At 42.2% G+C, this 72,089-nt stretch overlaps 2 protein-coding genes, 1 long non-coding RNA gene and 1 pseudogene across 3 annotated transcripts; 3 read left to right on the top strand and 1 right to left on the bottom strand.

Annotated features, from left to right (window-relative positions):
- The first annotated feature begins 11,593 nt into the window (after positions 1–11,593).
- Positions 11,594–13,777, top strand: LOC146286386 (E3 SUMO-protein ligase ZBED1-like; annotated as a pseudogene).
- A 5,250-nt stretch (positions 13,778–19,027) lies between these two features.
- laptm4a (lysosomal protein transmembrane 4 alpha) lies at positions 19,028–36,856 on the top strand. Its single transcript, XM_084699918.1, has 7 exons — positions 19,028–19,308; positions 22,934–23,054; positions 33,630–33,706; positions 34,644–34,766; positions 35,278–35,373; positions 35,518–35,616; positions 36,064–36,856. The coding sequence occupies exons 1-7, from the start codon at positions 19,180–19,182 to the stop codon at positions 36,136–36,138; spliced, it is 720 nt and encodes a 239-aa protein (XP_084556044.1). The 5' UTR covers positions 19,028–19,179; the 3' UTR covers positions 36,139–36,856.
- Positions 24,545–27,564, bottom strand: LOC146286385 (uncharacterized). The gene is made up of 2 exons (XR_014758460.1): positions 27,388–27,564; positions 24,545–24,646 (listed from the first exon to the last, which is right to left on the bottom strand). It is a non-coding gene; the product is annotated as an uncharacterized LOC146286385 (long non-coding RNA).
- A 1,048-nt stretch (positions 36,857–37,904) lies between the features above and the next one.
- Positions 37,905–65,741, top strand: LOC146286383 (uncharacterized). The gene is made up of 7 exons (XM_084700608.1): positions 37,905–38,105; positions 38,768–39,247; positions 39,761–40,336; positions 41,922–42,047; positions 64,634–64,732; positions 64,979–65,045; positions 65,121–65,741. The coding sequence occupies exons 1-6, from the start codon at positions 37,946–37,948 to the stop codon at positions 65,032–65,034; spliced, it is 1,497 nt and encodes a 498-aa protein (XP_084556734.1). The 5' UTR covers positions 37,905–37,945; the 3' UTR covers positions 65,035–65,045; positions 65,121–65,741.
- The last annotated feature ends 6,348 nt before the right edge of the window (positions 65,742–72,089 follow it).

Genomic DNA, 72,089 nt, shown 5'->3' with positions numbered 1-72,089 from the left:
GGCCAACGATTTGGTCCACCGCATCCGTCCCTACATCCAGCGTGCCAGCACCCACTCATCACCTGTAACTGTAGTTCTCTGCTACAGTAACAGGTGATGAGTGGGTGCTGGCACGCTGGATGTAGGGACGGATGCGGTGGACCAAATCGTCGAACCTACTGGCTGACATTCTGAAGTATCTGAAGTGCATTTCTGGGTCAATTTACCTCATCTGCTTTACGAGCTGAAGCTCTCCCTGGCTCTCTCGACTCCTGTTAAGAGGACAAACACACCATCGTCTCTCCCTTCTGTGCCCCTGCTCTCTCGCTAACAGCAATTCTGTTAGTGATTCCTCCTCCTCTAATAAATCAAATTCCTCCTCCACTGACATGGTCTCTATTATTCCTCCAACCCCTCTCCCTCTCTTTCAAAATTAGCTGCAGCCATTTTCTTCTATTGATCATCTAGGCTACAATGCGTTAAGAATGTAACCATAGCTATGAATGTAACGGTAAAATGATTCTGTTTACGTCACGCGAACCTTGAGCACAGGCGAATGTTTGAAGTATAAATACTGCAGCCTGAGCGACACTTTTTTTTTGTCGGCAACCATTTCCAAAGTGTTGGCGACATAAGTATAAATTAGGCTTAAATGTGTAAATGGATGTTGAAACTCAGTTCTCTGAGTTGGTGCATGTCAGTTTAGGCAAAGGTTGTCTTTTAAACCTCTAGGTTTAAAAATTATTCAGATTTGATTGGAACTCTCTCTTTTATACATTTATAGTTGGATTTGACATTTAACAGCCATTTAATTCATTAAGCAAGTTGTTTAACTCAAACAACCACAACACAGTACATATGGTATACAAAGCTGCAGTCAGATTTGGCGAAATTGTTAGCTTGGATGTAATCTTGACATATACATGGGCTCTTGATGATAATGCGCACGCAGCTTCTAGGCAGAAAGACGCGTTCCCTTTTAAGAGACTCCGAGACCGTAGAGCATCACCAGCATCTCGGCATATCACGCAGCCGGAGCACAGCTAAATAATCAGCGTCAGCACTCTTGGTTACCCAGCATCCAGTGTGCCATGTCAAAAAACACCAAGACTTGTAGAAAATAGTTTGGTTACAACAGCTATGCAAGGGATTTCAGTTGTTGCGTTCGTTAAGTTAGATGTTTGTAATATTGTTGTTTGTTAGTTAAAACAATCTTGTTGGTCACCCTGAGAGTGCATGTTGTGTGGTTTAATGGAAAGTGAGAGTTGGCCATTGTATAATAATACTTGCAAGGAGTTGATCCTGGGCTGTGCCATTGGGGTGGGCCATACTCAGTTTTTTTGTTTGTTTTTTATTAAGAGGGGTGTTCAAATAATGTATTTAAGTGTGTATAACACAAATCTGAATGTTTTTTACAATTCTGAAAACCCTAACCTACATCAATTTGCAGCGGAATATTGCATTTTTCTGCTAATATTCCAGAATGACAAATTTTTCATTTGTGTACCATCTAGCTACCAGACATAGTAATAATATGGTAGTTTGAAGAGGTTTATTAAGTGAGAAATTAACTCATTGTATTTGATTTAGCCCTTTAAATTTTTAAAATCTGACCAATGGTTTAGAAAAAGTTGAATTTTCTCATTTGAAATGGGGATCCAGGAAATGTTTTGATATTTCACGTCACACGCGTATTGTTGTGTCTGGTCAATTTGTCCAGACACAACCAAGTGATCATCTTCAAAGCAATCAAAAGTTAAAACCCAATTGGGTCACAAAATAGCAACAGCAATACCAGCATCTTTTGTGCTGGAGATTTCAGTCTGTCGTTTTGTTCTGTTAGGGAAGGGAGTGAGAATTTAATTGATCAAGACTACAATGTTGAGTTAAAAACTTGTGGAAGAAATGGCTAAAGTAAGAACAAGGAAGACATCAAGTTCTCATTTGAGTACTCTTGTTGGCAAAGGACGGGAGCTGTTGGTGTCTGAACTGCCAACTGTAAGAGATGTCCTGAAGTATGGCATCTACTTGAGGGAGCAAAGTGAAGCTGACAGGAGGAACTACCCGGTAGACCAGCGGGTGGCGGACATCTACCCTGGTCTGATTTTGCAGTGGAGCAAAGCTGATGCTCTTTTCAAACCACCTGTTATTAATGAAAAGGTGACCATCATGTCCAAGCTGAAGGAGGTCTGGAATTAGGCAGTGAAGTTCTCTCTTGGGAAGGGGAAACTTGATGCCAAAGAGAGGTTTGTGGTCAAGTTAGACAAATTATTTGATATTTTGACATGCAAGTGTCTGATTACCAGTTGTGAAGGGGAAGGCTGTGAGGGTTGTGGGATCCAAGCCCACATTAACTGTGTCTGCAGCAGAGAAAAAAAGATTCCTGTGAAAGATCTTGCATATATAAAAGGTCAGAAAGAGAAGGTTGGAAGTAAAGGACCCCACCAAATGGGGAACCCTGATCTCTCAGAGCATAAGAGACAGATGAGGACATTGGAAAGGCAGCAGATGTAAAAGAAGGCAGAGAAAAGGAGAAGGTGCGATGAAGGAAAATGCTGCAGCAGCAGAGAAGGCAGCCAGGGAAGATGTTGAGAGATATGTGGCAAATGGTGATCAGGATATGGGATTGAAGATGGCTAATGCTGAAGATGAGTTTGTCCCTGACATTGAGCTCTTCCCTGAAACTGAGCCTGTAGCAAAGGTACCAAAAAAATATATGATGGGATTCCAAACACTGCCGTTGCTAGAGTAAGGTATGGCATAGGGCTGAGGCCAACTGTAGCTATAGCAACCGCTGCCCTGATTGATGCGGGAATCATCACAGAAGACAACACAAGTAAAGTGATTGATAAGAACAAGGTCAAAAGAGCACAGGAGAAGAAGATGCGAGAGCTGGGTGAAGAGTTTGAGGAGAAATGCAGGGAGGAGGGAGGGATCTCCTGCTTTGATGGGAGGATTGACCTAACTAATGTAATGATGGAAGCTGAGGGCAGTGACCAATCCTTTCCTGCAAAAATCAAGGAGGAACATTATAGTGTTGCTAGTGAGCCTGGCAGTACCTACCTGTTCCACTTTACACCGCTAAAAGCAACTAAACAGGAGTCACATGCTGAGCAGATTGCTAAGGTTCTGTTTGGGTGGCTAAAAGAAAGGGGGTTTGACAAGACCTTGTTGGCCATTGGAGGAGACTCAACAAATGTCAACACTGGTGTACATACTGGAGTAATGAGGAAGCTGGAGCTGCACCTTGGAAGAAAACTGGTCTGGTTAGTGTGCAACCTCCACACTGGTGAACTACCCCTGCGCCGTCTCATTATTGATCTTGATGGCCCTACAATGTCTGACAACAAATTTTCCGGAAAGCTCCTTGATTCTGCTACAGACTTGGAAATGAATCCAAACTTCACCCACATCTCTGTTGGCCCTCCACTGATCAAGTTGCCAGACAAGGTCATTCAAGATCTCTCAACTGATCAACACTATGGCTATAAGTGATTAATGATCTGATGTCTGAATGCAACCTAGACCTGATTGGACTCACTGAAACCTGGAGGTTAAAACCTGAAGAATATTCCTCCCTGAATGAAGCATCGCCTCCGGATTTTGCGTACTCACACATCCCTCGTGTCTCAAAGAAAGGTGGCGGTGTTGCTATGATATATAAAGCTAGCTTCAACCTTAGCCTAAAATCTGTAAATACCTTTAAATCATTTGAGATAATATGCATGAAAACACCAACTACTCTAAAAAGGACTAATTCTTCTACTATTGCCCCCCCTCCCTCATTTAGTTTAGTTAATCTATACCGGCCCCCCGGCCCGTATTCCCTGTTCCTAGAGGAATTTGCAGATTTTAGTGCTGATCTTGTGACATATACTGATAATGTCTTAATTATGGGTGATTTTAACATCCATGTGGATGACCCAAAAGATCCTCTAAGTAAGGCCTTTACTGCTCTATTGGATTCCACAGGTCTCACTCAGGTGGTTTCTAAACCTACCCATCTTCACTCGCATACATTGGATTTAGTTCTCACTCGGGGAATCAAGATTAGTGACATCATTGTCCACCCCCACAATCCTATATTATCAGACCACTGCCTGGTTACCTTTAAAATGGATCTCTGCCAGAGCCTTGGAGGCACCCAGAATATTTCTACTAGCCGCTGCATAACCCCAAACACAGCTATGGAACTGGCTAATATTCTACCTGCTGCACTAGAAGCACTGGACGTCCCAAATAAATCATTAAATGCTAAAACAAGGGATCTGAATTTGGTTCTTCAGTTATCCCTAGATTCTGTTGCCCCACTCAAACCAAGGAAAAGAAAAGACAAGAAAATGGCTCCATGGTATTCAGAGGAAAGCCGCACTCTCAAGAGGTCCACTCGAAAATTAGAGAATAAGTGGCGTTCCACTAAATTGGAGGTTTTCCGCCTGGCCTGGAAGGACAGCCAAATGGAGTACAAGCAAGTCCTCATCAGGTCCAGATCAGAATATTTCTCTAAATTGATTAGTAAGAACAAACACAACACAAAGTTCCTATTTGATACTGTTGCAAAACTCACTAAGAAAAGTACACTCTGTGTTAGTTCAGATCTCTCTCCCAATGATTTCTTAGATTTCTTTGACCAAAAAATCTATGCAATAAGGGACAAACTACAGACTAGTCCTGGAGGAGTGGCCATCAACACTGAATTTGACTCTATACCCAGCATGCTGCATGTTGAGGCTCTTACTCACTTTAACCCTATTTCTATGGAAGCGTTCATCGAGCTGGTAGATTCCTCGAAATCCATCAGCTGCCTTTTTGATCCCCTCCCTGCCAAACTTTGTAGGGAACTTCTCCCTATTATTGGACCTCCCATGCTTAGTATTATTAATGAATCTATTCTAACTGGACATGTCCCTGACAATTTCAAACAAGCTATTATTAAGCCCCTTCTTAAAAAACCAAACCTGGATCCAGGTTGTATTAGCAACTATAGGCCAATTTCAAATTTGCCATTTCTCTCCAAAATTTTAGAAAAAGCTGTGGCACAACAGCTAACTGAGCACCTCTCCTCAAATCAGCTTTATGAACCTCTCCAATCTGGATTTCGTCTTCACCACAGCACTGAAACTGCATTAGCTAAGGTAGTCAATTATCTATTATTAGCCTCTGACGCGGGCTCTATCTCTGTTCTGGTTCTTCTAGACCTTAGTGCAGCATTTGACACTGTGGATCATGAGATTCTCCTGGAGCGTATGGAGAACTGTGTTGGGATCTCTGGTATTTCACTTCAGTGGTTTAGATCGTATCTATCTGATAGATCACAATATGTCCACTATGACGGTTGCTCATCCAGGAGCACTACTGTAAAATACGGAGTACCACAGGGTTCAGTTCTAGGCCCTCTGTTATTTTCACTCTACATGTTGCCTTTAGGAAACATAATTAGAAGCTCTGGGGTAAGTTTTCACTGTTATGCAGATGATACTCAGCTATACATGTCCATAAAGCCTGGAGAATTTCCACATGCTATGGAAAAATGTGTTTCCGGGTTGAGAACTTGGATGATAGCAAATTTCCTTCTTCTTAATTCGGATAAAACCGAGGTTCAAATTTTCGGCCCTAAAAAATACAGAAATAATTTATCCAATCTGACCTTAAACTTAGATGGTGTCAAAGTATCTCAAAGCCAGTTGGTAAAAAATTTAGGAGTCACATTGGACCCAGACCTTTTGTTTGAGTACCATATTAAACAAATCACCAGAACTGCATTTTTCCATCTACGTAATATTGTCAAAATACGAAAATTCCTCTCAAAGGATGATGCTGAAAAACTAATACATGCTTTTGTTACGTCCCGATTGGACTACTGCAATGTGTTGTTCTCTGGCCTCCCAATTACCAACTCGAAAAATTTACAGCGGGTACAAAATGCTGCTGCTAGACTATTGACAAAAACAAGAAAGTTTGATCATATAACATCTACTCTTATCTCTTTACACTGGCTCCCTATCCAAGCCAGAGCTGATTTCAAAGTTTTACTACTAACTTACAAATCTCTACATGGATTGGCACCACTGTACCTCTCCGGTCTCCTTGCACCCTATTGCCCCGCAAGGACTCTAAGATCTCAAGATGCCGGCTATCTGGTAATACCCAAAATTAAGAAAAAAACTGCTGGAGGTAGGGCGTTCTCATATAGAGCACCTCTTCTCTGGAACAAATTACCTGTCTCAATTAGGGAGGCTGATACTGTTTCGACATTTAAAACTAGATTAAAAACGTTCTTGTTTAGTCAATCCTATGATTGTTAAATGTGTGTACTTTCTATGTAAACCTGGGGTGTGCGTTTGCCTGTGTGTATCACATGTAACTTTTAAATTGTAATTTTAGCTTATGTTCACACTGCCCATTTAAATGTTATAAATAAAGTAAACCTGTTATTGTATATTGTTACTGTAATAGTTCCGTTGCTGTATATTTTTATTGTTATAGTTTACTAGTTGGAGACAACGGGGGGCTGGTTGTTTTCATCCTTATTCGTATAAATATAACCTATTTTAGAGTTGTTTCCCCCGGAACAGATTTCATGTTCCAACCAAGGGGGGCTGTCGCTGTCTTGGTGTGTGGGGCTGCATCAAATACCCTCTTAGCTTTGTTAAATTGCTGCACTAGTCCACACTTGACCGGTGGGGATCTCATTCTATTACGACTGAAACTGTTAGCTGCTCCTGGCATTCTCTAATCCCTGTTCTCCTCTCTGTCCCCCCCACACATCCCCTGTGGTGTGGGGGGTCTGAGCTGTCAGGACCTGCCTGGTCGTCGGTCTACCAACGCTGGACCAGGTCGTCGACCGGAAACAGCGAGTTTCCAGGTCCCATCCAACGTCTATAAAGCCGAACAATGGATTTTTGGTGTTTCAAAACCCATTGACATTGTATGACTATGTTTAGCTTGTCTTCTGCTCCTCTCTCTCACCAACCGTCTCTGGAGGAGGGGATCCCTCTCTGAATTGCTCCTCCCAAGGTTTCTTCCATTTTTTCTCCCGTTGGGAGTTTTTCTGGGAGTTTTTCCTTGTCTTCCTTGAGGGTTTAGGTTGGTTGAGGTGCAGTTCTATGGGCGTATGTGAAGCCCTCTGTGACATGCTTGCGTGTAAAAAGGGCTATACAAATAAATTTGATTTGATTTGATTTGATAAAATTGTCTGTTCAGTCAAAGATGGAGTGCTACCTGCCAAGTTGGCTCTGTTGGAGATTGGACCAGTGAACCACAGCCGATGGCTCACCACAGCAAACAGACTTCTTAGGCTCTGGGTGTCAAAGCACAGGCTGAAAGGAAATAACTTAAAGAATCTGCAATTTATTGTTGAATTCATCATTGGAGTGTACTATCCATGTTGGTTCAATGTAAAGGTCAAGAACTCCTGGATTGGAGGACCAAGGCACATCCAGTTTCAACTGGACTGCCTCAAGTCTCAGAGGAAGGAGGTGCTGGATCTCGTTATGCCAACAGTGAGAAGATCTGCTTGGTATGCCCATAGTGAAGCCATACTCCAAACAATGCTGTGCTCAGAGGATCAAAGGGAGAGGATTGAGGCGGTGGAGAGAATCCTGGCCATGAGGGGAGAGGGGGACCCAGACACTCAGCTGGGGGACTCCTCTGTCAGAACCAGAAGGACACCTGACATCCATTGTGATGCTTCAAGTATTGGTGACTTGATCAGCTGGTCTGAAGGTGTGTCAGAGCCACCTCTTTTGTTCCAACCTCCATAAAACTTCTCAATGCTGCTTGAGGCTGAAATCCATGTAATAATTTTTATAGTGCCTTTATTACGGTGATCTTTTAGCATGTATTTTTATGAGGTGTATGTATGTGTTATGTTATGGGATATGTGAAATACTGTTATGTAACTGTTGATAATGTTTGGCTGAGGATGTATTGTTTGTTGTACTGTGACTGTCAAGGCATTTATGATGACCCACCACAGAGACCAAGACAAATTTCCCTGAGCGGGACAATAAAGTTCATCGTATTGTATCGTATCATATCTTACCTGCTCCCTAAGCACCTCGCTGGTGAAGAACTTCATCAACACCCCAATGGAGGTGCTCAACTGGCCTTGCCACACGCAAAGTATTGAGAGGGTTGTTAAAATGGTGATTGAGGCTTCTGCTAAGTACTTTTCACAAGAAAAGAGGGATGGAGCGATCAGGGCTCAGGAGACCAGCAGGAGGCTGATGTCCAAGAATGAATCAAAGAAGAACTTGTGTAACTTGGCAAAGTTCAGGAAGTCAGGACATTGTTCCTTGTAATGATATCCAGTAATATTCATGCAATTCACTAACTAATAAATATGTACATTTGATTTGGCTCTGTAAATCTGAATGGTTTCCCTTATATCTTTCAATATCTTATAAAAGTGATTCGGAAGGGTAATTTTGGCAAAACATTTTTTACAAAATGATGTAGCTTAAAGTCATCCTATCAAAAAAATAAGCTCATATTTGAATTCCCCGTCGAAAAATACATACTTTAGACACCCCTCATAGTAGAATTTCCTTAAGATTCATGTTAGCACCTGAGTATGGCCCGCCCTAGCATAGACCTATCGCTAATGAGGCTATTCTTGATTGTAAATTGACTGTGGTTCTGGAGAGCAGTCTTCAAGCCATCTTAGAGAAATTCTGGAAACAGTGTTGTGATCAACGTGTTTTGATTGGTCGACATCTAAACCTCATGCGTCCGCTACAGCATTTCTGCTTTGGCGTGACTTGCGCTCGGAGGGAGGTAAACAGCATGGATTGGGATAGTGTGCGGGCAGGTGTGTTTTTATATAGGGTGAAATGGAAAGAGAAATGTAAAATAAAATGTCTAAAAGGGGTGTATTTATGTATCAATATCTTTGTGTCTTTTGTTCTTTTGTTTCTTAAACTTTGTCCCAAAGCTGACCAAAGGTAATACTCGGCCATTTCTATCCATAGACTCTCAACAGATGGTGTGTAGCAGAGAGGATAGAGAGACTGACATCTAACCTTATGCTCATGAGTTCAAATCCCCATTCAGCCTGTTGTTGTTGGCCAAACATGAAGTCGATTTACTCTCTTGTTGTCCAACTCTTGACCTTCTACAATGTACATTTTTATAATATTTTGCCATATTGCGGAGGAACCCGCATCGCTGCTTGCAGCTATATTTAGATACTTGTTTTGTTTATACTTTTATTTTGTCGTGTTTATCCACCACACATTGAAGACCGGTCCGTAAAAAATTTAGAAAAACTGAGATGTTTGAATATTTAAAAAAAAGTTTAGTGAGCGCAGAGCAGAGGTAGAGGAAAGACCATTGAAGAGATGTTGTTGAGTAACATTCTGAAACACATGGCGGAGGCAGATTAATCAGTACGACCTAAATACGGTTTTCATTTTAGGACATCCTCAGATCTCAGACTCAATTGTCAGACTCAAACTAAAAGGTGTCAAGTCTCAGACCAAACGTCGTCAGACTCAGGCGAAACGGCTTCAGTCTGCTCCTACTTTAAATAATTCAGAAAACTAGTAGGCAGCTCCCCCATCTAGCTAACTTAAAAAAAAAATTCTGACAAAGTTTAGTTTGAGGGCATTTAGTTTACGGGCGTTTTGTCTGAGAATTATAGCGTTTGGTTTGAGAGCGTTTTGTCTGAGAATGATGGCGTTTGGTTTGAGAGCGTTTTGTCTGAGAATGATGGCGTTTGGTTTGAGAGCGTTTTTTCTGAGAATGATGGCGTTTGGTTTGAGAGCGTTTTGTCTGAGAAGGATGGCAGAGAAAATTAACAAACAGATCTGCAAGTTCATCGAGATTGATATGTGTTACGCACAGGGCTCGAAATTAACTTTTTCGCTTACCAGCCAAAATGGCTGGAGATGAAAAAAATTACCAGCCAATAATATTTTTTACCGGACAAAATTAAACCTGGCATTTCAGACGTACTCTGAAATTGTTTGACATAAACAACCTTTACCTATGATTTTAATATCATTATAAATCCCTCTCAGAAGGCAGGGGTTTTTCCTGGGACAAAATTGGTCTTCGGTGCTCCAAAAAAAAGAAGAAAAAGAATATATATATATATATATATATATATATATATATATATATATATATATATATATATATATTCTAATCAATGTATAAATTCCCAGGTGTTTTGCAATTTCCTTTAATTTTTTCTTCGTGCTTACACTATAATTCCAGGTTAAGAATACCAATGGAGGCTGCGTTGGAAATCGTTAATCAAACTTTTGTCAGCATTTTGAGTGGAAATTTCATTTGCATTTGTACAGGTGTATTCATGCACGTCGGGCTGGCACTCGCAGCAGAAGGACAGTTTACTGGCCGCTCTGTCCATTCGTGCACCTCACAGTTGCATATTGATCAGACAAGAAGACATGCTTATCAACTCGATTAGGCCCTACTATTGATTCAAACAGAACGAGGGTTCGGCTGTAGCCTACTTGAAACTTGAATACTATTGAGAACATATTCGCTGACATTTTTCATAGGCGACATTTTTCATTTGCTTGGGATTTTCCAAATAAAAATTCTGATGTGACAGATCAATGGGGAATTGCTTTCTCTCTTAAATGCTGTCATCCTCGACCTTTTTTGTATTTTTAAATCTAACTATTTGTATTCTTTGTGTCATTCTCTAGCTGTTATAAAAGGTATGTTCCCAGTTTTCTGCCATCTAGATGCGCGCACAACTGTTCGTGTTGGCGGTGCAAGCTTTTTTAAACCATAACGGGCGCGGTAGTCGGGAGCCGTACTCCGCAATTTCACTCACCAAATAGCGGAGCATCGGACACAATTTAGTCGCCAGCCCAAATATCTACACGCCATTGGCGCTTGACGGGGGCCAATTTCGAGCCCTCTTTACGCATGTAGGTCTCCCCTGTATGCGTTTGGGGTTTCTCCCTTGTGATTTTGCCAGGTGTTCCCTATGTGCCTGATTGTGCTCCTTGGTGTTCCCGCCTTGCCTGGCCGTGGAGGAACCAATCAGCGGACGCCCGTTGCCTTGAGCCTCCTGGTATAAAAGCCCAGACAGTTGGATCCCCAAGAAAGACTCTTTTGCTTTTCCATTTGACACACCTACAACACGTCGTCCATGCATGCATACACTTTGTTTTGTTCACACATTGACACAATTATATACATAATACAGTTTCTTGTGGGGGCAGTTGTTTTCTGTTTACTGTTTAAGTCTCGGTATACGTGTGTTTTGTCGATTCCTATGTCCCTGGGAGAAAGGGGGGTTTCATAGCCAGACACCCATGCACACTAGATAAAACTGAGCGGACCACCCTGTGTATTTTTTTGTTAGGTTCAGTTAGCCTAGAGGACTTGGCAGGCAAGGTCAGTCAGGGGTGTTTGTAATATTCTTTCATTTCTTGGGTCCGGCTCAGCCCCTTCTCCCTAACCCCTTCACCGTGTGTTTTTATTAAACATTTACATTTGACAGTGGCTTTGGTTGTCTGCGTCATTGGTAGTCCCTCACTGTGGCTTACACTGCACCGAACTGCATGACATCGATGTTACGGGTCTCTGTGCCACCTGCCCTAGGCCGCTAGAGCCACGGGGCTGTAACAATATGCTACCCTTAGGTATCATTGAGGGCAAAGGTTTTCGACAACTGATAAACTTAATGGAACCGGCATATCCCATTCCGTCACGACGTACCAGACTGGTAGAAACGCGCTACGAAGAACGGAAGGAGTTGTTAAAAGAATTGAGCACAGCTGAGTTGCTCTAACCACCAACTGCTGGACCGCTTTAACAGCTGAGAGCTACATCACCATCACCTGCCACTACATCAATGACGACTGGCAAATGAACTCAGTGGTACTGCTCACAGAAAGGCTGCCAGGCCGGCATACAGCTGACCACCTTGCTGAGAAAATAAATGGAGCTGTAGAGCAATGGGGACTTGAAGACCGAGTTATTGCATGCGTTTATGACAACGTGCCAACAATCCCACTAGAGTGAACTGGATTTCCGTCGCCCGCTTTGCACACACACTCCAGTTGGCTATAAATGACGGATTTGCGCTGTATCTATATCGGGTAATATCAGCGGCTAGTAAACTTGTTAGCCACTTCAGTCACAGCACTGCAGCAACCAATGCATTGCAAAAGAAACAGGAACAAATAGGCCTCGCAACTCACCGGCTTATCCAGTCATGTAAAACACGGTGGAACTCCATGTGCGAGATGTTTGATCGGCTGCTGGAGTAGCGGTGGGCTGTTGCTGCTGTGCTGTCGGACCGAACCGTGACCAAACTTCAAGATTCCAGGATCCTGGAGTACTGGCAGATGATGGCGGACACACAGCCGGTGCTCTGAGCACCGGTGCTGTCAGCACCGGCTGTGTGTCACCACGGTTATGTCTGCAGAGAAAGACGTCTCCATCTCGAACACGTATCTCGTTACCTTAGATCTCATCAATATCCACCTCATACGCAGTGAGGAAGACGGGCCCAGACTCATCGAATTCAAAGCTAAAGTTCGGTGTTCTGTCTTACCTTTAAATGTAAGATGCATGTGTTTTTAGCACCCCCTGCCGGACAGCGGTTTATTTACCAGGCAGCTATTTAGTTTCATTTAGAAGTTTGCCTCACAAAACATACTGTCGAGTTCCGAAGTGTTGTTGTTCTTCCGTGCGTAAGCATTGCTTGTGAGTATTGTGCTCTTCTAAGTCGCTTTTATTTATTTGTTTTATTGTATTCTGTATTTTTTACAGTTTCACTCCTTTGTCATTTTCGAAATAAATCTGGAGCTAGAAGGCTAATGCCCGACTCCCGTGTCGTGATGATAGGAGTTTGGCTGGTTGTCTAATTTGGGTTAGAAACACCTTAAGGAGGACAGTACATTCGGTCCTCCCTAATCAAGCAAATGGATGTAAGCTAAACTTTTTATTTAATTTTACATTTAGGCATTTAGCTGACGCTCTTATCCAGAGCGACTTACAGTAAGTACAGGGACATTCCCCCCAAGGCAAGTAGGGTGAAGTGCCTTGCCCAAGGACACAACGTCATTTGGCACGGTGGGGAATCGATCCAGCAACCTTCTGATTACCAGCCCGACTCCCTCACCATTCAGCCATCTGACTCCCATTTTAAATTATTTTCATAACAAATAGCCAATTCGGTCTGCATTTGCAGGTACCCCGAGATGGAAAAACAGGTCAGTTGCTAATCTTATTGATTTCCCCCATCATTTACAGGTCCAGCCTGATGAGTTTGTGTCATCTGCCGCCATGATCTCATCAATGCTGGACCCTTGTCACAAGCACCTTGGCTTTCTTACACCAACACCAAAAATGGCTAGTAAAGTGAAACTAGCTGAACTGGGAGAAGCAGTGGAGATTGGTAGGGCGGCTATCCCAAAGGCTGTGGGTGATGAGGAGCCTGCGTTGTCTAAAACGGACGAGGGGAGCGCAAACAGTCGCGGCCTCCCAGCATGTCTCTGCTATGACACAACTCCTTGGGAAGCACTATATCTCTCAATGCGAGTCTGGCATCGAAGCAGAACTTCAGAATTTTCTGAGGGAAGCTCCCCCACCCCTCGATTGCACCCCTACAGACTGGTGGAAAGTTAATGGAAAAAAGTTCCCCAGGCTTGCCAAGTTAGCACGGAGGTACCTGTGTATCACGGCAACGTCATTCCCCTCAGAAACTGTGTTTTCGGCAGCTGGATTGACGTTCACCAGGCTACGTTCACGTCTGACCCCAGAGCATGTTAACATCTTTCTCATCTTTCTCAACAAAAATCAGTAGGCTGGTGCTGAAGTTGTATGTGAGATACTGGTTATTTTTCTGAAGCTTTGTTGATTAACTGAATTTGTTGTTAGTCGTTGCTAATACCTCTTTCACCCTCTTCCTCGACTCAAGTATTTTATTTGTCAGACTTGGCACCAAAATAAATATGTTTGGTTAAGTTATTGTTTAACATGATGATTGGTGATTATTCATGATGAACATGATGATTATTATTTTATTTTGGAGAGGAAAAAAAGAGGGTCAGTTGTGTTTGAGCACCAAGCTGTCGGGTCCGCTGTTTAGGAGTACAGACAGAGTTCATCTTGTAATTGAGATCTCTGCATTCACTGCATTTTAAAGGTGACATGACATGAAAACTTCATTTTCTGAGGTTATTTAACATTAATATGAGTTCCCCTAGCCTGCCTTTGGTCCCCCAGTGGCTAGAATTTTCGATAGGTCTAAACAAAGCCCTGAGTATTCTTCTCCACCTTTGACAAAATGAAGGCTTAAAGGCTCTGTTTGAAAATCTCCTCCAAGTGACGTAGATACGAGAAAGGTTACCTCCCCTCTCTATGCTTTGCCCGCCCAGATCATCTGGCCCGCCCATGAGAAACTGAGCTACCACCGTGCAATGGCAAGTGCAATATCGGTTTTTCCTGGAGAGACATTATGGCGAGCAAACAAACGAGGCACAACAGTTGCTCAGTGCTTGGATGTACAAATGCAAGCACAAGTCTTAATTTAATTTCTTCATCCGAGCCTCTGCACAACCAATATCTCAATTTTATTTTCGCTGGAAAAGCGCCGACACAACTTCCCAAAGTTTTGCATGTCTGCGCCAAACATTTCAGCCACTACTGTTTCCTCAACTTGAGCCAACACAAAGCTGGCCTTGCTGAAATTAAATTCTGGATCATTACTAAATCTCCTTGGTCAAGCTACAAAACCTTGGACAAGTAAGTTAACTAAAGCTATATCATTTTGTTGCTTTACTGTATATGGTTACCTAGCTTGTTACCCTTAGAATGTGGCTGTAACATTAGCTCTGCAGCCAACAGCTGAGTTACTGTTGCTACCTTAAAGATAAATGCAAATGGCATCAAGTGTGTGTGTGAATACAAACGCTGTAACGCCAGTGTTGTACACTTCTTTGTTATTTGGATAACCGTTCTGCTGTTGGTGTTATGGCGTGCGCGATATCCGCCTTTCTCCACATTGAAATGACTGAGTGTGCACCTCTGCAAACCAGGGTGATCAGATGAGAATGGCTAAATTCGAGGCATCTTACAGCAAGAGGGGCTACGAGCCATTGCGATACATCCGTTGTAAACATTAGCGCATATTGCCGCCCCTCTCCTGCTCATTAGCATTTAAAGCTACAGACACAGAAACAGCGCGTTCTGAGGAAAAATGATTGTGGGACTACTTGTAGTGGCTATAATTCTGCACCATGGCTGAATTTCAGGAAAGAGACTTCAGATACAGTATTAGGGGACCACTAAGGCCTATATAAAAGCATCCAAAACCAGCATGTCATGTCACCTTTAATATAGCCTATAAACTGAATTTAATATGTTTCTATGTAAACCTGGGGTGTGCGGCTGCCTATGTGTGTATCACATGTAACTTTGAAATTGTAATTTTAGCTTATGTTCACACTGCCCATTTAAATGTTACAAATAAAGTAAACCTGTTATTATATATTGTTACTGTAATAGTTCCGTTGCTGTATATTTTAATTGTTATAGTTTACTAGTTGGAGACAACGGGGGGCTGGTTGTTTTCATCCTTATTCGTATAAATATAACCTATTTTAGAGTTGTTTCCCCTGGAACAGATTTCATGTTCCAACCAAGGGGGGCTGCCGCTGTCTTGGTGTGTGGGGCTGCATCAAATACCCTCTTAGCTTTGTTAAATTGCTGCACTAGTCCACACTTGACCGGTGGGGATCTCATTCTATTACGACTGAAACTGTTAGCTGCTCCTGGCATTCTCTAATCCCTGTTCTCCTCTCTGTCCCCCCCAAACATCCCTTGTGGTGTGGGGGGTCTGAGCTGTCAGGACCTGCCTGGTCGTCGGTCTACCAACGCTGGACCAGGTCGTCAACCGGAAACCAGCCTCCATGACGGCCAACAGCGAGTTTCCAGGTCCCATCCAACGTCTATAAAGCCGAACAATGGATTTTTGGTGTTTCAAAACCCATTGACACTGTATGACTATGTTTAGCTTGTGTTCTGCTCCTCTCTCTTGCCAACCGTCTCTGGAGGAGGGGATCCCTCTCTGAATTGCTCCTCCCAAGGTTTCTTCCATTTTTTCTCCCGTTGGGAGTTTTTCTGGGAGTTTTTCCTTGTCTTCCTTGAGGGTTTAGGTTGGTTGAGGGGCAGTTCTATGGGCGTATGTGAAGCCCTCTGTGACATGCTTGCGTGTAAAAAGGACTATACAAATACATTTGATTTGATTTGATTTGAATATAACAAAATTAATGATAATCGAAAATCGATCGTTAAATCTCCCGACGATCGATTAAGACAATTTAATCGAATGCCAATACAAAAGTGTGTTAATTGACCGAGGTGAAGTTATTTTCATATTCGACATTCGTCGAATTCGTTCTCACATTCGGAAGACGCTACTTTGCAGCGTTGCGTTAGGGACCGAGTGAAAACTACCCATACCATTTTGAAAAATAATATTTGTATGAATATAAAACCTCAAACAGACACAAAAGTATCTTAACAATGTCTGGTATACTTCCACAGCCTTTACTTTTTCAATTACGTTTCAAATAAAATGATAGAAAATCACTAATCTTTGAAAATAGCTAAATCCTCGCAAATCTAGTTTTTTCAACTTTGAAAGATGGTGTCAAAAAATCTTAAATATACACTAGATTATTCAAATAAAGTCTGGCCACTTCCATAACCTTTCAATTTTCAATAAAGTTTTAAACAAAACTCAAATAAATTGCTCATCTCTGAAAGTAGCATTAAATCCATGCTAATATTAATAACTTTTAAAAAATTGTGCGCCTGTTTGTGCACTGTGAATTTGCACTGTCAGTTCTGTTTTTGCATCAAGGGTTGGAAATTAATGCTTTTTAATTTTTTAAATTTTTAATCCGATTCGTCGATTAATCGAAAAAAGAATTGACAGATTAATCGATTATTAAAATAATCGTTAGTTGCAGCCCTACATTTCTCATTCAATTTCACACTATATAAAAACACACCTGCCCGCACACCATCCCCAGAGCCTGTTTAAGGAGAGCCTTGCCACTCCCTATTAAGCCCCATTGTACCGAATTTTGTTGCAGTTCCACCAGAGTTCCTCTAGGAGTGATAGCGGTCGAGTGCAAAATGAATGGGAGTCTATGGAGCTAAACGGCTAAATCTCCTTTCAATTTCTTACAGGGTAAGTCGTTGTTGCCCATAACACGCTAGCATTCTGCTAACGAATGCTGATTGGTTAGTGAAGGACTGACTACGACCAGAGATCCCGCTTGATGGCATCCAAAGCAGAACCAGAATGTCAGAGCATTAGCAACAACATCAGCAAGCCAAAACTCTTTTTAGCATGTGTATGGACAGGGAGAGCCTAACCTGTCAGCTGTATTGTCGATGCCTCGAGAGAAAAGTGGAAGTAACCAGAGCTTACCGTCAAGCAGTAGCTCTGGTCGTACGATGTGTATGACGTCAATGACATTTTCAAAGGCTTTTTAGAACGGAAAGGCGACTTTTAAAAAATCTAACACCCAGCGGTGTGCATTTTTTTTGCCTCCCCTTTCGAATTCAGAATTCAAATTAATAGACAAAAAATTATATCCTGAGAAAAGTGGATTTTGAGGGGTATATCTCCATAGACCTCCATTCATTCTGCACTTGACTGTTAGCGCCCTCATATGGAACTAGAGTGGAACTGCAACCAGTTCAGAAACCGGAAGTTTCCTGAGAGTGGGAGTTCTCCCTTTATTAGACATTCTCTGCTACAGAGGTCTATGATGCATCTGTTTTCAACCGTTAAAATTAACATTCCTCACAAATACATTTTCTTTGTAGGATTTATTATGACATTAGATTACAAGTAAACGATTTGTGGGTGAAATTATCCTTACCTGTGGTTTCAAACCAGTGTAGCTCACTGCAACGTTGTAGCCTAGTCTAGTAGCTTAAAAAAACATCTCTACAGCTATTTACAGTACTAGTAGGAAGTCAAACGGCGGCACATGTTCGGTGAAACTATCTGACTAGTGACTACTAACCTGAACTCCATTGCTACAGCCTAAACTTTGTCAATCTGTTCATGAAAATAATTCATTTCAGCCTAGACCGTACAACGGAAGTAACGTTAAATCGAATTCAACCAACGCAATCGCTACCAAGACAGTCTAGTAGTAGTAGTAGTAGCCTACAATTTACCGGGGCAGCTTCTCCACACAGCAGGGCTATATCGCATTTTGCCTTGTTACTGACAATGATCGCCACCACTGACATGTTTATGAATGTGATTTTCGCCTAAATAAATGTCAAGCTTATTTACGTGTTTGGGGGCATATTTTCAGTTAGCCTGAGGTACTATTTGAATCGCAATTCCATCTGAGATAGCTACTGCTGGTAACGTTGTTGTTAAAATAAGCTTCAAAAGGGGGTTCTTTATTAACGAATTAATGCAATAGGAGTAGGCTAAATGCCTGAAAATATCACAAGAAGGGAAAAACTTACAATGGTCAATTTTTACACCGGTCTGCCATATGTATTAGTTTTGATTCAACTATGGTTGCTGATCACCATTCCTTCTTGCAGGGGAAATGAGAAGACAACAATTTCTTCACTCTTAGTATTTTGAGTTGTAGCTTAAATGATCAGAAAAAAATGATTTTAAATATATGTAATCTGTAATCTATATAAAATATACAGAAATATCAACTTTAAAATGTAATTTTAATACGGACCCCTGCAACCAACGCAAGCAAGCACACCCTACAATTTCCCCAGTACCCTCTCTAGTTAATATTATTATTCATTAGTCCAATTGTTTATAAACATACAATCATTGAATCATTGAAACATTATTTGTCCGTTGTTTGTAGAAGAATAAAACCTATAAATGACTACAAACTGTCTAGTCCTTCAAATGTAAACTGAGGATGATGTAGGACAAACATCTGGCTGAGCCAGCCTGCCAGACGGGACAAATGGATTAGCCTACTATCGATTAACGTAAAAAGAATGAGCTGTAAAGCGGACGGGCGGTTCAATGCTCCTCAATTATGCATGACTATTGGTCAATTTAATATTTGTCAAAATAGGTAGCACAAAAAGTTGTAGTTTTTTTTCAAAATCGCGGTGGTCATAAAGTGGGCGTTCCCAAATCGTCGATGTTGTTGATGGTGAAGATTTTCTTCATAGCGTACATCTCCGATGTTTCTCCCCACTTTAGAGGACGACATGCATACTTTTAAACCAAGTCAAGACAGGCTCTACACCACAAGATGTTGCGGGTGTTGCCATGTGAGGACGGGAACAATCATTCTTGGGACATGGTACATGGTACGTAAAATGGTCGACTGAGCTACAGTAGCTGTTCGGTGCTAGCAGATTAACAAGCTGTTTAGCTTTCCTTCCGGTCTTGCCATCTCGGTTCAGGCTACCGAAATCTGGCTCAATTTTTACCATACACCACTAAGGATACTGTGTCTAGCCATTCTACTTGCCGTGCTACTGTAATTGAATCAAACAAAGAAGTTAAATGTTTAGTTTTTGCTACCCAAATATTCGTTTATCAATGCTGGTGTAGTCTAGTCCATTTCTAGCATATTCGATTTAGGATGAAAGCTATACTGTACAGTATAGCTTTCATCCAAAATCGAATATGCTTGTCAACTGTCAGTTGACTGGCAGCTACCAAACTACTGTAGACTATATTATAGAGCTATATCTAATAATAATCATCGATCATTTTTGTTAGTGCTCACTAGCAATGCTATCTGCAACATGTCTCTAACGTGTACTAAAAATTGCTTTGTTAGCCGACTATTGTATTTCAGTATAGTTGGGGCTGAAGTTAGCTGTCGATCTTCAATATGAGTGAGTCCCTTCCATATTTGTCAGATTTTTTACGGTACAAGGTTGTCTTGAATTAACATCACGTGAAATACACCAGTGGAAAGGCACTAGTTAGTGGTCGGACTGGAATTTATTATTTAATCCATAAGGGCATCCTATGTTACACAACCGCTGCTGGCAATATCTACGCTGCGTTTTTGAAACTCGTCTGCAGGCCTTGAAATTGTATTAACTGTAGAGCTCATATTTAGGTGGTGGGCCGAAGCTCAAAATCGTGCCTTTGAACGATCCCTGGCGATGGAGGAGCTGGATTTTTCTGTATCGCTTTAAAACTTTTCTTCAACCATTAAAAATGTGTTGGCATGTCCAGTACTTGCATTTTTCAAGGAACAAACATTTTGTTTCTTTATCAACACAGACATGTTTGGTCCGCATCCAATAAGAGCTCATATACATGACACCTTCATAAAATCCACCAATCGTATACCCTGATATTCAAGGCGAGTAAAGTAGGAAGTAAACATTCACATGTGCATTTTGGTGAGCCGGTATATTGTCAGTGGTCGACTGGGCTTCAAATGTATGGAAAAAAAGTAAAACAAATCGCTAATTCAGGTATTCTCTAAAGAAACATTGCAACATTCCACTTAAACGAGCATATTTATTATATTATTGCGTTGCTATTAGTCATAAGAGCAAGTTAACAGTTTAGTGATAATGACATGTGCAGAACATTGTTCAAATAAATGTACAGTATTGTTTTATGTGTGTGTTGCCTAAACATATAATAATGACATGAATCAATGACATACGTAATTATAATTAGCCAAGATTAGGTATACCACATCAGTAATCCTTATCAATACTTATTGACAGCTCTGTAGAAGCCTGCTAACGACCAGTTATTTGAATCAGGTGTGTTGGAGCAGGGAAACATCTAAAACATGCAGGACAGGGGTGCCCTGAAGACCACGGTTGGGAACCACAGTGCTTGGTAATGCTGGATTTCACAGGGGTGTTACAGTAACTTCACTAACACAACAAATGTAGCTAAAGCACATAGGAGTGAAAATGCAGCTCTGGAGAAGGTTTTGCGTATTGCAAGATTTTTTCAGTGGGGTCAGTTTATACAAATAACCTACTGTAAAATCAATGTTGCTGTTACAATCTAAATGCACCAAATTTTATTTTAAAATTAGTTGACAGACATTGCATGCTTATTAAAAGTACAGACAGGACGGGCAGGGCAGAGGAGAGGATGGGCAGGACAAAGAAGACCTATAATCTGATGTCGAATACCATGCCCTTCTAGTCGTCCGAGTGCCCGCTCCCATGTTTTTTTTTCCATACGAAAAGGTAAACTATGCAAGATGCCTTTCTTCTTACTGGCTGGAGATGAACAGTCTGGAAGAAACATTTTGCATATACCTAAAGGTACAATCTGGGGATTTTGTTGCTCAGGAGTATGGCTGTTGTGATGCACTGCATCACTCCAACACAGTGAACTGCATGAATCATGAAAAAATAAAAAGGATATTCAAAACATCATGTCAACAATCAAATGTATGATCAACCCATTTGACCAGACATTGGAGGTAGAAAGTCACATAACGTCATGAAAACTAGCTTCAGATGCTGTTGTGAGAATGCCTTTGTAGAGTTTGTACAATAAAAGCTACAGTGAAGAGATTAAAAATAATTATCTTTAGATGTTTGAAGGACAGAGCAAGAAAGACAATGACGAAGGTTGACGGTCAGGAAATGACTTTTGGACCAGTCCGAGACCCATCGCTCGTTTGATTATGTTGACACAGCTCAGTCTACCATCTCCAGTCAGCTCAGGGTCCCATCACCAGCCAGCTCAGTCTACCATCTCCAGTCAGCTCAGGGTCCCATCACCAGCCAGCTCAGTCTACCATCTCCAGTCAGCTCAGGGTCCCTTCACCAGCCAGCTCAGTTTACCATCTCCAGTCAGCTCATGTTCCCTTCACGAGCCAGCTCAGTCTACCATCTCCAGTCAGCTCAGTCTATCATCTCCAGTCACCTCAGGGTCCCATCACCAGCCAGCTCAGTTTACCATCTCCAGTCAGCTCATGGTCCCATCACCAGCCAGCTCAGTCTACAGTACACTCAACAAGAGGTAGATACAAGACAGCTTACACCCTCTACCTGGGTGTATTACTTTTTACAGGGTTTTTGGGGATCACTTGCAAGGGCTACCCCATTTAGGGTCAGCAAGTGTCGATTTTAGTCTCTACTAAACACAAGAGGAAGAGCCAAGACTACAGAAACACTTTCAACATGCTACATATTATGGTATTCGTTGTATAAAAACTTCTAAACAATGTTCTCCTATTTCTTTGTGTTTTTTTGGCTATCCTGAGCACAGCCAGCTAAGTCTCCAGGTCAGTGAGTGCCCAACAGTTTTAATCACCGCCACGGATTAAAAAAAAAAATGAAGAAAATAAGGTAAATTAAAGACAGACAGTGACACGGAAAGCAAGTATTTAATTAAAGCTCACCGAGCTACCATTGTGGTGCCGAAACTTGTAGGCTGACTAGGCTAGCTACTTGACACATGGTAACCCAGGTTGTTTTAACTATCAGCTGATCCTGTTACGAACCATTCGATTAGCTAAAAAGATCATACACGAGTTCTGGTTGGTTGGAGACTTGGGTAGTTAAGGCGATTGCCTGATAAAGTTGCTAACTTTGAACTAAGCTACATAAAAAATTTGCAAGAATTGGAACAAAAACGTTAAAAAACTAAAGCAGATACGCGGGCTCGGCCCACCACCTAATTGTTTTGTGTACCCGTTTGATTCTTGAGCCATGATACGATATTCCACCATAGACAATGATAATTTTAGTTGCGAGTCATTTATATATTTTGGGTTGGAAACACTATCAAAACTGTTTCTAACAACACACTCCTATCAAACGATGGCTATTTACCAGCTACCTACAACTAGGGTTTTTGTCTCCCAACTGAACTGAATGATGAGTTGTATTAACTTGGGTTATTAGGCAGAGATGTAGCCTAATATTTGAAAACAAATTTGTTATGTATCTCCCTTGCTCTTTCATTCTTACATTTTTACTGTTCCAGGTGGTGAACCTGTTAATGGGCATCCTTCTAACAGTGGCAGTGACCCACCCAGAGAACGTGCCCACAGTGGACCTGCAGTATGAGGTCATCGAGCATTACTTTGCCTCAGACAGGGTGTCAGGTAAGTGAAGGCATTACGACACGATACACACTCAAACTGTGTGCCACTGCGGTTGGGCAATATCATGGACATATTGGGATTTGACAGTGGGCTGAATCCATCGTGTGCATTTTTTAAAAATCGTTTATTTTGTTTTTGTTGTTTTTTAAATGTAAATATTTCTTTGGCAATGGTGGTAATATATGTTCACTGCAATTACATGGATTCAAATTACTGGCTTATTTGGACTGAAATATATGTAACCCTCCCACTATAGGCTTGTGATATGCTCCTTACAATAGTGGGGTACATTCAAATGTAATAATGGTCTCGGGTGACCTGTGATTATTTTTGCTAAATAACACGTGACACAAATGACTCAAACTACTGACGAAATAAACTTGGATTAAATCAGGACGGACACATAATCTATGTTCATCCATGGTCATCCATATATTGATCAAAATTATTTTGGCATACAGTTATGACAATAAAAACAACAAACCACCCCAGGGTTTTTTCTGTAGAAATATTTTAGAGTTTGGTTGTTAGCAAGCTTGCTATGGTGGCGCGCTTAACGTTGGAGCTTGTAAAAGATGAATTGTTTACTGTGCAGAGAACAGTCAATCCACGTCTCACAGAAATGTCAACACAAACCCGTTCCAGTTGCCGACGACAGTCCGGTCTCGCCAACTCCCGTCCACCGCAAGATGCCACCGAAACTTGCCTGAAACTTACTGTGCTTACTCATACTAGTGCCCTCAGTGTACAGTAAGAATCATTTGATGCTGGGATAAACAGAACAGACAATAGAGGGGGGGTGCATCTCACAACAGGCTTAATGCACCCCCTGCTAACCCTGACTAGGAAAGTGTTACATGCCTGAAACTCACTCTGCTTACTCATACTAGTGCCCTCAGTGTACAGTAAGAATCATTTGATGCTGGGATATACAGAACTGCCTTGACATAAAGAAATACTTTGTGAAGATGTACCTCAATAATTGTACCTATCTTAAATAAGGATTTGATGGTTCTTTTGATGTTGATACATGGTTGATTGTTTTTAGTACTTGTCTTTTGTAGGCTAGGCATGTGAACCTTTGGTCCCTTTTCAGGACAGCTGATTCTGGATCAGAAGGCTGTTGTTTTCGACCTGTCTGAGTAACCCACCCTACGCACAGGCTAACTGCATTAAAATCGCATGCCTTTGAACCTATACATTAGTATGAAGAGCCATGCCATGTGAAAACCAATAATCATGATCATACTGGGGGGGTATATTTCCTCAGAATGCGATGTCGTGGAGCAAAAATGTTGGTTCGCGTATACCGTTTGAATGATGAATTTTAAGGATTTTGTGTTGAAAATAGTATCTGATATTTACACAGATGACAGATATCCTTCTCTTGAATTCAACAACAAAGACGGTATAATGTAAGACTTCTGTCTCCCCTTCTTTTGGATGCGATTGTTACGGTGTGGTACAGAGTGGACCCAAACGCAGCACAGTTACAAGTAGGGGTTTTATTGGATGTAGTCCTGAGTTCTGGTCTGGTTAGATGAATCAACGGGTCAGCAGGCAGACAGGGACTGGGTTCTCGGATGATGATCCTGGGCACAAAGAAAACTGGTTACAAAAGGCAAGCGAATCAAGCAACGCTTGAGGGTCAAAAGCGCATACTACCACAGTAGCTGTGACAACAATCTGACGAGGAGTGGTTGGAAAGCCGGGTTGAAGTAGGCAGGATGATGAGGTAATGGGCAGCAGGTGTGTAGAGTTTTGGCAGGATAATCCAGGTGAACCAGCAGGGGGTGTAAAAGGGACAGGAACCAGGCCGTGGCCGTGGCAGGATAATCCAGGTGAACCAGCAGGGGGTGTAAAAGGGACAGGAACCAGGCCGTGGCCGTAACAGCGATATCAAGACGAAATCCTTCACTCTTTGAATCGCGCGCGCTCTCGCGAAGGGGTGCCAATCCAGAGAGTCATGCATCAGGTGATACAACACCGGCGTTCTATACATTATCCCGCTTATTACACGGCTACTTGCAAACAAGATGACTTAACACAGTGTGTCTTTTAACAATTTATTTGTTACCATTCGTAGTGTTGATCAGCAGAGAAATAGTTCGCCAAAGACGTTGAACTTCATAGACGTTGAACATTCTTTAGGCTTCAAATCAGCTGACGTCTAAGCAACGGAGTACGCTGGGGTTGAAAAGTTACCAGACTGCTTGCGGAGTGCTACGAAAGACGTGAATCAGAAGCAAAAAGGCCACTTTCCTTGACAGCGGTCTGTTATTCATAGCAACTGTCTGTCTCTGTTATCAGAAGACATCAGACCGCAGAACGTTGAGAAGCCCCATTCAAGTGAATGGAGCTTTCTACAGCGTTAAGAACAGCCGTGTAATAAATATAATTCAGTTTCTTGTAAACACCTGTGTTCGAATAATTGTGGTCCGACTACGATCCGATCGACACCCTGAGATAACTCAATCCGAGTCGGTTGATAATTCGGACATCGCATGCTTGTACACGGTGAATTGGACTATGAACTGGACTCTGCGTCTTTGCACATGCTTGAGATCCCGCTGCCCACCCTCCAAGGTCGTTACCTGGAAGTTGAAAGAGACGATAAGTTGTCGCTGCCGGCCCGGCAGAAACAAACAACGCGCACCAATAGCGCCGTTTGCATTCTGATTCTGATTTGCAGTACTCCTATTGTCATCATGCACGAAATGTAGAAGGATGTAGCTTCACTTGCTCTGCGTTTGCCGTCTTTCTCGAAATGTTGATGTTGTTGTTGGTAGAGGTGAAGAGGTCAAGCGGAAAGGGCTGTATCACCACTAGTTGTAATTAAAACAGCGCCACATAACGTACTGGGATATGACATGCTTTTGGCCAATGATTCGGTTTATTCACTGCCATGTATATTCGGATAATAGCAGTTGCCCCAAAAATTAGCATTATCCGAATAAAGCTAGATTTGAATTGATACCATCATGTAAACGTAGTTTATGTTGCTTCACTCAGTGTGCCTGCACCTCGTCCGTTGCAGTTTACAATGTTGGCAGGACTAGCCTACTTCTCAGCTTGAGAAATACAAGGTGTGGCATGTGAACTGGTTGAAATGCGTGTCTCACGGCCAATGCGTGAGAGTTGGCAGCCCTGGGTACGACAGTCACTGCGTTTACATGGATTCAAATTACTGGCTTATTTGGACTTAAATAGAATGATCCCTTTCTTGTAAACACCTTTGTTCGAATAATTGCGGTCCGACTGCGATCCGATCGACACCCCCGAGATAACTCGATCTGAGTCGGTTGATAATTCGAACATTGCATGCTTGTAAACGGTGAATTGGACTATGAACTTGACTCTGCATCTTTGCACATGCTTAAGATCCCGCCGCCCTCCCGCCCAGGTTGTGACCTGGAAGTCGAAAAAGACGATAAGATGACGCTGCCGGGAGCCGGCCCAGCACAAAGAAACAACGCGAGCCAATAGCGCCATTTGCATTATGATTCTGATTCTGATTTGCAGTACTCATATTGTCGTCATGCACGAAATGTAGAGGGACGTAGCTTCACTTTGCTCTCCGTTCGCCGTCTTTCTCTAAATATTGATGTTGTCGGTAATGGTGAAGATGTCAAGCGGAAAGGGCTGTCACCACTAGTTGTAATGAAAACCTCGCCACGTATCATCTTGGGATATGACATGCCAATGATTTGGTTTATTCACTGCCATGTATATTCGGATAATAGCAGTTGCCCCATAAATTAGCATTATCTGAATAAAGCTAGATTTGAATTGATACCGTTATGTAAACACAGTGAGTTACAACACTCACAGACTCGGTTTTGAGTCACATATGGGCTAATTTTTCTGCAGAAAAAAGACGACATTACTTTGCTTTCCGTGTATTGGAATACAGTGTTGGGCAGTACTGTAACGCAGTTACTTTTGACAGTAACTAATACTGTAACGCATTACTTTTAAAATAAACTAACGCCGTTATCGTTACCATATGGTGAGTTATCCGCCTTACTTTTTTAAAGGAATTCATTTTGGCTGAAGTGTAGCTACTACAGCCTAACCTGTTTACAGCAGCGACGCATTGTAGGATTGGTGGATGCCAACCTGTAAACACGCAGACTGTGGTGGACGCCTAACAGCGGCCCACACAGGGACTTAAACATCCTTATTTTCTTTATGTGCATGTTAACATTCAGCAACACTATACAACTGTCTTCACATAAACACATGTCACATTTGTTCCTTAGTTCTCATGTCATCTTTATTGCCTTTGGTTTAATATATCTTTGTTAGTTTAGGTTTAGCATTTTTTTGTTACCTCTTTGTTTGACCATCATGAGGGCAGCATGGCTGCCGTGTCCCAGTAAAGGGTGTCCGACTGGAAAACAGGAGGCTTAAATGGAGTTCCAGAGTGGATGGGAAGCTCCCATCCCTGTCTGGGCTGTAGGGGTGTTTGCTCCAATTTTGCGCCGATTATTAAATGGGAGGATGTATGGTGTCCCCTCCCTATATTTAGTGTGGCAGCCCAGGCTGATATAACTGTGAGAGGAGCAAGCAGAGGGGAGAGAGAAAGAACCAGCCTAGAAGGAAGACCTCTGTGCGTATGAGGTGTTGGTTGGTTCTCATGTATCGGTTTTATCTTCACTACTTGGTTTTATTTACTTTGTCCATGTGTTCCATCCTCTCAAATGTAGCAATAAACCCCTTAATATTTTGCACCCTACTCAGTCCTCGTGTGCCTTCTTGGTCATGCCCTCACACAGTCGCACAGTGGGCGTGTTTCCGTTTATTCAAGTATGTGCGGCAGTCATGTTGAGTCAAGGCGAGAGCAAGACGAGTTTCTTAAAGTGGAAATATGCTAATTATTTCACTTTGGTTGAGCATAAAGACAAAAACCTTTTAGTCAAATGTAAACTGTGTCTTTCTGGTTCAAAGGTCTTATCTACTGCGATAAACAGCAACTCCAATCTGTTGAAGCACTTCCAGAAACTACATGCTGCGACGAAGCTAGAAGCTAAACCGGTGTACACACTAGAAGTGAGTCAAGCCCCTCCAGCCAAACAGCCACTAGATTTTAACCGGATTGTTAGCCAGGGACAGATCAACAAAGCTATTGCACAATATTTTGTTGAAAACATGCAGCCTGTCTCTACTGTGGAGTCACCGGCGTTAAGGCAGCTCGTTAGCATGATAACATGTTCATGGGATAACATGGGGTGGGCTTAAAAAACTAAAAAGTAACTTTTAACAGTACATTACTTTTTGGTGTAAGTAATCAATAAAGTAATTTAGTTACTTTTTGAATGAAGTAACTAGTAACTGTAACTAGTTACTATTTCTTAGTAACTAGCACAACACTGGAATATTACTAGTAATAACTTTATGCAAAATGTATCATTTGGAAGGCTTTTCAAGTTCTACCTCTCCTCGCATTTTTTGGCAAAAATCGCCGTTTTGAATGGGAAAAAGTCATCCACGTGAATCGTGTAGATCCGACGAGGGGGGCATAAACGGGAGTTTCAAAAACCTACTGCGGTCGCCTTCACAATAAGAGCGTTCGACATGGACTGCGGCTGCATGAAACGACCGGCGAGAGTAGCCGCTTGCAGTCAGGGAGGAGTTAAAAACGTCTCTGTGAAGTCGGACATTTCAGCTTCTTGTGGTTTGTCACGGATCAGTCACGGACGATTAAGTGCTGTTTGCTTACTTTACTTCATTTATAATTAAACGTAGTCTTTCCGTTAGTGAAGAGGCGGAGTAAAACCTTTTCTTGAACACATTTTTATTTCAATTAAACAGTTTGGTCCGGATTTGAACATTGGCGAAACTGAAGGTGTCAGAATAATTACAAAACACGTGTCAAAGTTGTCGTGTGTGAGTCTGGCCAATCATGAAATAGCTTTGTTGTCATTAGAACCCGTGCAGTTGCTCTGCTGAAAATGCGCTCTGCTAGCCTGACGTTGTCATACTCATAATTGTAGTCAGAATATGAGTCTGAAACCTCTCCGTTGGGCTTTGAGTATGGGGCGTGTTTCAACCGAACTCGTAAGAAAAAATGCCTCTTCACTCAATTGGATATACCTACAACCAATCAGAGCAACGTAGTATGTTGTTTGTTGAAGACAAATTCAACCCAAGCGCTCTTTGGTGACGTGGTTGATTACGTTACTGTTGATCATCTGTCCATCATCGTATAAAGCCCGCCCTGACAATTTGATTGGTCCGAACAGCTCCTAATTTCAAATTTTTTTTTGAGGGTGGGGCTAAGTTGGGTTGCCAGCCAGGCTAGCGCTCGGCTACACAGCTGGCACTTCTCGAATCGCTCTCACGGTACTTTGATGGTGATGTCACAGTGACCTAGCCTCGGCGCTGTCTCAAGTCTGACAAAGTCTAACCAGAATTCACTGTTTCAAGTCAGCTGCCTGCAGCTGGCTGCAGTGCTGCATGAAGTCAGTCCATGTCGAACGCACCTATTAAAATATCTTTGGTGAATGTCACGCGAGTCATTTGGCCAATCACAATCAAGATAATGGCAGCGTCTTCTTTGAAAAACCCCTGGATGCAGCTTTCCCTGGATGCAGCTTTCCCGCAGGTGAATTCAACTTTTCACGCTACCACTACCAGGCACATAGCCTGGTCCTAATCTGACCCTCGTACATTTCATTTGTACAGAGGGTCTGGCATCGCCCCATTGACAAGCGTTAACTTCCTTGAAGGCGGGTCCTCTGTTCAAGTTTAAAACTATTGGGTCTGCCCAGAGCCACTCTGATCTGCCATAACCAATCGCAAGCGTTCGTCTTAGCCAACTCCTTCACCACTACTGTAACGGAGCTAGCTGCCGTCTCTGGAAAACCAAACTTTTCCCGAACCCTGTGGGGAGGAGGGCTACAACATCATGGCCACCTACAAAACTCAGCAAGGAATGTTCTTGCTCCGGCTTTAACTTATGGATATTCGGCAGCATTGCCACAACCGCAGAATAACTTCGCTCGCATCTTTCTCCGCCGCCATTACTGAACTACTCAAACTAGTGCACGACATTAACATCATCATTCTCAACCACTCCCTCTGTTCGCTGATTGGACCTACAAAAAAATTGTTTCTGAAAACCGACTTCAGAGTCAAACTCCCAGACCTAGTACAGAAGCAAAATCCAAATTGAGCGGAAGTACGTAGGAGGGCAGAGCCAGGCTACCAGGCACAGGCCGTTTATGGAGAACGTTGTTGTTGTTGACATGTTTAACGTTATCATGGAAAGGAAGCTTGTTGGCTTGTCAGCTAACGTAATATCAGCGAATTGTGTTGTTAGCCTCGTTCAATGTGAAGGATTTTGGCAAGGCTATCTTCTGCTTCATTAGTATTGTTATCTGATTTGTTATGTATATGTTGTCACGTAATGAAACAAGACCCATTGATGTCTAGTTTACAGGGGCGATTGATTGCAAAACAGATTTTACCTTGTCATAGTTGAAAAATGACTGTTTGGTGTGTAAAATAGACATACAGTGAACCTCAAAGTCCATTGATGCCTCATTCCTATGCAAATCTCACAATTTGTAACTGCTGCCGTGAAACAATAGGTTTAAAAAAAAAAAAAACCCCGCTGTGACGTCCCAACGGTGCTTCACCTTTTTTGGCTCTCTGTCACGCCCCAACATTTACCTACAGACCAGCCCACCTGTGTTTTGTCCCAGGAACATAAATGGAGGTAGCGTAGACCTCAGACACTAGTTTATCTGCGCGCTGCTCTGTGTAGCTTACTTCCACGGGAATTGAAAGAAGAAAGTTTTTCAAGGATATTGAAAATGGACCACGGTCGTAAATGCAGTGTTCCAGGCTGTACAGGGAATGCTGACAGTCATAGTCTTGCCACGGAACCAAACACTCGACGGGAATGGCTAATGTTTGTCTATGAAGGCTCGAACCATTTCACCATTTATTTGTACACCGAACCCTACTACAAACAAGCAAGCACGCACATTCAAAAGCCATTTTGGTGTTATTTATTCAGCCCCTCGCTCTTACACTGCTGCACTCAAGAACCAAACTTATTCTAATGTAGCCCTGATGACTAGAAGTAAATGCCCAGTTCCTAATTTTTGGCCATGTGCTGAATGATTTAGCCATCTAGAGAGTTTGGTATATATCTGAACATTTTTTCCTATTTTTGGGGGGTTGAGTTCAGTTAGCATGGTGGCAAAAGGCCTGTGAATTTCCTAGAACTTGATTTACTCAGAGTTTAAGAGGTTGGTAACTGAACCAGACTTTACCCTCATCCGGCCAGAAGCACAGGTGAAGGTTAGCATGTACCCAGTGCTACACAATGTCAGCATTCAGCAATCAAACTCATTAAGATCTCATCAAAGCCTCAGTACAGCAATCAGTGTCATACTGATGATTATGGGAGTGTATTGTTTAGGGATGGAGATTTGAATTGATTTCACTATTCGAATAGTATCCGAAATTATTTTTGAATATCCGGATAATCTATTTTTGTTAATGTGGTTCCGTTAATTAGCCTGCCTTGACGCAAAGCATACAGTAAACACATGAACCACCACACATTGTGGCGATAATTGGGACTGTTCAGCTATTAGATTAAATAAGGGTTGAATAAAGAAAACAAATTAAAGATCAATTTATTAACATGACGAAAAGACAATGAACTTGAAAAAACGCTGCGTCTTCAGACGTAGGCTCTTAATTTGGCGGAAAAGCGATTAGCCTATTATTATGTGAAATAAAAAGTAGGCTACATTGGACCAAATTAAACACATTGGGAAGGCTATCCTCGATAAAACGAAAGACACACATGGATAAATATTGCATATTAACTTGGATATTAACTTGGAACCGAAATCCTATAGGATACAGTGCGTCACCACACAATGCAAACATAAACAGCGGATTACGCTAGCTCTACATGGCTACTGGTAAGAAAATAAATGAGCCACAACTGCATTAGCCATACGCATTTTTATTCAGGAAAATGAGCATGTAAACATGCTCAGGGGAGAGGCCAGTACGGAGTCGATTTACGAGCAGGCCGGCGTAGAAAAAACTGCATGAACTGAGGTTGCTGCGAGGTAGCCTACTGCTTAGCCAGGACACAATGCTTCTTGTAGCGCCAAATGAAAGGAAAGGAGACTCGCAGCAGAACGCAGGCGTAGCCTACCTTTTTTGATGGTTTTCATCATTTCTAACGTCACAACTATTAGAATTCACAACGACGTGACGGTTTTTTATTAAAAAAATTTTTTTCATTAAACTACGCTCATAAGTATTCGAAAAAAGTATTCGAATACTAACTTACTTTAGGATATCCGGATATTCGATTAACCACGCCCATCCCTAGTATTGTTTACAGGGAAATAAACTGAACTTCCTAGGGTCCCTAGTGCAATGCCAAAGGGCATTGCATCAGAGTAAAGTGTATGAGATAAAAAAAAAAAAGATATGTTCAAGCCCCTAAAAATGTTTTCCTACACTTTTTCACATCATACAAAATTATAACATTTGGGACCTCCTGTCCCTAATTATGAATTTGGAGGTGTCATAATTCTATCTGTCTTACTTGTACAATTTTGTTTAACCTGTCTTTCTCTCCTCTATATTATATTTCACACAGGCATAAAAATGTAAATACAGTTACATCCTGTTGGCATATACTCGTCTCAGGATGTCTAGACATATTTTAGTGAATGGATGGGGCCTACGAAGAGGACAGTCGAATATATATGTGAACCGGCAGGTTGCACCTGCATGCGTCGTTTTAGACATCTGGCCCTCATTTGTGCGAATACATTTTTGGCTCTGCACCTCTGTGGAGCACACGCTTGTTCTTACTCAATTCCAGCGGTTTCCCAGAGTTGTGGGAGGTACTAGGCTGACATGTCCAGGAGGATGCAGATTACTTTATCTTCACTAGGCCCTTGTACATCCTATGTTGACGCTGAGTGAAAGGGTGTGAAACAGTAGGGCCTCCCCATAGCTGGCCTTTAAAAGAGTTACTCAGCAAGTCACAGCCTGAGACTATCCAGTTACATAGGGATCAATCCTCCTAAATGGACACACTGGGCTAAGTACTCTTTGGTAAATTAAAAGTAAGTACGCATTAAATTAACAAACCAATTCACACAACCCTTCCTTTGACACGCCAGAGTACCTTGAAGGGCACAATTGCTTCAAAGGTCTTTCACCACAAAAATAACAAGGATTTACCACTAAATCATAAAAAATAAGAGTTTTGCAAATATTTGTCAGAATCAAGAACAGGACTGATGAAATAAGCCTAATATGTTTAACTATGGTTTTTGGTGTTCAGTTACCTTTAAAATGTGGCATTTTTGGATACAGTGCATTCCATGTCTTTGTGCATGTCTTCCCATCTCACTGTCCCCTACATTTCCTGTCTGTTCTCTCACTAGCCCAATCAAGCTGAAAAAGGCCACCAACCTCATAAAAAAATACTTAGCAAAAATTTATTAGCATTTTAGTTGTTTATTCAATCATAAGTTCTTTGTGACAGCACAACCAATGGTCTCTCTGTCTTGCTTGTAGAGAATGCCTGTGTTGGATTTGCCATCTCTCTTCTGATGCTCACCATCAGTTCCATGATGGTGTATGGAGCCATTACCGTAAGTGTGTGCGTGTGACACACTTTAGCACAAGTGTGTGCATTTCTTTTTATTCGATTTTCATCTACATTTTGTCCACATTGGAATTTATGACACCATTTAAATTAAATTCAGTCACTAATATGACTTATACTCCTTAGGGATACTAAGGAGTATAAATAACTACTTGGGGAGATGAGACCTGCAGGATCAGATTGATTGTTGTTCAAAATTGACTCAAATACCTATAAACCATACTGTGTATGATCTTTATTCTTGTGTCATCTAAAAACAGGTCTGTGATTGTACCTATTCTAAACTTTGCCCACCCTGGTTTTTGTTATTTTGTGATTTCAAGATTCAAACATATGAAGGGAAATTAGGGTATAAAAGATAACGCCCCTGTATATGAACTGTTTAATCCAACCATCCAGATGAAGGTTAAGGAGAGTGAGTTAGACTAGAGTGTCATGTTTATGATATGATCTTTGCTTCCCAAGCCTGCTTGATGACATCAACACATGACAGGTTGGATGGCTCCGGTATTTGACGTAGTCCTCATCCTAAGCGCTAGTTTAATTAGCCGGGTGCTGCCAACCCATGACATCTTGCTGCTGGTCTGGGTCAGTGGTCTGTGCTAGCGTTGTGCGTTTTCTGCGTCAGCTACATTCTCTTAGGTAACACTGTGGATACCCGTATTCACCATGACAAGCTCTGTTGATGTAGAATCAACAGTTGCCTCCACAGTTGTGACCCATAGCACTTATAGAGAAACTCCTGAAAATAATATCCAATGTAATGCTGTTCCATTCCTTTATCTGCTGCACTTACGTAAAACTAGTTTGTTCCAGTTTAGAGCCTGTTAGTTTTGGTGACGTGTTGTACAGTAGGGCCATGGGTGTATGAAAAGAGGTTGATGGTAAGAAATGTCTCCCTGTTTTCTTCCCCGTCTTATTAGCATCGTGATGGCTGGCTCATCCCTTTCTTCTGCTATCAGCTGTTTGACTTTGTCCTGAGCTGCCTGGTGGCTGTCAGCTCGCTCACATACCTGCCCCGCATTAAGGACTACCTGGACCAGCTGGTCAGTCTCACCCAAACACACATATGGAGAAATATAGAGTTGGAAAAACAATTTAATTCCACAGCAGTGGTGCTCTTGGACAATGGGTGTCTCTTATAGTGCTGTTTAACGTGACTCTGTAACGTAGGAATGGACAGTGCATCCAGAAAGTATTCACAGCGCTTCACTTTTTGCACATTTTATGTTACAGACATATTCCAAAATTGATTCAATGATTTTTTGCCTCAGAATTCTACACACAATATCCCATAATTATAAGGTTAAAAGTAGTTTTTAAAAATGTCTGCTATTAAAAATCTAAAAACTACAGAATCAAATGTTTCAAGTATTCACAGCCTTTACCATGGCACTCAAAATGGAGCTCAGGTGCATTCTGTTTCCACTGATCATCCTTGATGTTTCTACAACTTGATTGGAGTTCACCTGTGGTAAATTCAGTCGATTGAACAGGATTTGTAAAGCTTATCGCTTGGTTATCTTTTGTCTGTTTTCCACCTCTTCTCCCCTCCAGCCGGATTTCCCCTACAAGGACAACCTCCTGTCCCTAGACTCCAGCTGTCTCCTGCTCTTTATTCTAGTCTTCTTTGCTTTCCTCATCATCCTGAAAGTAAGAGTGGGACATCCAAACCTGCCTGTCATTTCATCATTAAATCATCTTCAAGGATCGGTTTATTAGTTTATGTTCTCAGGGCATGTAGCCTAGACTGGTCACTATGCCAAGTCACTCAACATGGCTGTTTTTGATTTTCAGGCTTACCTGATCAACTGCGTGTGGAACTGCTACAAATATATTAACAACAGGAACATGCCAGAGATTGCCGTATACCCTGCTTTTGAGGCCCCACCTCAGGTATGTTTCGGAACCCCTCCGGTTCTTTAGATGCCAGTGCAATTTGAGACGTAGGCATTTAAATATATAAATGTATTGCCACCATTTTGAGCTTCCTGAGCATTCAAATGTGCCCTGATGGGCACAGACTCCAATTGAGTTCACACCTAATCAACTTACCGACATCTTAATCACAAGCTGCACCACAGCCAGTGTAACAGTAGATCAAATGAGAACAGTCTTTTAGGCAAATAGCTGTGTTCATCCAGTAGGGGGCATTCTTTTCTTATCCTTTTTGAGAATAACCCGTTGACATGGTCACATGGATTGATGCAGGTCAGCTCTCATTTATAGATTGCTTTAAGGCGATTTGAAAGCTGAAGTTTGGGTCCACTGTGAAGCATGTTGTGTAATCTTAAAACATTTGCTAATACTTTTGAATCCTATTTTTTTCTTCTGCTCCCTCAGTACATCCTGCCCACCTATGAGATGGCCATGAAGATGCCAGAGAAGGAGCCTCCGCCTCCCTACATGCCTGCTTAAGCACCCCAGACACACACACACACATACCACCACCGTCTCCACTAGTGCCCTCCCTCACCCCCCTTATCACACCCACCATCTACTGTGTATGTGGCCAACAACTTGTTTTGACCCTGCCAATGCTGTTCTAGAGAAAAGGGTAGTTAACCCCCCCTTCTGTTATTCAATCCTAACCTCACAGTCTTGGTAAAAGAAAAAAAAGGGGAGGGGGGGGGTATTGGGAAAGCACCATCACTTGAATGCTTATTGTCAGTCTAGAAATGCCAAGTTCTCAGATTGATACGAGTGAAACATATGAAAAGAAAACTAGACAATCCACTTCTGATAACTTTTGAATCATGCGTTAATTATGTGTTAAGATTCTAGGTTTAAACAAGTTTGATGGGGAAGCTTGTAGCACTTTTTCCTTGTCTACCATTATTTAGGCCCATTATGCCAATGGATGTCCCATCAGTCCACCAACTTGTGTGCCATGTTCATATTCTCTCTTTTGTGATCCTGTGTTGTGTAGCTAAACTAATGAGTAGTGTTTCAGCATTGAGGCCTTACACTGCTGGCTAAGAAGATAAATGTCACTGAAGTTGCTTCCCAGGAAACTGAAGGGGAACAAGTGTTGTGAACATTAGTGGATGCATGCAACTCTTTCTCCCTTTCTTTACTTTTAATGTGTTTTGATCTTTGTGGACAACAAATGGCTTTAATAAACATTTGTACCCATTGTCTGATTTATTGACGGATATTTTGTGTTAATTTGTGTGTAGTATGTGTATACAATGTACAGGGGCGCTGCCAGGAATTTTGGGACCCATGAAAAAAAAACATTTCTAATAGACTAATATATCACTTCTCTTTCAACTTTATGCCACAAAGTGGTTTGAGACTTCTAAAATACATCTACAAAAAATAGTGATCTACACAGAATCATGTTTTACAGGATCTGGTAGAGCAGTTTTTCTATAAATGACAATCATAATCCTGCATCTTGCTAATTTGTGAAAAAAGCAAATTGACTGGTGAGGCATAAATTAACTAGAAGAACTAAAAGAATTGTTGACTAAATGTTCAGTACAAAAATGTATTGAGCCAATTGTGTAAAACTCGAATGGAACCTACATCCATATGAAATTGTCATGAAGGACATTGAGTTTTGTATCAACTAGGAAAGTTGACTGGCACCATCATTTGGTACATAGGGAGGTTATAATTTTCTGTGACAGGGAAATGTGGATAGCCTTTAGGCACAGTTGACTTGTAAGACTTGAAATACTTTGCCTTGCAAAATACAAATTTTTGTTGGTCAATAATAATAACTGACCAACCTTTTTCAACATTAGTCTAATAAAAAATTATTACAATAAATTGTTTGACGAGAAGGCTACCCCATATTGACAAAAGTTTTTGCCAATGAGATATTTAGTATTTTATTTTCTACATTTACAGTTAGACTGTAAGATTGAAAAGGTTTATTGTTTGAAAGGGGGTGTTTTGCAAGACACAACCCTTAAAATTGGACAAAGAGCTTATTCTCAAAGGGTGTATAGCAATGCATGTTATCAAATAGGTTGTCTCTTTGATGTTTAAGTGTTTAAGTTTATGAAACTACATGGGAAGTCTCAGAATTCTTCTATCCTCTCGAGCAAGTGTGCGTCAAAACTTGTAATGCATCTGGATTGGACAAGACTTTCACACGTGCTATGGTCCATGACCTTCAAATTGGCCTCAACGGTACAGCTGGGTACACAGAGGCCTGCGTTTCTTGAGGAGACTAAGCTAGAAGTTGAGGGGACGTGAGAAGAGTGCTGGCACAATGCAGTCCTTGTTCTGGAGCCTCGTTTACTGCTTCTCTGTGTCTTCTGTATCAGCAACGTACAGACTGAATGGATTGGACCCTCTTCAGATTACAGCTCAAAGTCATGCTCAAAGCAGAAATATTGCCCGACCACCGCAGAGGACATTGAACATCGCAAGTAAGTTTTTATAGAAAACTGTCACTCTCGTACAGCTTTCTATTATCATGTGTCACATTAACATCCAAAACTTGACTGTCTGTAGGTCTAGTGCTGGATTGTTTAGCCACAAATGTGTCATGAAAGCCATCAGTCATGCGAAGATTTAAATTGTTTAAAGTGGAAGTTTGTAAAGCAGTTATTGAGTAACCTTAGTGAATAGCCTAAAGCTGTCCCCTTTTAGTGGGAACCATAGATAGGTTTAGGTGATATTGAATTATTCTGTAAGAGATGGTGATCAGTCCCTAATAAACAGACATTTATGGATAAAGAAACCTTTTAAATGGACATTGATGTTAAATTGAGAAGATGCTATTCAATTGTTGGCTAAACAATTACACTCAAGTTTAACGTACCACACATTTGACAAAAAACAAACAAATTGCTTGTACATCATTTTAGAAGGAGCGTTTCACAAGTGCCACATTCCCTTGTTCGAAACGAGCCAAGCGGCTACCATCTGATATTTGTACTTACATATTTGCTTTCTAATCAGTTACCTCTTCTCTGAAGTAGAAGACAAAACACAACAACGTGTTCATAAAAACTCACTTCTGTCCCAATTGCTGACTTTAACTAACGCATTTGCCCTACCACTTCTTCTTTCTGGTGCTGGTCCTTAGTTCCTCACAATGGTTACAACTACAGAGTTTATCACTACCGCCATCTGCCACCACAAATGTCCCCTCCAATGGTTTACCATCACTCCCTCCCGCTTTCTCCACCCATGACTTACCAAATACCCTCTGCCCCCTCGCCACATGGGCCTTACCATCATCAATTTAAAGGGCCAGCACCACCGCAGGTGTACAACATACACAAATGGCCTTCTTCACCAGTAATCCACCACAGGTTCAAAGGTCCCTTCCTTCCGCGTAGACATCACAAATTCAAAGGTCTATTTCCACCGGTGGCTCTCCCAAAGCCTACAGTGCCAACTACACCTATGGTATACCTATACACCACCCTATCAACTCTGCGAGTGACTACTTTGGCGCCAGTGACGAACACCTTGCCAGTGGTGCCCACCACTCCCCCTCCGCTGACGCTACCGGTCAGTACCCAAAGCGGCATCATCACCAGCGTCAGTGCTGTGGAGACAGGTAGAACCTTTCTAGTCAGGTTTCATTCAATTCACAGCAAGTTGTACACACACAAGCAATAGCAACAGGCAATCAAATTGTGTGAGGAATAAGACATACTGTACATACCTTGATCATACATGGATTTATTTGGAAGTGTAAAAATACAAGGGGTTATTGTGGAGTGATCCTACAATGTTGAAGTGTAAAAGTTTGCTAAATTAGAAAGAATATGTTTAGTGAAAATATTTAGCTTCCCCCCACATGGGGCTCAAGATAGTGGTAACTTCTGCTTCAGTCTAACCATCATAACCACTGAATCAATGCACAACTCTGCCCACTCCTGTTCTGCTAATCCCCAGGAGTATCCCACCTTGCTGTCTAACAGAATTGTTTTCATGGAACCAATACCCAGTAAATGAATATAATTTCAAATGTTTCATTCTTACAGTGAACTTTAATACATTCTCATGTTTTAACTTGCTGTGGAAATGTTACGGCTTGTTAAGATCTTATAATCTTTTGACCCTGTAGAAACAGACTCTCAATGCAGGAGCCGTCCTCTCGACCTGGTCTTCATCATTGACAGCTCTCGCAGCGTGCGCCCCGGCGAGTTTGAGAAGGTCAAGATCTTCCTGGCAGACATGGTGGACACCCTGGACGTGGGCCCTGAGGCTACCAGAGTAGCCGTGGTGAACTACGCCAGCACAGTCAAGATTGAGTTTCTACTGAAGGCCCACCTCAACAAGCCGGACATGAAGCAGGCCATCTCCCGCATAGAGCCCCTGGCGGCAGGCACCATGACCGGACTGGCTATCAAGACGGCCATGAATGAGGCCTTCACCGAGCCGTCTGGCGCCCGGCCACGGTCCAAGAATATCTCCAAGGTGGCTATTATAGTGACGGATGGGAGACCCCAGGATCAGGTGGAGGAGGTGTCAGCAGCTGCCCGGGGTTCAGGCATCGAGATCTATGCTGTTGGGGTAGACCGTGCCGACATGCGTTCTCTGCAGCTGATGGCTAGCATCCCTCTGGAGGATCACGTCTTCTACGTGGAGACATATGGCGTCATCGAGAAGCTCACCTCCAAGTTCCGTGAGACCCTGTGTGGTAAGACTGGGGGGACACAAGATATGTTGTCTTTTTGTTTCCTTTCCTAGTACTGAAGTTGACGTTTTAGTCGTAGAATGTGTTGAGGGCACCTATAGTCTATGAGGGTTGAGACCTCACATTTTAATTTATCCCTGATCATTAAAAATGCTTTAATTGGTGGACTAAAAAAAATTCTGACTGGTGGACAAAAAATGTTTAGACGTACAAACAGTAAATTAAGAGATAAGACATGCATGTACAGTACCAGTCAAAAGTTTGGACACATTTTCCAAACTTTTGACTGGTACTGTACACACACAAACACACATACAGATACACATGCACACCCACACAAAAGCAAAACACAGGTTGGCAAAGTATTACATTGTTCACATCACGTACAGTACCAGTCAAAAGTTTGGAGACATTTTCCCATTCCATGTGTCCAAACTTTTGATTGTTACTTTATATTAACATATTTTGGAGCAGATATATTGATACCCTCATGGACTGCAGATGTCTGAACAATGAGGAACTGACAAGTATCTCATTAAAGTTTTTAAATGTCTCGACTGTTTGTGTAAATAAAATGTAGGCAACTTTCTCTGAAATAAGCTCTTTAATTTTAAATTGTACTTCATCAACTGCATGTTGACAGAAGTGAACAACTTGTCAACATTTAAAATAATCGATAAACAGAATATTTTATCGTATCATGTTTAAAATTATGTAATCCAAGTAAAAAGAAATGTATTTTGTAAATGTTTAAAAAATGCTAATTTTATCTTTACTATTGCAGCATAATGGATCCTTAAACATTCTCAACATTAAGATGCTCGATCATCCAGCCTCATATTCAAACCTTCAAATATTAGAAAAAAGCTCACTAGATGTCTCTAATATTTTAAGGCACAGGCCCAGACACCTTCCACTAGCACTGATAAGGAATTTCAACATTACATTTTATAATGACTATTTCAAGAACCACAACAGTTTGGATAGTATTGAATGATTGGAATAGAAAGCTTAATGTTCAGAATGTGTGCCCAAAGATCTGTGAATGTTACAGTCCACTATTACTTGAGTTGCTTTGTGTTACCAAGGACACAGATTTAAACCTTGCAGTATTGCAAAGGACCTTGGCTGAGGTACACTGAAGGTGTAAGATTTACAGTCACATCATATGACATGCAAAAATTCTCTGCTAAATGCATAAATGTAAAAATGTCAAAAGATTAGATGTGCTTGCATACATCTTGTTAAAGCTTGCCAATATTGCAGTAAGCACTTACACAAAACATGTGTCCATTGCAACTACTATTTCCTCAAACATGGCTATGACAATAATTATTCAACAATATCCTAGTCTATTCTGGTTCAATTTGTGATGCTATCAACACATCTATTGAATTGCCACCCAAATGTAAATGTTTAGGAACAGAAATGTACTTGATAACAATTAACTACATGAGTTTGAAACAAGATGTTTCAGAGTTTCAGCCCTTACAAAGAATGCTTCCACACAAAAACAAACTGCCAGACAATGAAATTGTACTCTTGCTGCATGCTTGACAGCTTCCTCCCTAACCCTGGCTTATTCCAGGTCTGGACCCCTGTGCCATGGGACACGACTGCGAGCACATATGCATCAACAGCAACTCCTCCTTTAACTGCAAGTGCCGGAACGGCTATATCTTGAACCCGGACCAGAAAACATGTTCCCTGAAACGTAAGAGTCTGAAGTTCAGTTATGACTTCAGTTACAGTTAACAGTCCAATGTATTACACATGGCAGTGTTTCCCTTATGTTGATTTTGCCGTGGCGGCCCGCCACGGTAAAATTTCTGCCGCCACGGTATCAGAATTAGAGCTGTAAAAAAATTTGGGTCGTCTATCAGCCGTGATTGTTAGAGCGCATGTCGGAGAATAGCACAGACGCGCTTCACGGCGCAGTTGAGATAGCGCGTGTGCGTCCTTGAGAACTGAAAGTCGTATAACTTATGCTGTAAGTTAATTTAAGCCTGTTATTGTATTAGGCTATAGTTCTTGCAAATTTTAATTAAGTTAACTGGTTGGGGGGGGGTAGACCTGACCTGCCCCCACTGCAAAAAAAAATCCTAGGGGAAACACTGCACATGTATGTGCATTTTAGAGATTGAAGAGTATGTGTTTGATGTGAATGTAGATAAAGAATCCCTTGAAACATTTTCTTTTTAACTGGAAGTGAATTAAAAAGCTTCCATCAGCTTTTAAATCCAATTGGTGCACAATCAAAAACACTTTGATTCACAATTTTTTTTCCATTTGCATTACAAATTGTAACACATGCAGAGTTGCGTCAACTTTAAGTGCAACATTGTTATAGCAGTGTGTGATTTTCATGGCCATGCAAATGGAGCATGCAGTGGCGGATCTAGAACATTTTACATGGGGTGGCAAAGGGGTGGTAAGAGGTCTTGGCAAGGTGGAATTTGTAAACGGTACGTGGAAATCCCTATATATGAATGGCTTTAACAAAACAAACACAAAAATACTTTTAAACTACAGTAGTTATTGTTTAATCATGCCCTTACACACAAGCGTTTTTAATTCACAACAGGAATAAGCCCAGTCAGGGCCGGAGTGGGACCCATTTTCAGCCTGGGAGTGTAATGGCCAAAACCAGCCCATCCCCACCAGGGGCCGAGCCATACGTTGAGCATTCTGGGCTTAACCCGAACCTAGTCAAGATTTTGATGTGAGGTAAAATCGTAACTTCACATCATTGCGAGCGTGCATGGATTTTTTGCATTAATTTCAGTTCTTTTTGTGTTTTAGTGTTATTTCGGCTTTATGTAATATAAAACATTACGTTGGACTCGTATTGTTAGCTATATTTTTCGGAAATTACAACCCAAATTTGTACCTGAAAGATTCAGGGCTTTTGAGAAAACATATTTTTCCCACCCTTACAGAAATCTAGATTTATGAAGTGACAGATCTTTCTTTTTTACCAGGCTTTTTCAGTTCCTCCTGGCATCTTTTTACCATCCATTTTATTATTTTCGCATCAGCTTAATCTTGGTAACTCCCTCCACAACAATAAATCATCGTTTAGGATTGTCTCCATGGCAACAACCTTGGTACACGCACTTGTGTTTGAGAAAGAGTGTCAGGAGTGCAAAAACAAGAAAACACATCGAGGGCCTCTGGTGGCCAACAAAGGGTCACAACCCTGACAGGACTCCCCCGTCTAGGAACAGCTCCTGACGTTCCTCCTAGGATGGTCAGGGCAACGTTCATGAAAATCATGAATCCAGGTGGGGTCCAAGATGTCCCGTAAAGAGACCCAGGCACGCTTCTCCGGGCCGTAACCTTCTCAGTCCATTAAATACTGAAGAGAACCCCTTACTCTGCGGGAATCAAGTAGCCGATGCACCCTGTCAGAAGGCCGGCCTCCAATGCACCGAGGCGGGGGAGGCTGACTGCAGGCGTAAAAGGCGATGTGACTACAGGCTTCAAAAAGGAAACATGGAAGGTGGGATTTATCCTTAGAGACCTGGTTAGGCAAAGACAGTAGGCGACTAGGTTCACTCATCTGGCAATGCGGAAAGGGCCGATAAAACATTGAGTAAGCTTGCGAGACTCCATATGCAAAGGTAGGTTCCTAGTCGAGAGCCACACTCATTGACCAGGACGTAAAGCAGGCGCAGCTCGGGGTTGACGATTAGTCTGGAGCTGATACTGCCAAGAGGTCTGGAGAAGCTTGCGCATAGCCTTCTTCCAGGTAAGGTGGCACCAAACAAAACTTTGAGCAGAAGGGACCGCGCGACCTCTGCCTCCCGGTCGAGGAACAGTGGAGGTGCAAACCCAAATGGACAAGGGGACATGCCGGTGGCTGAGGAACATAGACTGTTATGGGCATACTCTGCCCACATAAGAAAAGACGTCCAGGAAGTTGGGTTGGTTGCTGCCATACATCTCAGTGTGGCTTCCAGTGCCTGGTACAGTCTCTGTTTGTCTGTTGGACTCAAGGTGGAAGCCAGAAGACAGTCTGACCGTCGTCCCCAGCAGTTGACAGAAGGCACGCCAGAAGTGGGACGTAAACTGAGGACCTCTGTCTGTAACAATGTCCTGTGGGATTCCAAAGACTCTGAACACATGCTTTATTACTTTTACCGCTGTCTCCTTGGCAGACGGTAGCTTTGGCAAGGGTATACATCGGCATGCTTTGGAAAACCGGTCAACCACTACAAGAATAGTAGTTTGTCCTTGGGATGGTGGGAGCCCAGTAACAAAGTCAATCGAGAGGTGAGACCAAGGCCGTCAAGGGATGGGGAGCGATAGTAGCAACCCCTGAGGTTGCTACTACCTCGATGGGGTACCTTTCCTTGGTTACACATAGGCAGGGATGGAGTGGGGGCTAAACGCATGTAAACGCCGTTTACGCACCTCCCGAATTAATTCTAATTTGCGGAAATTGTGTTTATCCACCTCTTAATAGCGTTTCTGCGCGTTTACGCACATCTAAGTTCCCTGCGCCTCGTATTCTGCCGTTGGAATAATCCGAAATAAATTTTGTGTAATTTCAAAACACCAAAGACAACATTTCATATTGTTTAACATATAAATGCTGTAGTCTGAATCATTTCATCCGCGCTGTATATGGTCTGTGACCCTCCAATCAATGCGTTGCGGCGGCGAAACCAATCAGGATCCACACAGTATGTACGAGTTTTGTGCACGTTCATACCTCTCATGAACTCGTTCAAAGTTCAGTTCGTCGTCGTCGTCATCTAGTCATAGACATAGTCCCTCCAGCGTGTCCTGGGTCTTCCCCGGGGCCTCTTCCCAGTGGGACGTGCCCGGAACACCTCACCAGGGAGGCGTCCAGGAGGCATCCTAATCAGATGCCCGAGCCACCTCAGCTGGCTCCTCTCGACGCGGAGGAGCAGCGGTTCTACTCTGAGCCCCTCCCGGATGACCGAGCTTCTCACCCTATCTCTAAGGGAGAGCCCGGACACCCTGCGGAGAAAGCTCATTTCGGCCGCTTGTATTCGCGATCTCGTTCTTTCGGTCACTACCCATAGTTCGTGACCATAGGTGAGGGTAGGAACGTAGATCGACTGGTAAATAGAGAGCTTCGCCTTTCGACTCAGCTCCTTCTTCACCACGACGGACCGATGCAGAGCCCGCATCACTGCGGACGCCGCACCGATCCGCCTGTCGACCTCGCGCTCCATTCTTCCCTCACTCGTGAACAAGACCCCGAGATACTTGAACTCCTCCACTTGGTTCAGGATCTCCTCCCCGACCCGGAGATGGCACTCCACCCTTTTCCGGTCGATAACCATGGCCTCAGATTTGGAGGTGCTGATTCGCATCCCAGCCGCTTCACATTCGGTTGCGAACCGCTCCAGTGAGAGCTGAAGGTCACGGCCCGATGAAGCCAACAGGACCACATCATCTGCAAAAAGCAGCGACCCGATCCTGAGGTCACCAAACCGGACCCCCTCAACACCCTGGCTGCGCCTAGAAATCCTGTCCATATAGGTAATGAACAGAAACGGTGACATAGGGCAGCCCTGGCAGAGTCCAACCCTCAACGGAAACAAGTTCGACTTACTACCGGCAATGCGGAGCAAACTCTGGCACCGGTCGTACAGGGACCGGACAGCCCCGATCAGGGAATCCGGTACCCCGTACTCTCGGAGCACCCCCCACATGAGCCCCCGAGGGACACGGTCGAACGCCTTTTCCAAATCCACAAAACATGTGTAGACTGGTTGGGCGAACTCCCATGTACCCTCCAGGACTCCGCGGAGGGTATAGAGCTGGTCCACTGTTCCACGGCCAGGAAGAAAACCACATTGCTCCTCCTGAATCCGAGGTTCGACAATCCGGCGGACCCTCCTCTCCAGGACCCCTGAATAGACTTTCCCAGGGAGGCTGAGGAGTGTGATCCCCCTAAAGTTGGAGCACACCCTCCGGTCCCCCTTTTTAAAGAGGGGAACCACCACCCCGGTCTGCCAGTCCAGAGGCACTGTCCCCGATGTCCACGCGATGTTGCAGAGTCGTGTCAACCAAGACAGCCCTACAACATCCAGAGCCTTAAGGAACTCCGGGCGGACCTCGTCCACCCCAGGGGCCCTGCCACCGCGGAGCTTTTCAACCACCTCGGCGACCTCGGCCCCAGAGATAGAAGGGCCCCCCCCGATGTCCCCAGAATCTGCCTCCACATCGGAAAGCGTGTTGGTGGAATTAAGGAGGTCTTCAAAGTATTCCTTCCACCGATCCAGGACGTCCCCCGTCGAAGTCAGCAGCGCACCGTCCCCACCGTATACAGTGTTGACAGAGCACTGCTTCCCCCTCCTGAGTCGCCGGATGGTGGTCCAGAACCTTTTTGAAGCCGTTCGGAAGTCATTCTCCATGGCCTCGCCGAACTCCTCCCATGCCCGGGTTTTTGCCTCCGCGACCGCCAGAGCCGCGTTCCGCTTGGCCTGCCGGTACACATCAGCTGCCTCAGGAGTCCTACCAGCCAATAAAGCCCGATAGGCCTCCTTCTTCAGCTTGACGGCATCCCTCACCTCCGGAGTACACCACCGAGTCCGAGGGTTACCGCCGCGACATGCACCGACCACCTTGCGGCCGCAGCTCCGGTCAGCCGCTTCAACAATGGAGGCCCGGAACATGGCCCATTCGGACTCAATGTCCCCGGCCCCCCCCGAGACATGATCGAAGCTCTCCCGGAGGTGGGAGTTGAAGCTCCTTCTGACAGAGGGTTCCGCCAGCCGTTCCCAGCAGACCCTCACATTACGTTTGGGCCTGCCAGGCCTGACCGGCGTCCTCCCCCACCATCGGAGCCAACTCACCACCAGGTGGTGATCAGTTGACAGCTCCGCCCCTCTCCTCACCCGAGTGTCCAAGACATGCGGCCTCAAGTCCGACGACACGACTACGAAGTCGATCATCGAACTGAGACCTCGGGTGTCCTGGTGCCAGGTGCACATATGGACACCCTTATGCTTGAACATGGTGTTCGTTATGGACAAGCCGTGTTTAGCACAGAAGTCCAACAACAGAACACCACTCGGGTTCAGATCGGGGGGGCCGTTCCTCCCAATCACGCCCCTCCAGGTCTCACTGTCATTGCCCACATGAGCATTGAAGTCCCCCAGGAGGACGAGGGAATCCCCGGGAGGAGCGCTTTCCAGCACCCCCTCCAGAGACTCCAAAAAGGGTGGGTACTCTGAGCTGCCGTTTGGTGCATAAGCACAAACGACAGTGAGGACCCGTCCCCCCACCCGAAGGCGGAGGGAGGCTACCCTCTCATCCACCGGGGTGAACCCCAATGTACAGGCACCGAACCGAGGGGAAACAAGTATTCCCACCCCAGCTCGACGCCTCTCACCAAGGGCAACTCCAGAGTGGAAGAGAGTCCAGCCCCTCTCAAGGAGACTGGTTCCGGAGCCCGTGCTGTGCGTCGAGGCGAGGCCGACTATATCTAGCCGGAAACTCTCTACCTCGCGCACCAGCTCAGGCTCCTTTCCCGCCAGCGAGGTGACGTTCCACTTCCCTAAAGCTAGCTTCTGCAGCCGAGGATCGGACCGCCAAGGCCCCCGCCTTCGGCCGCCGCCCGTCACACACTGCACCCGACCCCCATGACCCCTCCTGCGGATGGTGAGCCCACTGGAAGAGGGTCCCACGTTGTCTCTTCGGGCTGTGCCCGACCGGGCCCCATGGGAAAAGGCCCGGCCACCAGGCGCTCGCCATCGAGCCCCACCCCCGGGCCTGGCTCCGGGGGGGGCCCCGGTGACCCGCTTCCGGGCAGGGGCAACTGGGAACCATTGTTGTGTTTCTTCATGGTTGGTTTTTTGAGCCACGCTTTGTCTGGTCTTTCACCTGGAACCTGTTTGCCTTGGGAGACCCTACCAGGGGCATAAAGCCCCCGACAACATAGCTTCCAGGATCACTAGGACACGCAAACCCCTCCACCGCGGTAAGGTGGTGACTCATGGAGGGGCAAAGTCCAGTTCATACAAGTAAATATGAATTGTTCACGTTCATAGTTCACCATTTGAATTCTGAACGCGTTCACAGTTCAGTTCATTTCATAGTTTAAATGTGGAAAGTGAGAATGAATTACTTAACTTGTTTTTTAACACTTTTCCGAAACGGAAGCTAGCCAGCTGTAGTTAGCTTCCGTTACCTAGCAACCTAGCGTTGCTTGTTTGGTCTACATGTGTGTGCAATGAATCATGGGTAACGTAGTGCGAAGTCGAGTTAGTTAGTTGAGGTTAGGCTACATAGCGAACATTTTATGGGCACTGAGCAACGACATGGTGCAAGCGTTCAATTTAGACAGTGTCTCTCCTCAGGAGAAGGAAAACATTCCGTAATGTTTTAGCTAGACCTCAGATAATATGAATGTGTTTGCCGTTCAATTCATTATTTGTCATTAAGTTTCGTTCAGTTCCTCGTCATGCACAACACTGGTATGTACACACATGCACGTTGTGGATTAGTCTACCTTAATGGAGTAATTAGCCATGGATATCAGGGGATTTTTAGGTGACCATCGAGTGCTCCCACTCCCACAAATGCCAGCAAAAGGCCTCAAGTACAGAGTAAGATCAATTCACGTTTGTAAACGTTGTTTTGGTTCGCACAACATCGCATTAAGACAGGGACAAATGGCTAGCCTACTATTAATAACGTGCTTTCAAATACTATGATGCAGATACAAGCCAACCTTACCGGTTCCATCTAAATAGGCCTAATGAAACGTAATAATAAATAAATTAGTTCTTAAGCCTCTGTGAAGGGGCTGAAATGCGTGTGTCTCACGATCAATGCGTGTAGTTTTTCGGCGACTATAGGAAATGCTGGAGACTGGATGAGGTGGAATGATGGTTGTTCCTGGTGTTGAGGAATTGAGAGGCGTAGAAGGGGTATTTGATGGGTGATCTCACCATGTCCCAGAGGACGCCCATCCAGGGTGGTAACAACCAGGGAAGAAGAAAGGGGCTCAGAGGGGAGGTTTAGCCTCATGGCTAAGGAGGTGTCCATGAAAGTCCCAACTGCACCGGAATCAACCCAAGCCTGTTGGGAATGTGTAACGTGGCCCCAGGAGAGTGTGACAAGCAGAAGTAAACTTGTGTCGATGAAGAGAGGTCTGGGTGATTCACGTCAGGGACCACTTGTCTGGACGGGTCAGAGCGTTTCCCGGAAGCTCGGGACAGGCAGCTCGAAAGTGTCCAGGCAGACTGCAGTACAGGCAGCACCGCTCCCTCATGCGGCGGTCACGTTCGGCAAGTGAAAGCTTGGTCCTGCCCAACTGCATAGGCTCAGATCTGTCTTGGGGTACTGGCATTAACGGGGTTACAGACATAGAGATGGCAGTCCTATGGCCCCACTCTCTCTCTCAGTCTGTTGTCCGAGCGGGTCGCCACATCAATAAGACCCTCGAGGGTGCCGGTGAGATCTTTGATGGCGAGCTCATCCTGGATATCCTCTGAGAGGCCGTTGTGGAAGCATACAATGAGAGCTTCTTGATCCCAGCCGCTAGTGGCTGCAATGGTGCGGAAGTGTATAGCATAATCCGCCCCACTGCATCTGCCTTGACGAATAGACAAAAGTCTCTTTGAGGCTTCTCTTCCTCGGAGGGGATGATCGAAGATCCGTCTGAACTCCTCCACAAAGAGTAGCCGGCACAGAAGGGGCTGTGTGCCTCCCAGATGGCTGTTGCCCAAGACAGGGCTCTCCCAGATAGGAGGGTGATGATGTAGGCAATCTTGGCCTTGTCAGAGGGGAAGGATGAGGGTTGTAATTTGAAAGTCAGGCCACATTGCGTCAGGAAACCACTGCAGGCACTGGGGTCTCCTGAGAAGTGCTGCGGTGGAGGCAGCAGGGGTTTGGTCACAGGGTTAGAGGCAGCCCCCAGGTTAGGGGGCTGAGTGGCTTGGGCTGGGTGCCTGCCTGGAGTAGCTGGCAATTGCTGGAAAATGTCCTGCAGGGATACGAGAATTTCAGACATCAGACTGTTGTGTTTGGCCATCAGAACCCAATGCTGGGCTAAGGCAGCCTCCTGACGAGCAACCGCTCCAAAAAGCTCCTGTGCTCTGGTTGAAGCTGCTGGGTCCATAGTGGCTTCGTTTTTCTGTCAGGAGTGCAAGTGTGGACCCAAAAGCAGACTCTAAAATATGTGTCTTTCCTCCTTTTATTGGAAGCAGAAATAATATACAAAAAGCAGATCGTCAAAAAGCATAACCAAGGAACTCTAACAAGGAACTCTAAGAAAAACTAAGCACAGAACAAAGAATCCAAGCCACTTAACAAGCACAGAACAAACAAGGCACAGGTGAAAACAACATGTAATAATGAGAACAGTTTCCCACGCATAGACTAATTTGTGGCTGTGCGCCACAAAATCAACACTGGCCGCCACATATTGCGTTTAGGGTTAAAAAAAATGTTTGAACACATATTTAGGTTAAAACACGCAGCGTATTATTTTCCTGTGTCTTGTGTCTTATACTGAGAGACTCTCTCCGCACCGCTCTCCGAACTAAAAATCATGGATTTGATCAGCTGGTCTCTTAATGCAATTGACACCATCTTGGGTTCGGGGGAACCTGACTGTCCTGACGGGACGTTTGCAGCTGTCTACTCGATGGATGCGTCGGGTGTCCAGCGGCGCTTTCCGTGGAGGACAATGAAGACATCTACCTATTTGGATCCAAGATTACAGGCTTTTGCTGATTGTATTAGGCGCTGCCCTGGCATATCGAAAAATTATGGAAATGACTACAGCTGTAAAAAAGCCCCCTAAGGCTGGCCGACATGATTCTAACTAACTTTCACTTGTAGTTTACGTCGCTGTCTTGGGTCATGACCAAGGATGTCTCCATGGCAATACTATCAGCGAACTGAGAATCTGACTGATTGTGACCTAGGCGAAAGCGCCAACCCAGGCGCACTCATACACACCCCTTCCCCCTTCCAACGCCTTTGCCTGCTTGTTACCCCGGTGTGGCTGGCGGGTCTGTGACCAGCGCCTACCATGGCTGCAGGTCCAGATGCTGCTTGTCCATATCCCTCCCCCCCTCCACGTTGCAAGTCACGTGGTTCTGTAATGTTGTACAATGTATGTGCTTATGTGCTGAGGTGTTTTTTGCCTGTTCCCACACTGTACTCCTCTAGGAGCATGGTCTGGGAGTTGCCTTTTTTTCTCCTCTCTCTCCTCATGTTATGCTGAAAATTTCTTCCCATCCTGTCTACCCCCTTATCATGTTTGTGTATTAGAAACTGCAAGTGGCAGCTCGGATCTAAGACGGATTTGAGAGGCGGCTAGTTACAAGAGGCGGCTAGTTAGATCAACACATATTATTGTTTTTGTTGATTTTATGTAAAGCACTTTGAGCTGCAATTCTTGTATGAAAAGTGCTATATAAATAAAGTCTTACTTACTTACTTACACACACAGTCACAACGTCAGCACACGTTAGCATCGATGCATACATACGCCGTTCTTCGATAGACAGCTATCAGCGAGCCTTGAGCATTAGTGCCGTAGCTACAGGTCTAGGAATGTTGAGGCTACTTTTCGCTAGGTTCCTACGAACATGTCTTAATTGAAGGTTCCCCTTCATTCTTTTGGTGAGAAGTCTCAGGAGCTAGCTACTTACCCGGCGTCATGGAGCCTACCAGTTTAATAGTTATTTAGCACTAGCATTGCTACCTGCATATGCAGAAATTATTTGTTTGTTTTTGTTGATTTTGTGAAGGTGTGAATCATTTTGGATTAATATTTAATATAATAAACTCCTGTGTAACGATTAATTAACAAAGGGGTTCTTACCCCCGGCCCACCTGGAATTCTCCCGATTCTCCCGATGGCCACTCCAGGCTTGAACCCAGTGTTCAAACAAAACAAAACTGTGCATCTTTTAAAAAGTGAAAGTATAAAAAAATATATATATATTCAAAGTAGGCCTACAATAATTGTGTCCAAGATGCAGTGGACTACAATTATAAAACACCATACAATCAGCAGCGGCCTTAAGCATCTGGGGGCCCGTTTCAATGACTAATATGGCGCCCTACCTTCATTAAACATAATAGAGCAGAAAAAGCAAGGAATCCTGTTGGTTTGCATCAATGGTATATTATTTTATTACGTGCACTTTCAGCTTCATCAACAGGCAGCTCAACATAGATACATATAGATAATTTACATTTACAATTATGCATTTAGCAGACGCTTTTATCCAAAGCAACTTCCAAGAGAGAGCTTTCCAAAAGAGTATAGGTCACTGATCATAACAACAAGGTAGTCCCAAACATTGCAAGCAGCCAAAACATGAAGCATACATTGTGAAAAACTAAATGAGTGCCAAAGGGAAGGCCCATAAGAGCATGCAGTTATACATTACAAATTAAAACAACATGAACCCCAAAAAGTTATTATTATTATTATTACTATAACCTTTATTTAACCAGGAGAAACCCATTGAGACTAAGAAACTCTTTTTCAAGGGAGACCTGGCCAAGATAGCCAGCAGCATACATACAAATATAGTTACACAAATACAAAAGGAGACAAAATATAGGAGTTAGTGTCGTAGCCAGGTACATTAAAAACATTTACATTTTAAGGAATCTGTCTCTAGCTTTTTCATTTTTAATTTAAAAGCATTAAGCGAGATTAATTCCTTTGGTTTCAAGACATTTTGCAACATATTCCATGCTGAGGGTGCAGAGTACAGAAAAGCCCTCTTTCCAATTTCCGTACGGGCATAAGGAACAGACAGCATGACGCAGTCCTGCGAACGCAGAGAGTATTTCCCGTCACTATTCTGCTTTATAAGGACACACAAATAGTATGGGAGCAGACCAAGAATGGCCTTATATATAAAGGCATACCAATGACAGAGCCTACGGGTGGTCAGAGCAGGCCATCCTACCCGAGAGTATAACTCACAGTGGTGAGTCAGAGCTTTGCAGTTTGTAATGAACCTCAAGGCAGCATGGTATGCTGTGTCAACCTTATGAAGACACTGAGCAGAGGAGTGCATATACAACAGATCTCCATAGTCCAGTACAGATAAAAACGTGGCGGCAACAAGTTGCTTTTTTACATTAAAAGAAAAACACAACTTATTTCGAAAATAAAAACCCAGCTTTAGCCTCAGCTTTTTCACCAGATACAGAACATGTGGCTTAAAAGTGAGGGAGTCATCAATCCAAATACCCAGGTATTTATAGGTATTAACAAACTCTATTTTACTTCCCTCAAGAGTGACTACTGAAGCGATATTTAGTGGCCTGTTCCTAGCGTTGGTAAACAACACACATTTAGTCTTGTCTGCATTTAGAACGAGTTTCAGCTGAAGTAGGTTATTTTGGAAAACAATAAAAGCATTTTGCAAGTTTTCAGTGGCCTTTAAAAGAGTTGATTCACAACAGTATATAACAGTGTCATCAGCATAAAAATGAAGACTTGCATCTGACACATTTTGACCTAAATAGTAAATAGTAAAGTGAATATAAATAGTGAATAAAAGTGGACCTAATACAGAGCCTTGTGGAACACCCTTGTAGATGGTAGCAATATCAGAACATAGACCATCATATTTAATGCACTGAGACCTATTACTAAGGTAGTTTGAGAACCAAGCAACTGCTTGCTCCTAGAGTCCTGAGTTATGTCTAAGTTTTAAAACATCATGATCAACTGTGTCAAACGCTTTAGACAGATCAATAAAAAGTGATACACAATGTTGCCTCTTGTCCAGTGCAACAGAAATGTCATTTACCACCTTTAGTGCAGTTGTGATGGTACTATGTTTTTTCCTAAAACCTGATTGATATGTTGACAAAATGGCATTTGTGTATAGAAACTCCTTTAATTGATCACTTACAAGAGCTTCAAGAATTTTAGCAAGTACCGATAAATTTGATACTGGCCTATAGTTGTTTAACCCTTGTGCTGCCTTTGGGTCACATGACCAAAAAGTTCCTAACAAACCATCGTTGTGTTTACCCAATTTTACCCAATACAAAATTAAATAAAAATTATTTTCTTTTAACCTTCACAATGTGGAGGGTCTGAGACAGCCCAACGGTTAAAAGAAAATGCTTCACTTTGTTTTTGTATGCGGTAAAATTGTTGCAAACGACGGTGGGTCACAATGACTGATGGGTGAGAATGACCCGAAGAGAACACAAGGGTTAAAATAGATAAGTCACCCCCTTTTCATAAAGGGAGAACAAACACAGATTTCCATATCCTAGGGATTTCTTTATTCTCCACTGTAAGGTTAAAAAGATATGCAAGCGGCCATGCTACAAAATCAGCTGCCAATTTCAAAAAGTAAGGATCAATAAAATCAGGTCCTGAGGGTTTTATAGGATGTAAGGTTTTTAGGGCTTTATGAACTTCCTGAACAGAGAATGATACGAAATTAAAAGACTGACCAGTATACATTGGAATGTCAGTACAAGGTTTCACAGACTCAGAACAAGTAGAGTCAAACAGAGAGCCAGAAGATATAAAATGCGTGTTAAAACAATTCAGTATCTCCATTTTGTCATAGACAGCAACCGAATCCTTCATAACAAAGGTCGGTACAGCTTGAGAGCTTTTGCTCACAGAAAGGGATTTTATGGTTTTCCAAAATCTCCTAGGGTCATTTAGATTTTCAGTAGTGACAGACAAATAATATTCTGATTTGGCTTTTTTGATAAAAGAGGAACATTTGTTTCTTAGCTGTTTAAAAATCAGCCAATCAGCAGTAGAACCTGTTGTCCTTGCCCTAGCCCAAGCCAAATTTCACTCATGCATAGTATCTGCTAAATCAAAGGAAAACCAAGGGTTATCACGCCCTTTTACTCTGTATCTCCTAAATGGGGCATATGTATTTACGATTTGCATAAAACCATCATTAAAGAATGTCCAAGCTGTCTCCATATCAGGGATTAGCTCTATTCTACTCCAATTGAAATTAAACAAATCATGATAAAACCCCTGTTCATTAAAATGTTTGAGATTCCTCTTACAAATGACGCGTGGTTTTGATTTAGGGACCTTAGTGTTCCTGATAGCAGCAACAACACAATGGTCACTTAGGTCATTGCAAAAGATACCAACAGACGAGAATTTATGTGGAACACTTGTCAGAATCAAATCTATTAAGGTGGACTTGTCAGGGCATTTAAAATTTGGACGAGTGGGTGAATTAATCAACTGGGTAAGATTGACAGAATCACAGAAAGATTTAAAATCGTCAGATACTGGCTTAAGCCAATCCCAGTTAAGATCACCAGCTAAAACAATTTCGCTATAATTTACTCTGGACAGAAGATGCATCAAAGACTGCAATGCATCGTTAAAAGTGCAAGACTGCACCTGTTGAAGAACAATCAACAGTGCATATTTCACAGCGAGCACAAGAGTTCAAGAGTTAACAAGTCTCTCAATAAGAGCCATTGTGATCTTGGAGGAAACTAACATCAGGTCCAGCCAAGCATTCATAAGTGCCGTTGTACTCCCGGAACAAGTGCGTCTTGAGCCTTTTCTTGAAGGTGGGGAGACAGTCAGTGTCCCTGATGGAGGTGGGGAGCTGGTTCCACCATTGGGGCACCAGGCAGGAGAAGAACTTGTGTTGGGACCGGGCGATCTTGAGCGGTGGGACCACCAGGCGGTTGTCTGAAGAAGACCGTAGGTGACGGGTGGGGGTGTAAGGCTGCAAGAGAGACTTGATGTAGTCGGGTGCAGTCTCGTTCACTGCTTGGAAGGTCAGTACCAGGGTCTTGAATCTGATACAGGCGTTGATGGGTAGCCAGTGAAAAGAGATGAGGAGCGGGGTAACATGGGAGCGTCTGGGTAGATTGTAGACCAGGCGAGCCGCTGCGTTCTGAATCCTCTGAAGAGGGTGGGTTGCACATGCTCAGAGACCAGCGAGCAGCGCGTTGCAGTAGTCCAACTTGGAGAGGACCAGTGATTGGATTAGGATCTGGGTGGAGTGCTCAGACAGGTATCTCCTGATCTTGTAGAGGGTAAATCTACACGACCGGGAGACCCCTTTCTTTCTCTGCCTGTTTAGTCATGCCAGGTTGTTGAGGTAGAGGACACATTCAGGGAAGAATAGGCTATAGACTACTTTGCCCGTCCTGATCCTGCAAACATTTTTTAAATATCATCCCATACAAGACACGAATAACCCCAATACAATATCAAATATCAATAATAACTAGAGAGGGTACCATTTCTGGGGAAATTGTAGGGTGTGCTTGCTTGCGTTAAAATGCATAGCCTACTTATTATTTATTAAGATTACATAGATTTAAAAGCCTATTTTTTTCTGCTCATTTACAACTCAAAATACAAAGAGTGAAGAGTAGAATTAAATAGTTGTTTTCTCATTTCCCCTGCAAGAGGGAATGGTGATCAGCAACCTCATAGTTGGATCAAAACTAATACATTTGGCAGACCGGTGTAAAAATTGACCTAATCTCTATGACTTAAACGTCATCGTAAGTTTTTCCCTTCTAGTGATATTTTCAGGCATTTAGCCTACTCATATTGCATTCATTCATTAATAAAGAACATAGCCTGACGTTGTCATACTCATAATTCTAGTCAGAATATGAATCTGAAAACTCTCCGTTGGGCTTTTAGTACGGAACGTGTTTCAACCGAACTCGTAAAACAAATGCCTCTACGCTCAATTGGATAGACCTACAACCAATCAGAGCAACGTATTATGTTGTTTGTTGAAAACGAATTCAACCCAAGGGCTCTTTCGTGACGTTGTTGATTACGTTACTGTTGATCATCTGTCCATCATCGTATAAAGCCCGCCCTGGCAATTTCATTGGTCCGTCCCGATTCTGGGTTTTCTGTAGTTGTCCCCAATACGAGACCCTCCAGACCCAACTTTCCGAACAATTGTTATTGTGGGCGGGAGAAGTTGGGCTGGCAGCCAGGCTATAAAGAACCCCCTTTGAAGCTTATTTTAACAACAACATTACCAGCAGTACCTATCTCAGATGGAATCGCAATTCAAATAGTACCATCTGCTAACTGAAAATATGCCCCCAAAAACGTAACATTTCTCTCTGGGAAAATGTCAGTGGTAGCGATCATTGTCAGTAACAAGGCAAAATGCAATACAGCCCTGCTGTGTGGAGAAGCTGCCCCGGTAAATTGTAGGCTACAACTACTACTAGACTGTCTTGGTAGAATTCGATGTAACGTTACTTCCGTTGTACGGTCTCGGCTGAAATGAATTATTTTCATGAACCGATTGAAGTTTAGGCTGTGGCAATGGAGTTTAGGTTAGGAGTCACTAGTCAGATAGTTTCACCTATTGAAAGACTTTTGATTTAAGTAAGGGTAGTGCCGCCGTGTGACTTCCTACGTAGGCTACTGTAAACAGATGTGGAGATGTTTTTTTTTTAGCTATTAGGCTATGCTACAGTACAGCGTTGCACTGAGCTACACTGGTTTGAAACCACAGGTAGTGATAATTTCACCAACAAATCATTTACTTGTAATCTAATGTCATAATACATCCTACAACAAAAATGTATTTGTGAGGAATGTTTATTTTAACAAATGAAAACAGATGCATCATAGACCGCTGTAGTATGTGTTGACCGGGCAACAGAGGCTAATGTCATGATGCTAATGCTTCAGTGAAATAGTAGACTACTGTTTCCGAAAGTAGATGTAACTACTTCCTGATATCAGCTTATATTGTACATTACACTTCACAATTGTGTTTCATATCACAAAGTAAAATGAGTAAATAGTTATCACCCTGGCCTCTTTGTTTGTGGTGTTTCTGCAGCTCCGTTGCAGTAAAGCAGTTAGCCGAGCTATCTCCCAGAAGTTAACGAGCTGCTAAACTAATGTTCTGCTAGAGGTAGTCACGCGATATTTCGCGACGTCAGTAGCGTCAGTGACTGTGGCTAGCAAGTTAGCCACCGTTAGCTTCACTTTTGCCTCAAAAACTTAACTAAAACCTAAACCGTGCAACGGAACATAAATCCAAATCGTGACCAAGACAAACCTTTTGACATCGACATTGTCTATGTAGTCCAAATATTGATTGAGCCTTAGGGGCGCGAAAATAAACATTACAAAAAAAGGCTGTTCCTACGAAACAGCAGTGAGAATGCTGAAAACCTGAATGGGGATAGCTGACCATGCTAAAAAAGCTGAAAATGTTGAACATTTTCAGAAAGTTATAAGCTGAAGCTTCAAAGTGACCGAAAGGTATTTTAAATAGGGGCTGGAGCTGGACGAAGGCATAAAACTACAGAAAAGAGAAAAATGCCAAACAAAGTGAAAAAAATCATAAAGAAGAGAAACAATGCATAACAATGTGAAAATTTAGCAAAACAATATTTGCTGGAGTTTCAAAAGGCCTGAAATGTATGTTAGAAAGGACCTGCAGCAAGATGAAGGCAGAAAAGTACAGAAAATAGGGAAAAAATGCACAAGTACTGGCAGTTGGAAGATACTGCTGTGAAATGTATTTTTGAAAGGTCCTGGAGCAAGATGAAGGCAGAAAACAGAAGAAAAGAAGAAGAAAAATGCAAAACAAAAAGGGGAACATTTCAGAAAGATGAGCTGCAGGAAAATTTGAAAATTTAGTAGAAAAAACAGTTGCTGAAGACTGGGTTGAACGAATTTGAAGGTAAGAGGACAACACTGGAATGACTGGAACTTGCTGGAAAAAGTAGTAACCGCAAAAACGCAACACGGCCAACAGCAGCACTCGCTGAAACACCGAAGTTGGAGACTTGAAATAAAAACGTGCAAATAAATCTGTTGTGTCTACACAACACTGTTTTCAACAGATTGACAATATATCATTTGAAATTATAACATTACTTGTTTCCACTTCTGTTGTTGAAGCAAACTGGATTGACTTGGGTGGGTAGAACGTTAGGCTGCAGCTTGGCAACCAAACCATATCCTGATTCTACTCGGCTTCAGTTACAGTAGCTAGCTAGCTCTAAATAACTTGCTGAAAAATAACATGACCAAGATCTGGACAAACATGCATCTTGAATTGTAGATTTACATTACACATGTTATTTATTTGAATGAAACACCGTCAGGAACATGAATCAACGTTAGCCCCATTGCCAATAAACTAGGCTAAATGATCACACATTCTACCTATGCTCTTGCATTACAGGCTAAACTTGTTTACATGCCAACAGTCTAGGTGTTACTAGTAACAGTTATTAGCAATGCTACCGTATCCTGTATCAAGCACCTGCCTTTCTCCAGTTCTCCAATTTTTCGGAACCTTCCTTTCGAATGCCGACTACAGCTAGTCTAGCTGTAAAAAAAAAAAAAAAAAGGCTGTTCCTACGAAACAGCAGTGAGAATGCTGAAAACCTGAATGGGGATAGCTGACCATGCTAAAAAAGCTGAACATTTTGTAGAACGTTATAAGCTGAAGCTTCAAAGCACCCGAAACGTATTTTGAATAGGGGCTGGACGAATGCATAAAACTACAAAAAAGAGAAGAAGAATGCAATAAGATAAATAATTCAGAAGAATTTGAAAATTTAGTGGAAAGTCATTTGCTGGAGTTTCAAAATGCCTGAAATGTATGTTAGAAAGGACCTGCAGCAAGATGAAGGCAGAAAAGTACAGAAAAAATAAAAATGCAAAAGTACTGGCAGTTGGAAGATACTGCTGTGAAATGTATTTTTGAAAGGACCTGGAGCAACATGAAGGCAGAAAACGGAAGAAAATAAGAAGAAAAATGCAAAACAAAAAGAGGAACATTTCAGAAAGATGAGCTGCAGGACAATGTGAAAATTGAGCAGAAAACCAGTTGCTCAAGTCTGGGTTAAACAAATTTGAAGGTAAGAGGACAACACCGGAATGACTGGAACTTGATGGAAAAACGTAGCAACCGCTGGTCATTGACAACAGACTGGCAACATTTCTAACCTAGAATCTCAAAACGGAGGAGAAACTAATCATGCGTGCCTGCACACCCAGTCCTGTTCAGACACCTAATTTAAGATGACGTCAAAACAATAATTCATAGTGCAGGGTTGGTGATGTTGTCGTTGTCCCTGGTGAGTTTTTTTATAGTAAATAACAAGATCATGCTACATCTAACCAGCGGATCATTTCTTGCAAGTGTGTCTAAGTGGTATGTAGATCTACTACTTCAAATTGAAAACAGAGAAGATATTTAGAATAAAGACAAGTTACTTTATATCTGTGTTCAATGTCGTCAATTAAAAGTAAAAGCTTTCCAGTTACGAAGCGTTTGTTCGTAGGATTAACGCCAGCTGCAGCAAACACTTAGCTAAGCTTCCCCAGCCCTGGTTTGGCTGTTCGTGACGGTCAGCTATGACAGTCGCGCCCCGATTTTTGCATATTTCTCTAAAACTTGCTAAAATAAAAACGATCCTGCTAGATTATGTACACTTTAAGATGAATGTACATACCTTGTTTGGCCAATTTGGTCGATACTGTAGTTGAAGAAAAAGTCGAATGGAGAGCCATCGCGCTAGCTCGATTATTAGAGAAAAACAAACATTTACTTAGCATCCACACCTCAAACAAGTTAACCTAGACGCAAAACTGTACGTCCAATCCAAAAAATAAGCATATATTCCGAGACCCAAGACTCTACCGAAACCATTGATATCCTTTATGTGTCTGTGCGGTCAGAAATACAATTATTTTGGCAGTTTCCAAAACGTGACCCAATTCAGCTTTCATGGTGTGTCACAAATTTAGCTGGAATCCACACCTCAAACAAGTTAACCTAGACGCAAAACTATACGTCCAATCCAAAAGATGAGGATATTTTCCGAGACCAAAGACTCTCCCGAAACCAGACATGTCCTTTATATGTCTGTGCGGTCAGAAATACGACTCTACCGGCAGTTTAAAAACACGTCTACTTTTGAAATTCTCTGACGAATTTTACCCACCTCTCCACATTGAAGTTAGTGAGAGAATTTGAAAGGCTGCTCTCGCTTCAAGGCTCAAAGCTGAAAATTTGTAAATGTGAGCTCTTTAGGAGTTACATTGGCTGAAAGAGGACACATTTTCCTACATTTTAAGGTATAACTTGTTTCTGTAAGTTAAACTATATAAACGTCAGAGGAATTTGTTTGACAATTTAGTTGAATACCAGAAAAAGAGCAGCCAGCTGCTCAATCATAAAAATCAAGAAGGAGCTAAATTTTTCATGTATTTTAAACTGTCACGATTCAAAATTGGCTGAATATTTGAAAACGCTGAATCATTTGGGAATAGCTGAATGTCTTGTGAACATTTTAAAGTTTGAATGGTGTCTCCAGCTGAAAGTATGCTGAACTAGTTACGTTTGAAAGAGAAGGAAGCTTTTTAATGATTTGAAATGATTTACCATGACTTTTAATGGGAGAATAATTTGCACAAAAACCTTAATTCTTTAAAAAGTACAAAAGTGAGAAATACCATAAGTCATAGCCATCATCTCCTGAAGGAGCTGAACGTTTTGATATCAAAATTGTAGGAATCTGTGAAAGTATGCAGGACTACTTAAAGGCCAAAAAACGGCGGAAGAACTAAGAATATGGAATAATAACTAGAACATGCAGTTCCTGCTGAAAATGCGTTGGAATGCTGAAATCTGATTTTTTTTTTTTCAAATGGCTGAAAATACAGAAATGAGAAAATACCCTCACACTGAAATTAATTTAACAAATGTATGACTTACTCAAAAGAGGGAGTGTGGAAGCTGAACTGCATCATCTAACGAAGCTCAGTGCTTAAAAACTATGCGGGAGAATACGTTTGAACGTTGTGAAGCAATCGAAGAAAAATTAATTTCAAGAGGCAGTGTGGAAGCTGAACTGCATCAACAAAGCTATAAGAGCTTAAATTGCCTACAATGTGGGAGAAGCTGAAAGTTAAATTGTTAAACAGAAGAAGTAGGCTATAGTTGTAACAAGAATATTATAGTTTTAACAGCTGAAATTATAGTTGGGATAGTCATATCAGTAGCAGATGTAGCCTATCATAAAGTGTGTTTACTCGGCTTTCTTAGTAGGATTCAATAGGAAGACACTGCGACACTTTGTTGCAGAAGAATGATGGTGCAAGTTTTGTCCTTGGAGCACAACGATTCATAAAAAGAATCATGTAGACGTGTTTGAGTAATCGCATAACTAATTACACATGTAAACGGAGTAATCGTATTATTGGCATAAACTGACAATTGCTATCGGGTTTCTCATGGTCAAGAGAACGCACTCAGCGGCGTAGTAGAAGAAAACAGTAGCATTAGCATAGTAGTTAGCAAAAGAGATATTAGCAGCATCTTCAGAATTAGTAGTTGTAGTGCGGCATAATATATAGCAGTATCAGTAGTGGTAGTAGTTGTGTTGTGGTGCTCGAAGTCTTTTAATGAGACGAGTTGACTGAATCGCTTGTCTTGTGTCTCCACTAATCAGCTAATACCAATCACCTGTGTAAGAGACTGGCGCTTGTTTGTGTGGTTGCCACGGTGATGGTGCAGCTATGGCTGCTAATGCGCTGAAGGCAGAGACTACCAGGAATTTAGCAAGAATCCACACCTCAAACAAGTTATCGTAGATGCAAAACTATATGTCCAATACAAAAAATAAAGATATTTTCCGAGACCCAAGACTCTGCCGAAATCAGAGGTGTCCTTTATATGGCTGTGCGTTCAGAAATACGACTATAACGGCAGTTTATAAATCTTGTTATTTTTTGTTTTCTGTGACGAATTTGTCACCATATTTGCATTGGACTCTATGGGGCTAGATTTGGACTTTGTCTCGCTTTCGTGGGGCTCTGAACAAATGTGTAAATCTTTTGGATTCCACAGACAACTGTCTACAACCAGCACAAAATTAGCTATCTATTGATCCAAAAACGAAGCATGAAGAGCGAAAATTGTGGCAATGCTGGCAAACTAGAAATATGTTTTCAACGACACCCGAAGCTTCCCTCCACTCTAAGTGATTCAGTCTGCACTCTGGGCTTTCTCGTAAACACCCATGTAAATCTCAGAAACGGTTTGAAAAAGTCATGAAACGTAATCAGTGATATTGAAAAAAGTTGAATAGATATCAAAAAGCTGAATTTTTAAAAATAGTTTATGGTTTTGTCAACGTTTTAAGGTTTAAATGGTGGCTCTAGCTGAAAGATTGAGGAAGAAGAAGGATTTGGAAGTTGAAGAAGTTTTAAGAAGTTTGAGAGGATTTGAAAGAAAACTCCATTGGAAACCCATGTTAAAAATATTATGAATATTGATTTATATTAATTCAAGCATAAGAGGTACAAAGCTGAAAAGTCATAGCCTGAAACTGCTGAATTTTTTGATAGCTGAACGGTTTTAATAGCTGAAGATTTGAAGGCGCTGAAAGGTGCCGCGGAAGAAATAGAATAAGAAGAAGTTGAATAAAGATTCAAAGAACAATACTTGGAATGCTGAAGCAGCATTCCAACAATAATAAAGAGAAACAGGAAAACAATAGTGAGAATGCTTAACAGCATTCTAATAATTTTTTTTACATGGGTTTCCAATGGAGTTTTCTTTCAAATCCTCTCAAACTTCTTAAAACTTCTTCAACTTCCAAATCCTTCTTCTTCCTCAATGCTTAACAACATTCTCACAATAAATGTATATGTGAGATAACAATGGTTTTTGCTCGCCGAAGGCAAGCACACCGCAATAAAAAGTAGACAAATACCATACATATACAAATCATAATTAAGAATTAATTAATTATTTAAGTGTAAGCTCAACAGATAAGTCTTGAGACCCCTCTTGATGGATGCAAAACTATCACATGAACGCAGAACAATAGGCAACTCATATCATAAAATGCACGCACATTTTAATAGGACTGTCTGCAGGGAATGTGTCTGACCAATCATGGTGGGTGAGGGCCTCCTGGGCCAAAAATGCCAGGGCCGATTTTTTGTATATCTGAGAAATGTAGGTGGCCTACCAAAGCCACTGAGAAGAACTATCATCACCAGCTGCATCACGGGCACTGCACTATCTATCTATAATTCCAGAAATGTGTGTCACCAGAATCATCACGGGCACTGTGCCCTATCTATAATTCCAGGACTCTCTGTGTGTCCCACCAATTTTAACACGGGAACTGTGCACTATCTATAGTTATTCTGTATTTGTGTGTTTCACTGGCATCTTAATCACCAACTGCATCACAGGCACTGTGCACTAGTTATGCTGATCGGTAAAGGGAGTGGGTGACCTGTTACATTAATGTAAAATGTGGCCTCTCACTGGTGTAAAGAGGTGAAAGTGGAGGTGGTTGAGGACCCCTGTAAGTGTGAAGCCAGATTGGCCTTCCAGAGACAGACGCAGGCTGCCCTCCAAGAACTCAATGCCAGACATATCCTTTCTGTTATTCCACCATAGGTGGAGGTCAAACAAAAACAAACTTTCCCCACAGTCCAGGTTTGCTTAAGGCATCGGCTGTTTTTTCAATGCTTCAGGGAATATATGTTACTTTTTCAAAAACTGATGTTAAAGATCAGACATATTAAGAATAATTGAATTGCATTACAGTTATATGGGATTTTGTAAACTATTATAATTGTCATGTTCAATGGAATAGTATTGCCTTGACTGTTTTCACTAGCTGACATGACAGGCAGAGTGAAACAGCTGGAGGGGATGATGGGTCATGCATAGAAGACACAGGCGTAAGTACTCATGATACACGTTTAGAAAAGAAATGTTCCCATATTTGAGACTGACCTCTGCTCTTTTATCTTCAGCTGGGTCAGGAACGCCTGAGACCTTCCTGCTAGCTTCACAGCCATGGACCGTTGCAACACAGGCATTTAGCCTCCCACCCGTCATGTAGAAGTAATCTTCCCATCTCCTTATGTGTCTTGGGCACTTGATTTCCACCAGAAAATCTATAATGCTTGTTTGTTTATTATTTACTGTATATGTTCAGCAGTTAACTTGTATTTGTGGTTGTAAAAGAATGAATTTTATTGATTGTCTAAATAATTTCTTTAAGCTACATCTGTGCATAGGGCATTATGTTTGAATGGTGTTTTCGGAAAACCTGAAGTTCACATTGTATAAAAAGTAATAAAATATATTGTTTGTTTACATTGTACGCATTGTACAATATACAAGGGATGTTCATTCATATGTAATAGCAGCATTACTGTGTATTTCAGGACCTACAGTATCTTCTCTGTCAATATAGAAAATCTAATATCTTCCTCTAGAAATTATAATTCTGTTAATACTATGTTAAAAAGTACTTTGAACATATGTAAACTGTGTATCCTTTCAGAAACCTTTGGCTCTGATGGTAGAAACGGAATTCTCTAGTCAAATACTATAATCTATGTACATAATTTTCACTATTCATTAACATTTACAACAATCGTATCCCATTAAATCATGCTTTGCAGGTGTCCACAACTCAGTTAATGTGATAAATTAATCTTGGCAGTGTACCCACCAGTGTACCAAACAGCAATACTGAAATGGATAAAAACTCAGTGTCCTTTTAACATCTTGGTTGTTGCGGAAAAACATGAGAACGGTTCACATGTTCTCTCCAGAATGAATATTTTCTCATTTGTCAGACACCCACTGGACAGTGGTTATTCTGTCTGTTATGTCTGTGTGAGGTACTAGGTCAATACTCTAACATTTACCTTAAGTCTGCTTTGGATCCGTCTGAGTCCTCTCACTGACCATCAAATTCCGTTTTGCTCAAAATGTCAGGAGCTTCATATAGTTATATTTTTGGTTTTATCTGTCTCATTATAAATCATTATGTATGTCATACTCCACTGAGACAGAAAACAGAATGCTGATAGTTTGACCTTGTAATACAAAGTGTTACTTAGTGTATAAAGTCTACAGCAGGGGATTTAGCATCCATCTCTCAAAATTCTTAGGGAACCATGACATAACTGTTATGGTTCACAGGCGAGTCTCACCTTTACTCTTTCCTTCACAACTCATGCCTCACAACCAAACAGATTGCATGTCATTTGGTGAGATCTCTAAAACAAATATGGAGAGCAGCAAATCCCAAAATATAAACACATGGCCCCAACACAACAATACCAGCTTTAGTGCCTTTTCATACACATACACTCACATTCTCACACACACATTATCACACACAGCAATGCCATATTTCAATACAAGAAAGCATAAAGGACACCAGAAGTTGTAAACAATTTTAAAACAATTTATTAGGCTGTTTTCACATAAATAACAAATCTCAACTGGCTTCTTACATTCTGGCATCTTCACTACTACATTGTTTTGTAGATTACAGTTTTTCACGATTGCTAAAACACATTTCATGAAACAGTCAACCATTTTCTCAAAACTGTAAACACAAAACCAAATATTCAAACTCAATTTCTAAAACCTCTGACTCTTCTGGCAAAATCAAACACTTGCCCCTAGACCATGTAACCTGTAACCTACCATGTAAAGCTGACATTGTCCCAAACCACCATTAGAAACAAGTGTGAACAATTTTGAGTCATTGTGTTTTACAGATGATAACTGTGTTGTAGTTGTGTTTACTGTTTGCCCCCTGTGTTTACCATTTTGCAGCACAAGTGCATCACAGTGCAAAATGTGTTTAGTGAATGAGAATGTGTTTAGAGTTTTGCCAAAAGTGTCTGATTTGACACATTGGTTTAGTTCACTGAACAAGTGTGAGCAAATGTGAAAAACTGTAAAATGATTGTAAATATCTTCATGCTCATCCAAGTTGCTTTAGACTCCACATCTTTGGCAATGCCTTCAGGCAGGTTGACCTCCACACCATAGGCAAGGGTTTGTGTGTCTTGTGAAGGGAGTTTTTTTCAGTACCCCAAATATTGTCGTTTGCTGAGAGAATTAACATAGAGTATCAATGTCCACTCCTTGTCAGCCAGAAATAAAGCAGCCCCCTAACCTAGGCAGCAGCCAGTTCTCTGGTCTCTTCTTCTAGGTGAGTTTTCTCCTTGATCAGCAAGGCAATCACACACGCCCGGGAATCGAACAGGCAACCTTCTGATTAATAGCCCGATTCCCTAACTGCCAATTCCCTAACTGCTTAGCCATCTAACCCCATGTATAGTAAGTGAGAGATTACAGTTTTTCACAATTGTTAGAACACATTTCTTGAAACAGTCACCCCTTTTCTCAAAACTGTAAACACAAAACCAAATCTTCAAACTAAATCTCAAAAACCTCTGACTCTTCTGAAAAAACACTCACCCCTAAACCATTTAACCCGTGCTCAAAATCAAACAATGCTTTCTGATCATAAACACAGCACATCAACATATAAACACTATGGAGCAATCATTAGACACAACACAAAAAAATCACAACACAACATCCAGAGTATGTAAAGACAAATTTGTTCATGTATACACAGTAAATGCATTTAGCAATAAAGAAAATTGATTTTATTTTAACACCCATTGACACTTTCCTGATGTACGACTTTGTTTAGCTTGTGTTATGCACCTCTCTTTTGCCTCCTCCCAAAGTTTCTTCAATTTTTTCTCCTCTAGTGAGTTTTTCTCCTAGTTTTTTCTTGTCTTCCTTGAGGGTTGAGGTTGGCTGAGAGGCAGTTCTATGGGTGTTTGTGAAGCCCTCTGTGACATTGCTTGTAAAAAGGGCTATACAAATACTGTATTTTTGATATGAAAATATTCCAGTAACCATCACAACTTAGTACTGTCAACAAAGAACAAAGGAAAGAACACTCCACGCCTATGTCACCACAGGCCAATTCCATTGCCTGTAGGAGATTTACCCTATTATATGGGTTTCGGCCATAGACCTTCCACCTCCACACAGAGAAAAACTCTTCTCAATTGGATTGAGAAAAGGGCTGTATGGTGGAAGGCAAACATTTACAGTAGACAAATAAGTTGATGTTGAACTATTCTTGTATACGGACACCACAGTGAAAGTTGACATTGTCCCAAACCACCATTAGAAACAAGTGTGTACAATTTTGACTCATTGTGTTTTACGGATGACAACTGTGTTGTAGTTGTGTTTACTGTTTGCCGCCTGTGTTTACCATTTTGCAGCACAAGTTTATCACAGTGCAAAATGTTTTTAGTGAATGAGAATGTGTTGAGAGTTTAGCCAAAAGTGTCTGATTCGATAAATGGGTTTAGGCCACTGAACATTTGATTCAGAGAATGGGGTTTAATGTTTTAACTATTGTGAAAAACTGCAATAGCATATACTTTTTTTTTGTTGAAGAAACCTGGAGGTCATACTGGGAATTTATCATGATAATGCTTATGGGGCTGAGGTGTTGAAGAACTAAGCTACAGTTGAGTTGTGTTTCTTGTCTGGAAGTTTAATGTTTCTTCAATGCAACAAGCCACTCAATCATCCTTCCAAGCCAGCAATAATTGAGACATAGATTACAAATCTTTCCGTTGAGAAAAATAAAAAGGAAGAGATCATTTGTTTAGAAATTGTCTGCCACGTAGCTGTCCTTGGTTCTACTGTGCCACCTGCTGGCCACATATTTCGCTACTATGGAGCTGCGTCACATCCTTCAAGACGGAGAAGTTATATACACAAGTTAACGTGCCAAATCCCAGGGGGCCGCAATCATAGACATAATAAAGAGTAGACGCCGCATTGGCTGCTGAGCGCGAGAAATGCGGCCGCCATCTTGGAAAGGTCAAATTCCTAGTTGCTTAGCATCAGAATAAACAAGATACCAGCACTGCGCAGCATATTCCTGCTGAAATCGGCGGATAATCACAAACAGGGCTCGGGGGATTACTTTAAAATTTAACATTACAATACTATTGGTTTTATTTTGTGAAAATAATAACCATGTCCTGTATCACAGCTACATGTATGACCTTTGCAGCAAAGCAAACCGTGGGAAAATCAGTTTGGTATTCAGTTCGGTATGATTAATTAAATGCGCTGACAGCTCATTGCCCCAGCCAAACAGATTGCACTGAGTGGAGCGGTTGCCTTTTCCAAGATGGCGGCCCCACGGCTCGTCAGCACCAGTAGGCAGTAGCGGTCAATGCGGTGTCTACTCTTTATTATGTCTATGGTTCTCCTTATATTAGACATTAGGTGCGTTCAACATGACCCGACTTCATGCGGCGCTGCAGCCGGATGCAGGCGTCTGACTTGAAACAGTGAATTCTGGTTAGACTTTTTGTCCTACTTTGAGACGGCGCCGACGATACGTCACTGTGACGTTGCCATCAAAGTACCGTGAGATCGATTCGAGAACTGCCGGCTGTGTAGCCAAGCGCATTTTCTCAAGAGCAACTGCACGGGCTCAAGTGACGACAGCTATTTCATGATTGGCCAGACTCACACATGACAACTTTGACACGTGTTTTGTAATATTCTTACACCTTCAGTTTCGCCAATGCTCAAATCCAGACCAAACAGTTGAATTGAATTAAAAATGTATGGAAGAAAGCGTTTTACTACGCCTCTTCACTAATGGAAATACTAAGTTTAATTATAAATAAAGTAAGTAAAGTAAGTAAAGTAAGCAAACAGCGCTTAATCGGCCGTGACTGACGTCAACGCAGCAAACCACGAGAAGCTGAAATGTCCGACTTCACAGAGCCGTTTTCAACTCCTCCCCGACTGCAAGCGGCTACTCTCGCCCGTCATTTCAGCAGGCCGCAGTCCATGTTGAACGGACCTATTCTTTGAGTATGCTCGCAACTGGTTTTCTCAAAGTATGACGTGTACAGCTAGTTTGCAAACGTGCACGAGTAGGAAAAAACAATGGCTGTTTATCAATCGAAGAACGATGATAACGCAAGTACATTCTTTTGAAGAACGTTCTTGCAAGCGTCCTTGCGAGAATGGTCTTACAAGTCCGCAAGGACTTCTGGGAAATCAGAAGCGTTCTCGCTGGTCAAGTCACCATCCGATGCATCCTCGATAAAAGGGGCGGATCAGGAACATTTCTGGGTATTTTTGGCGTTCTTGGTGACTTGTGTTCTTTGGATTGGAACCGTATTTGGGCAATGAAAGATTACGTCAAACGAGTTTGCAAGAACACAAGAATGGAAAAAAACGTGGATTGATAAACAGCCAGAGACATAATAAAGAGTAACGCCGCATTGGTTGCTGGGCACAAGAAATGCGGCTGCCATCTTGGAAAGGTCAAGTTCCTAGTTGCTTAGCATCAGAATAAACAAGATGCAGCATATTCCTGCTCAAATCAGCGGATAATCGCAAACAGGGCTCAGGGGATTACTTTTCACAAGTAAGATTTACATGACCATAATATTGGTTGTATTTTGTGAAAATAATAACCATGTCCTGTATCATAGCTACATTATGTAAACAACGAACATCTGTTGGTGCCTGTGGGCATGCTTAAATTAAGCAGTTTATTTTTATTTTTTATGCTGATATTTTCTGCAGGTCTGTAACCTTCCCTCAACAAAATCATCAACAATTTTCGGGAGCATGTGTGGCAAAGTAGAATGTGTGCAGTCTTATGATATATATATCCTTTTGATTGATAGTAATTTTGTATTTTTTCTATACAAAGTCCCCGAAGATCAAGCTCAGCTCAGTCCCGTCGCAGATTAACTTTTCTAAGACGTCCCCGAGCGTGGTGCACTGTGGGAAGGCCAGCGGTGCAGAGCGTTAAAAAACGCTGCAGTGTGAACGCACCGTAAATCTCACTTGGGTAAACGTCAACTTAGACTTAAGCCTCAAGCCGTTCCACTAACGTTCTGTTCCACTAACAGGTGACGTTAATTCAAGCTAGACCTCAATAAGCTTAGACTGTGCAGCCCAGATCAGGCGATCGTCGAAAAGAGTAGTTATGTCGCAAAAAGTAAAGCGTAAAGCAGCAGAGGGGGGTTGTTTCAGCAGCGTAAATTGATCTTTTGAGTTTTTTGGGAGTTGTCCCCAAAAAGGGCGATGTTGCCGCAATTAACATGGCAAGGGAGACAACTTGTCAAACCATTACGACCGTTACCATGCGTAAATTGTAGACCTACCAAATCTACTTAACATATATAAATATATATATATATATATATACAGTATATATATATATATCTATATATATATATATATATATATATATATGTTAAGTAGATATATATACAAATATATATATATATATATGCAGTATATATGCAGTATATATATATATATATATATATCTCTGGAGTCTGGAGCTATTTTGGCCGTTTTTGAGTACCTTTGATTTGGCCTTGATATACTACATAAAGAAATGTTTATCATACCAATGTTTGGTATCATTTTTTTCAGCACAATCTCACCTACATGACCTGTTAAATTAGGTTTTTCACTTTGGCATACTTTAACATACTGGACCCAAACAGACACAAAAACACAAGCTCCGTGTGGGAAAATTATGGTTTTTTGACCATATTTCACACACACATACTCAACGAAGCGTTTCAAAATATTTAAATTGAAGCACAAGTTGTATATGTGAACATATTAAGGTAAAGTTGAGATATAATCAAGCTATTTACAAAGAGAGCAGGTCTATCCATATACACTGTTATTGTGCCAACAATAACTGTCCAAAATGTTTCCTAATAAATTGTTCAAAAATTATTATTTATTTTTTTCTCCACTAGATGTCAGACTTGGCTCATTTATAACTTTCTCTTTGACTTCCGTGGCAATTCTCCGTTGCAATTCTCTTTATTCTCTGTATGTCAACACAACATGTAAAAGACATGTAAAAG

Source organism: Hypomesus nipponensis, chromosome 6 (genome assembly GCF_054491055.1).
Source record: "Hypomesus nipponensis isolate SF chromosome 6, ASM5449105v1, whole genome shotgun sequence".
NCBI classification, from domain to species: Eukaryota; Metazoa; Chordata; class Actinopteri; order Osmeriformes; family Osmeridae; genus Hypomesus; species Hypomesus nipponensis.
This window is presented reverse-complemented; position numbering and strand designations above follow the sequence as displayed.

Bases quoted from the DNA above. Each gene is read 5' to 3' on its own strand.
- LOC146286383 (XM_084700608.1), top strand. From the start codon at position 37,946: ATGCAGTCCTTGTTCTGGAGCCTCGTTTACTGCTTCTCTGTGTCTTCT. The intron at 40,337-41,921 runs GTAAGACTGGGG...GGCTTATTCCAG, and splicing joins GTTCCGTGAGACCCTGTGTG to GTCTGGACCCCTGTGCCATG. The intron at 42,048-64,633 runs GTAAGAGTCTGA...ACTGGTGTAAAG, and splicing joins GAAAACATGTTCCCTGAAAC to AGGTGAAAGTGGAGGTGGTT.
- laptm4a (XM_084699918.1), top strand. From the start codon at position 19,180: ATGTTTCTCCCCACTTTAGAGGACGACATGCATACTTTTAAACCAAGT. The intron at 19,309-22,933 runs GTACGTAAAATG...TTACTGTTCCAG, and splicing joins TTCTTGGGACATGGTACATG to GTGGTGAACCTGTTAATGGG. The intron at 35,617-36,063 runs GTATGTTTCGGA...CTGCTCCCTCAG, and splicing joins CTTTTGAGGCCCCACCTCAG to TACATCCTGCCCACCTATGA.